General features: G+C 34.8%; 2 protein-coding genes and 1 long non-coding RNA gene across 4 annotated transcripts; 2 read left to right on the forward strand and 1 right to left on the reverse strand.

Moving 5' to 3' along the window:
* Positions 1-19,291: 19,291 nt before the first annotated feature.
* LOC110792330 (NAD(P)H dehydrogenase (quinone) FQR1) lies at positions 19,292-23,312 on the forward strand. Its single transcript, XM_021997143.2, has 4 exons — positions 19,292-19,465; positions 21,493-21,586; positions 22,457-22,719; positions 22,822-23,312. The coding sequence occupies exons 1-4, from the start codon at positions 19,443-19,445 to the stop codon at positions 23,051-23,053; spliced, it is 612 nt and encodes a 203-aa protein (XP_021852835.1). The 5' UTR covers positions 19,292-19,442; the 3' UTR covers positions 23,054-23,312.
* Positions 23,313-33,255: 9,943 nt separating this feature from the next.
* LOC130459276 (uncharacterized) lies at positions 33,256-34,302 on the forward strand. The gene is made up of 2 exons (XR_008918555.1): positions 33,256-33,552; positions 34,042-34,302. It is a non-coding gene; the product is annotated as an uncharacterized lncRNA (long non-coding RNA).
* Positions 34,303-39,362: 5,060 nt separating this feature from the next.
* LOC110792331 (transcription factor bHLH123) lies at positions 39,363-43,500 on the reverse strand. Of its 2 annotated transcripts, none has more exons than XM_021997145.2 (7): positions 42,843-43,500; positions 41,834-42,644; positions 41,542-41,655; positions 41,257-41,322; positions 40,696-40,755; positions 40,509-40,562; positions 39,363-40,400 (listed from the first exon to the last, which is right to left on the reverse strand). In XM_021997145.2, the coding sequence occupies exons 1-7, from the start codon at positions 43,121-43,123 to the stop codon at positions 40,248-40,250; spliced, it is 1,539 nt and encodes a 512-aa protein (XP_021852837.2). In that variant the 5' UTR covers positions 43,124-43,500; the 3' UTR covers positions 39,363-40,247. The 2 variants fall into 2 exon arrangements, with proteins under 2 accessions (XP_021852837.2, XP_021852836.2); XM_021997144.2 differs by having other exon boundaries at positions 40,690-40,755; positions 42,843-43,494.
* Between the last annotated feature and the right edge of the window lie 28,589 nt (positions 43,501-72,089).

Below are 72,089 nucleotides of genomic sequence, written 5' to 3' on the forward strand. Positions count from 1 at the left end.
AGAAGTTGGAAGACTGTAAGGGAAAATGGGCAGATCTTATGCCAGAAGTATTGTGGTGTAACAGAACGACGGTTAAAGTAGCAACTGGAAAAAGTCGATTCCAGCTGAGGTTTGGATTATAAGTAGTGATATCGACAGAAATGACTCTACAACCATGCACATTCAGCACAACGGTGTGGCAACCAACGACCAACTATTGCGGCATCAGTTAGACCTTATGCCGAAAATGCGACTAAAGGCAGAGATCAGGTCAGCAACATACAAAAACAGAATGAGTATAGCGTACAACAAAAGGGTTAAGCATCGACCTTTAGAAGTAGGTGATCTGGTGCTGCGTAGAGCAGCGACAATAGGCAAGGGGAATTGAATGCTCAGGGAAAGCTGACCGTAAATTGGGAAGGACCATACCATATATGGGAGGAGATAGTTTCTGGATCATACTGGCTAATGCAGATGGACGACACCACCCTCAAGAATTCCTTGAGCGGAAGCACACTAAGATATATTATGTGTGATAGCCTCGTCAGATAATATTTATTTAGGCCGATAGATCCATAGTTGTTGTTTAGCCAATGAAGTACGCTTATGACTGTCAGAAACTATAAGCAGTTAAAATGAAATGAAGAAAGAACCATAAGAAAAACATCATGTATCACACAAAAGGTAATGTATGGATGTGATCAGTAGCTTTGGAGAAATTAAATGTCGTCAAGGGCACTTCATTATGAAGCGTAACAGTCCATAAGAAAGTTGATGTGATCAGTAGCCTTGAAGAAAATAAATGTCGTTAGGGGCACTTCATTGTGAAGTGTAGCATTCAACGAAATATATGGATATGATAAGCGTATCAATCCATAAGAAAGTTGATGTGATCAGTAGCCTTGAAGAAAATAAATGTCGTTATGGGCACTTCGTTGTGAAGCGTAGCATTCAACGAAATGTATGGATGTGATTAGTAACTTTGGAGAAAATAAATGACGTCAAGGGCACTTCATTTTGAAGCGTAGCAGTCCATAAGAAAGTTGATGTGATCAGTAGCCTTGAAGAAAATAAATGACGTTAGGGGCACTTCATTGTGAAGCGTATTCAACGAAATGTATGGATGTGATTAGTAGCTTTGGACAAAATAAGTTCCGTTAAGGGCACTTCATTGTGAAGCGTAGCATTCAAAAATAAATATAATGTGATTAATTAGTTGCTTTGAGGAAAATAAATGCCTTTAAGGGCACTTCATTGTGAAGTGTAGCATTCAAAAATAAATAAAATGTTATTAGTAGCCTTGAGGAAAATAAATGCCATTAAGGGAACTTCATTGTGAAGCGTAGCATTCAAAAATAAATATAATGTGATTAATAGCTTTGAGGAAAATAAATTTCGTTAAGGGCACTTCATTGTGAAACGTAGGACTCAAAAATACATATAATGTGATCAGTATCTTGGAGGAAAATAAATGTCGTTATGGTACTTCACTGAGAAACGTAGCATTCAACAAATGAGAAAATAAAACGCAGACAACTTTACAATAAATATGAGACAAAATAGTCACAAATAAAACTACTAAGGCAGGCAGGTAGCCAATAATGGCCGAAAAGAATAAAAATGACAAATAACATGGGTCAAAAATAGCTCGACTACTAATTAAACATTCAAACATAATTACTGGCACGAAAAATCGACAGCCATCACCCAAAGAACCATGCGGAGTGAATAGCTGAACACAAGGCACAATGATACCGGTAATGAAAATCGGCATCAACAAAATCACAAAGTATTCAACAAAATATTACATCACGAAGTTTAAGAAAAAATATGATAAGTGCCCTATAATCATATACAAAAACATTGAAGCAGCCGGTAAACAATCAAAGCAACCTAGCATGTGTTCGGCCGACTAGGACATTTGAGGATCCGCAAGAAGAGGAGGGTGATGACTGCCAAAATCGTTAAACTGCCATTTTATCTTCAGATAAATAGGAAGAAAGCGGTATTTCCATCTCAGGTAGTGTGCGCGAGTCGGCATTTCGAATGATGGCCTCAGACAATTTTTGAGGTTCAAAGCGAGTTGCTTTTTCAAAATGTTTTTTCTCCTCATAAGCTTCCTCATATTCGAGCCAGGCATCCTCGTCCAAACCCTTAAGATGGCAGACAACACGATGAGCTGGACACCAACCCCCATTGTGTCAAAGAGTGAGAAGGTCATTAAACCATTATGACTTGGTAAGTTTGGAAATGTCTTTCTTCGCGGAAGCTCTCTTTACAACCGGCAAACCCTCACCAAAGTCGTTTAGCTTCTTCTCCAACTCCTTCGACTGATCCTTAGCATTCTCAAGCTATTTTTCAGCATTGTCGTCCCTCTTTGCTGCATCTTTCAGTTTAATATCCAAATCCTCCACTTCCTTCATCTTCAAATTCAGGTTGGACTCGGCTTTTTCAGCTTGCTGCTTCAATCAACAATTTCATAGGAAACTCTATTCAACTGAATTTGGTTCCAGCAGTAGACATAGTACAAATCCATACTAGATTGTACGACCTAAAAGAGATAGAAAATAAATAAGTAATGAAATACGCATGCACCACAAAAGAGAAAAGAAACACATAGGTAACATACCTTGTACAGGTCATTAAAGTGTTGAGCAGCAGGAGCCTCAATCTCACCCTTGGGCCGGTCAGCATGAGTCATTAAGTCTCGAAAAGCAAGATAACCCAAATCCCCACCATCCTTGGCAGAATCAGTAGCCATCGACTCCCCACACAGCAAGTAATATTTGGGGAAAAGGGGTCAGTAGGCTCACTGATACATACCTCTTATTTTTCTATAATTATAAATATATTTTATTATATTTATAAAGCATTTCGTAGTATTTATAAAGTATTTTTATAAATTAATTTCATTTAATGAGAATTAAATGTTTTTTATTTTTAATTAATTTAATTATTAATTAATTACGACAACCGAATTTTATTAAATAAATTCAACGAATTTATTTAATCGGGAATTGTTGGATCGTATTTTGAAAACGAATTTAATATACTTAAAGCCCGGTTGTTTTGTCTTAATCAAACCCAACAAAAGCTTGCAAGGATTAAATTCAACTAAGCCCGAAAGCAAGCCCAACCTTAAACCCTAATACCTAGCCCATGAAGGGATGAGAACCTATAAATACCCCTCCCCTTCATGAGATCCCCTAACCTAAAATTTCTGAATTTTCTCTCCTCTCTTCTCTCTTGCCTCTCCTCTTCGTCCGGCCCTTTCTTGAGCCACAAGGCACGAGCCGTGCCCTTGTGTTCGTGCCCAGTCGCGCCTCACGCGCACCCCCCTCTCTCCTCTCTTGCCTCTCCTCTTCGTCCGACCCTTTCTTGAGCCACAAGGCACGAGCCGTGCCCTTGTGTTTGTGCCCAGCCGCGCCTCACGCGCACCCCTCTCTCTCCCTCTCGTCACGTCGCAGCCCCGCATTGCCCAACACTCGTGCACGAGGCCGCTGCTGCTGCTGCTGCTTGATTGTGCGCCCTCGCGTACCCTGCACCTGCTGCCCAGCGCACCTCGCGTGCCTCGCCCCTCGTCGCTTCCCTTGCGCGAGCTGTGCGGTGCATGCAGTGCTTATTGTTGTTGCTCATGTGTGTTGGTCGGCACACACACACACGATTAATTAATCGTTGTGTGTGTGTGTTAATCAATTGTTTAAATCAAAATTTATTTTCAAAAATATTAATTTTCAGTTTTAAATTGATTTAATTGTTGTGATTAGTTTAAATATTTGGGTTGTTTGAATTAATTAAAACGGTTATGAACACCGTATTGGGTTAGCATTGTGTTTTAATTGAAGAGTTTGGTTTTGATGATTAAATTTATAATTTTAAGATTTAATAAGTTTATAAAGTGTTGATTTTAGAAGTCAAAACATGTTTTGGAATAAACTATTGATAGGGTTTTGATTTCAATTAATTAAAGCGATTGATTCACATAATTTAATGACAATTTAAATTATGGGAATCAACTTAAATTTTCAGATTGTTTATAAGCTTTAAAAAGTTGGTTTTTAAGGGTTTTAAAGCTAAAAAGTCAATGTTTTTATGTTAGGACTTGAGTTGACTATTTGAGACTATTAAATTAATGATTAATGATTGATTTCTAATTAAACTAAGAGTTTTAGAATCTTAAATAGTTTCTGGAAATTTAGTAAACATGGATAATAATTTAGTTCTCTTATTTTGTTTATAGGAGTTGATTTCTAGCGAGTCGTGATTTGCACAGTGGCCCCCGTACTTATGTATTCCAGGTACGTACAAGACTAGGGTGACCACCCATCCCTTGAGGACTTTGTGAAGTGAATTGAATGAGAATTATGTGAACTTATATGATGTTATGAATTCATGTTTGATTATTGGGAATGAATATGTTGTTATGAATTCATGTTTAATGTTGAGAACGAGCATGTTATTATTATTGTTGAATCTATGTGAACGAGCATGCTATGAATTGAATTATGCTTTATAGATTCTATTGAACTATCATGTTATGGACTTTTATAATCGTTGAATTATGTCAAGAATGTTGTTCAAGTTGGTTTGCATGTATGAGTATTGCGCATGCAAGTTGTTATTATTATTATGCTATAGTACAGGATGTCTAGCATAATTATTGAGCCAGTCGAATATTGCCAGTGAGCAATATATATTCTACCAAAGGGGTAGAATATGTTAGAGAGTCTATGTGAATTGAATTAAGGACAATTCGTGCTAAGGGCACACCCCGCTTGTTAATAGGCAATGTCGGGTTATCTCAAATAGTGTTTTTGAGAAGGAACAATGGGAGTAATTTCACTTAAGTCTATGTTTGATCACAAGTCCTAAAGAAGTAAAATAATGAAGTGTCATTGTTGAATTGTTTAATTGTTCAATTATTTGTATGTTGTGTCTTGTGTAGAGTCTTGAGTCGCCTTGAACATAATATACTAATTAACGTAAAGTGTAACCCAAAGAGCTTCAAAACTCTTGGAACGTATATACCTTGAGTATGAACAATGGGGGAGTCTTGCAGGAAAACTTGTACTCCTAGAATGATACAAGACGTTGTTTCATTCTCTTTTATGCCGTTGTGCATTGGAATTCCTGTCGGTATGGCCCGACTGTCGGTAGTAGCCCGACTTATTTTTGGTGTATGGTTGGCTCCCATCACCCTTTTCTTTCCTTTTGAGGATACTTTACTTTACCCGTTCGAAGCTACTTTTTACTCCCTCCGTCCCAGGTTAGTTGTTACACTTACCTTTGCACAAAGTTTTAGGTGATAAGTGGTTGTTTGGTTATCAATTGTTATTTTATTGAAAAAGTAGATGTGATAGAAGTTAGTGGGTATTTTTTTAATTAAATGAGAGATGGTGTGGGGACAAAAAAAATTAGTGGGAAGAGAGAGACAATATAATAATTGCGGGGTCATTCCTAATTTAAAAGTGTAACAACTAATCTGGGACGGATGAAAAAGGAAAGTGTAACAACTAATCTGGGACGGAGGGAGTATTAATCTGTGAGTCAAGAGTCGTGTCAAGTGTCGAGTCTTGTCTCCATGATTGTTTGCTTATTATATGGCTTTTGCATGTGGATTGTTTAATTTGTCGAGTGAAGCATGTTAGGATAGAATGTTATTCTAGCTGGTTCGTACTCAGCTTTTGCTGACTTCGTGCTTCATGTCTTTTGGTCATGGCCTTTGCCTTAATGACCCTATGATGATCCACCAATTGCATTTGCGTTGTTGGGGAGTAGAATTTTAATAAAGCAGGTTTGTAGAGATAACTTGCGGGAGAAGTTATCATGGGATTCGAGTTGAGAGTTTTATTCTTCCGTAATTTATAAACTCTGATTTATTTAAAGTCATGACTACTATTTTCAGTTAATGGATTTCAAATGGTTTAATACTTTGGATTTGGGCCTTAGTGGTTCCAACTTGTTTTAATGACCATTAACTATTTATTTAATGTGTTTTGAAAGTTAGTTAATTCCGCTGCGTAATTCTGGTAAATAGCCTTAGCCGTTATCACGGTGGCGGTAATATCTTGGTAATTCCTTTGTTTTAAGTTGGAAAATGTTTTATAAAAAGCAAGGAATTATTAGGGTGTTACACTCACCTCTAGGCGGCCCAAACCATGGCTCCATTTCCGGCTGAATTTTGAATGGAGTATCTTCAATCCAATTGTCGGTTCACAACAGAATGTGATAATTCAAGCGCGAACTACCAGACTTGTTAACACTAGGGCTCACAGGGGGAATACTCAAGGCATTCTCAAGCACATGCGTCGATATAGCCTGATCTTGAACAGTATGGCAAGTGGCGCCGGTATCTTTGAGATTCTCCAAAATCTCAACAGACGCCTGGGGAGAAGAGGGTTTCTCAAAGTTAAACTCCCCAGCCTAAACAACAGGGTTCTCCATAGAATTATCATGGGTATCAACGGCAACAACAAACATGTTTTCAGTCACATCAGTCTTGGACTTTTTTGTCGGATTAATCCGACTGCTATCAAGGGAGGATCTCTTCCAGGCATAACCACTGAGATCGGTTGGATTTGATTGAATATCTTATGCAAGTGGGGGCTTGGAGGCAGCAGTAGAGGAGAAATTAGATTTAGAGCTATCCTTGCTCACCCGATTTTTGGCGACGGTTGCAATAGATCGACGACTGGAAGCTCGGGTGGAAAAAGTGGCTATAGTATCGTACCAGCTCTTTGGGTTAGGAGGTTGAGTGCACAGCGGCCGCCACTTCTTGTCAAAACCCAAGATCTCCTTATCCAAAGTGTGGAGACCTAAAATAAAAAAGAAAATCAAGGTGAGAATGTAAGCATAATGACCCAAAAAACTAAGGCATAATTACCAAAAAAAAAAAGGGTATTGCTAAGACCGACAGCAGACAATGGGCTGGTTGCCCAAAATGTAATTAATAAGCATTGGGGAGCCAATTTCTGTTAACAGCCGTCTTTTTGCTAAGGCCAACATCCAAAAGGTCACACTCTAAATATTTGTAAGCCTTCCTTTTGCGGCAGCCCAAACCGCGTTGATCATACTAACCCATCCGAGGTCTAGGCTTGCAAAAAGTCCGTCTGAGAGGAAACTCTTCAGGTACTTGAACAAAGTAGAAACGATCTTGCCAGTCTTTGCATCTGGTCAAGGGAGGATGCACATTCTTCCTTTTCCTAGCATTGTATATAGATAACCACCCAGTCTCCCCATCCTTTTTCAACCACATCAGCCGTTTGAATAAATTTAAAGTTAGAGGCCATTGTTTAAATAAGTACAACCACACATAAGCAACGACGGTTCTAACGGTTGGAGGTGTAACTTGGGCCAGGAAAACATTCCAAGCGCGAAATATTTTCTCAACAAAGTGATGCAAGGGAAAGCGAAGTCCAAAGTCGAAATGCTTCGCATAAACAACAATATGGCCGGGAGGATAGTAAAAAATAGTGGCACCCTCAGGCGGCACTTTCAGTCTGTAATTAGTCGGCAAACCAAGAAAGGTGGAACCATGCTCTTCATGATTCTTCTTCACGACCATTTCGTGCTAAGTCTTTAGGATAATGGTTTTACGCGCAACACTGGTTAAGGGAGGGAGCACTGGTACCCTATGCTCGCTTGACTCCTCGTCGGTAAAAATAGGCTGGTCATTAGCCTCATCTGCGAGTACATCCGCCACTATAACAGCTGCCGGGTCATCATCATCAGAGCCTAAACCATCATCATTACCCCCGGCGGTACTGGCCTCATTGTCATTCATATCAGTAGTACCTGCCTCATTATCATTCAAACCAACATTATCACCATCACGTTCGCTACCACTCTTACCTCCTGATTTCTCAAAAATAGAATCACCTACAGAGTACTCGCCGTATCAACAACATCATCGTCTTCCACGTGCTCTTTACCATGGCGGGGACCACATGTTGTTCCGGAGCAATCTTATCAGCCTGGCCAAAAGAAACACCGAAGTTGCCAGTGTTAGTACCATAATGCCCATGACCACTACCGTGGAATCCATAAATTCCTGATAAGCCCGAATGTGATATCGCACTGAAATAGGGGAGACGTCTAGTATAGGCTCAGTATCCGGAACGTCATGCTCATGAGGCCACAATTCTCTTTCCATTCGAGCTCGCATTTGATGTAAGCCAAAAACGTTCCCTCTCAGCCTGACTTAAACCCTCGTCGTACAACTCGCGAGTCGTCGTCTGGAGAAAACTAGATTGAGAAGAAGGGATAAGGTTGGACCAACTGCAATTAACTTCACGGGGGACAGCCCAACCAGTAAACTCAGAAGGGCGGAAGGAAGAAGGAGATAACCCACCTAGAGAATCACTCATACCTAGGCGAAAAATTTCTAGAAAGTGCAAGAAATCAAAAAGCGAAAAAAGATAGACAGAGACAAAAGGAGTAGAAAGACTGGATACCTACAAAAACTTCAAAAGGGAGAAACTTTGCACGCGAAGGAGAAACAGGAAGAAAAAACCTGCAAATAACACCGAAAAATGAAAAATTGGGAGAAATTAGCCAAGGTATACAAACATAAACAAAAACCGAAAGTAGAAAATGTGGTTATAACCTTCGAATTGGAAGAACACAATTAAATAAGATGGAAAGACAACAAAGGGCACAAGGAAGAAGTTCAATGGAAGAGAGAGAAAGAGTAAAAAAATCGATAAAGTTGAAGTCGAGAAAAGAGTAAAGGTATGAAGCAAATAACTGGGGGTTTATAAGGGAGGTCAAAGGAAGGAAGATGAAACGTCACAAGTCAAAAATTGATTAGACAGTTAACAAGAAATCAACGATCCAACATCAACGCAGGTTTTAAGACTCTAGATGAGAGACACGTGGCAGGACACGTTTCCCATCTTCCCGCCACTTGTAAAATGAAAATTCAAAATGATTCAAAAATTTCAAGGGGGCAAGTCGTCCAAAATATCAAAGGGGCTAGTCGTCAAATATCTCAAGGTGGCTAGTCGCCCATAGTCTCAAGGGGGCTAGTCGTCAAATATCTCAAAGGGGCTAGTCGCCAAACTATCAAAAAGGGATCAGTAGTCACAAATTCCAAGAAGGTTAAATCGTCGTCTTCCCCTACCTAGTTCAGAGCAACTACAGACGGCAAGTTACTTCCGATACCTTGAAGAAAGCATGACAAAGTCATTTTTCCATCAAGCCACTGAAGCAAATAAATATCTGTCCGCAATTACTCTGAGGGGGATAGTTGTATGGACATGTAATAAAATAAACTTATTTTTTTTCCTATCTTCAGAGCAAGCACAACAATTTTCATGGTCGCACTTACTCTAAGGGGGCTAGTTGTACGGGGTGCATGTCCTACCGGCACTAAAGCATACCGGCAGAACTCCCCATGAGTAAAGTGATCCGAGAACTAAATAGGTAAATAAAGGTAATCAAGCCCTACTGGCTTAATTGCGTATGTCCAACCGACGTAAGCAAGTAGCCACGTGGTCAGAGATCACCAAGGGGTCACCATCAGACAAGTCACTGTCCTATGAGGTAGAGGCTACTCGACCGTACAAGGCAATTTGTCTATATAAGGAGGATATCGTTTATTGCTACAAGGTACGAAAAACTTAAACACTTAACCTACTTACTGCTTAGTTAAACCCTAACTACATTCAGTAATCTTACTTGAGCATCGGAGGGGGTATCCTTGAATCACCCCCGAGGCTAGTTAATATATTCTGTCGTGCATATCCAGCCGGCGATTACAACAGAAGTTCACAATTCCACAGACAGTTGTTACCACTCCACACCCGGAACAGTCGTATTACTTGTTTAGTGGCTTAGAGTCCCAACATTTTGCTTTTTTGGGTGACAAATAGACATGGTTAATGGATACTCCGTATAAGGTGATTCTATTTGGGTTAAACCTAAAATATTTTAAATTGGATATTGTTTATACATACTTCCTCCGTTTTTTTAAATGACACAATTATTTAGGCACGTTTGCGAATGCACGATTTCAAACATTAATATCTCTAATTGTGGATCAAAAAAAAAGAAAAAAAGTTGATAATTAAATATACGAATCTAATAAGATCTCACACGACTATGTTTTTTCTTATGTATAAACCACAAAAGGAAGTCAAAGGTGCTTGTGTGAATAGTGTCTAAAACCTTATTGCGTCATGTAAATAAGAACAGAGGAAGTATATAATTTCGTATTCGCTACTTGTTCTCACCTTTGTCCCTCTCCTTTCTCTTTTTCTATGCTCGTTTGTTGGCCTATTTACTACTCCTTATTGAGTATTGACTCATTACCCACTTAGGTCTGACTCATTTGATTCGTTAGTAAATATTATACGCCGGAATAAAAGTTAACTCTAAAATTTTAAAAGTTCCGTATATTTAAATATGTAAAAGTTATATATTTTATAGTGATAACATTTTTCATTTTAATAAAAATTATTTATTCAAAATCACCAATAATGTATAAAATTAATCATTTAACCATTCAAAATGTTTATCTATCAATTTATTTTATATAATATAAAAGTTAGGAAAATATATTAAAAGTTATAAAAAAACTAGGTAAAAGTTATCTTAGTGTACAATAAATTTATTTTTATTGTATATAAATTTATTGTACACCTTGTGCGTGCAAGACCTTTTATCCTTTTATTACCTGTGAAAAGTATTAATTCAAAACTAGCTTTTGAGCCCGTTCATAGAACGGGCGGTTGAGCCCGTTCATAAAACGGGCGGTTGTATAGTGGTTGTTCAGATGTCTTTTGAAGTTTTAATTAGTGAATACTTCTGATTTTTGGTAATATATGAATTAAATAGAGGTGTAATTTGAATGTTGGAAAAATATAAAAATTATATGTTGAATAAATATTGGATGTTAAAGGGGTGGAGTGGAAGAGACTAATGAGTATATTAGACTATTAATAACTTGATGTTGAATAAGGAAAATAGAGTGGAAGAGGCATTAGAAGTTGTAAATCATAGAAACAATAAAGAAAAATTGAAAAAAAAAACAAATGGCGAAAGGAGAGATGCCACATGGCTTCTAATAATGAGATGCCACATGACTTCTAATAATCGATGGTGTTCCTTTTTAAATACTAGGTATAGATGAGCTTAGTTCACGTAAATTCATTACATGTTGATATGTTAACTACAGTGAAGTGAATAAAATTAAAATGGATATTCGGCTATCAAATCAACTAACCACCACATCTAAAATTAAACCTTGTTTTCTCTAATTTGTTGAGATACAATTGTAGAGGAAAGAACTAAGGGGGTGGGGTGAGATGATAAAGTAAAAGTGTCAAACTAATTAAGAATTAGACAATACGATGTACTTACACAATAATACAAGTTAATATGCTATCTCTGACTGGTTATCTTTACCAAACACAATATTCAATAAGGTATGGCCACTCATCAATTGAAAAACAAAATTCCGCCAATTGAGAATAATGAGTAGCGGACTTTCTCCTTTTTAACGATGGTCGTGACAATGCCTGACATATTGGCCGATGTAACACATAATACACATAATTACATGTCTAATTATGTAATTGTGCTTACTTTTAAGCATGTCCTACATCTCAATTATCTAACTGCAAGCTTTGTCCATAACTATGAGGATGCTATCTTTGTAGCTTCTATTTTATTGTGCTTAGTCATAGAGAACAACAACGTGATGTACACTCGTTAACGATATTTGACTTTACGTACATGTCTGAGATATTAATAGATGTAGGCAAAATATGTATAGAGTAATAACCAAATAAACACATATATTAGGCTTAATGCTAAAAGTCGTCGGATCCCTGGTGGTTATAAATGTGAAATCACTAAAATTTTAACTTGACATTGTCATTGATAGTTGTGATTTGTGAAGATAGAGAATAAGTTTCAAAATAGTGATTAAAAATCTTTATACTCTTATTATTAAGAGAATATCAATACGGTTTAAAATAATTTCTCTTTCGTCTATTACTCTCTCTTATCATTGTGCAGATTTTCATGCGTGTTCTACACCTTAATTATCTAAGTGCAAGCTTTGTCCATAACTGTGAGGATGCTATCTTGGTAGCTTCTATATTATTATTTTAAGTTATATATAGAAAACAACAACGTGATGTACACTTGTTAACGATATTTATTTTACGTACGTACGCGCTTGAGGTGTTAAATTTGTAGGGAAAAATAAATTGTACGGGGTAGATATTAGCATTTGTTTGGTTAACATGTAAAAACATGGGAAGTTAAAGCAGTGTCGGGGATACAATTACGCCTTAATAATGGGCCCTATGCATATTCTCAAAATGAAGCTTTTTTTTATAGTATAAGGGGCCCATAATTCATTACTTTAATGAAATATCCAATATTTATTAAACAAACACCTTCACTTCACTTGATTATAAAAATTTGTTGAAATGATAAATATAACAAAAAAACCACTAATCATTGTCGAAATGAATCAAAGGATGATTTTGATTCCGAAATCTGAATTTTGTGAGATTTTCCCAATTATTGTGGCTAAAAAACAGATTGAATTTATATCAATCAAGCTTGTATTTTTATTTGTGAAAGTGGAAGAACTTGTAAATTGCATACATATGGAAATTAGGGAGAGAAACAACGGTTTAATTATCAATTTCATGGTAACATTGAATATTTAGCCGTTGAAAACAAGATTTGATAAATAATTGAAGGATAAAATTAAGTGGGAGATGAAAGGTTTTCTAGAAGTTGGATGAGAATGGGGAAAATTTGATGAATATTGTATGTTTCCCGTAATCCTGTATGCATAGTAATCAGTCCAAATAAAATAAAATAAATATATAATAAAAGAGTCAGAGACAGCCGATTGTCAATAATAAATTCTGAAAATCAAAACGTAATTTATTGGTAAGGGGTTTCGAACGCACACCATTGGCATATAAGCAAATTACCCTAACAAATACTATAGGTTGGTTTTTATGCACAATTAGGAAACTAATTAAATTATATTTGAAATAAAAATTTGAGGGTTTGTTCTGTCGCTCACCCGGTGCCGCCTCAGAACCGCTTCTGAGTTAAAGTTCTTAAGAAGTTCGCATGTTTTTACATGCTAACCAAACAAACGCTAATGTCTACTCCATACAATTTATTTTCCCCTACAAATGTTAACACATCAAACGCGTACGTAAAATCAAACATCGTTAACAAGTGTACAACATGTAGTTGTCTTTTATAACTTAAAATAATAATATAGAAGATACCAAGATAACATCCTCAATTCTTCTGATGGGGGGTTAAGTGTTAGGGATGTTGTCCTCGTGAACCAAGCTTTTATGACCAAACTCAGAAACCAATGCTTATTGAGCCTAAGATGAGTGGCGGACCTTGAACAGTTTTATGAGGGGGCCGGTAGAAAAAAGTTAAGCAATATACTATGTAATTATACAATTATACACAAATTTTAGGGGGGGCGTAACTAAAAGTACACTACAAAATTTTTCGACCGGGGGGCCAGGCCCACCCCAGCCATACCAAAGATCCGCCATTGCTATAGTTGTTAAAGCGTAAGCTATTCTACTAGTTGCTTGTTAGGTAGTAGAAACACTTTGGTAAGAAGCTATTATAATCTCTAACTGCAAAGGTGATGTGGGGAGCATTAACAACAACAATACTTCTACAACTTGGTTAATTAACATATATGGCAAATGCAGGGCCCACCTAGAGTCACTAAGAAGATCGAGGATGTTTGAAGTTACTAAGAAGGGAGGCTCTCTAGAGGTTGTTTTTTCGGATATCAGATATGTGTGGCAACACACATATCAGCTAAAAGACAAATAGCTAAAAGACAAAAAAGGAAGTACCATTTATGTTAAAAAAAGTACCATTCTGTAAAAAAAAAGTACCATTCAGTTAAAAAAAGTACCATTTTTGTTTAAAAAAGTACCATTTAATTTCTTTTTTGTCATTTTTCTTATTTTGTCTTTTGCTATGATATGCATTTGCCCACACATATCTGATATACGAAAATACTTCCTCGGCTCTCAAGGAGGCAGACTTTGTGGCATGGAAGGTGAATGATCGACTGAGTCTTTTGCTAGTTTAGTGACATTTCCATAGACAATGATATTTCCTTTGTGAAAAGTAATTTTGTGGACAGTAATGGTGCCATAAATGGTTTTATTTTTGAGAACTACTATGCGAGGTTGTTTTTTCGGATATCAGATATGTGTGACAATACACATATCAGCTAAAAGACAAATAGCTAAAAGACAAAAAAGGAAGTACCATTTATGTTAAAAAAAGTACCATTCTGTAAAAAAAAGTACCATTCAGTTAAAAAAAGTACCATTTTTGTTTAAAAAAGTACCATTTAATTTCTTTTTTGTCATTTTTCTTATTTTGTCTTTTGCTATGATATGCATTTGCCCACACATATCTGATATCCGAAAATACTTCCTCCTACTATGCTTGGTGATGTATATATTAATAACAATCTAACTAATTATCAAAGAAGTAACTCATTTTGATGAACTTGTTATATATGGTAGAGTAGTAGTAAGAGCTTAATTTTAATGATTGCCAAGTCTTGGTGGTGATGGAACCATTGTAATTTGAAATTCGCTTGGTCATTGATAGTTGTGATATGTGTTAAGAGAATAATTCATATAAGAGTATTGGATAATTACCCCACTTTGGAGAAATAGAGAGAGATTGACTAACATATAAGATTGGTGAGCTACTCCACCTAGCTATCACCAATTGGTTTTACGATGGAACCTTGTCAGGCTTGTATGTGGTCAATCGCTTCTCATATCGGGGGTTATTTATGGCCCAGTGAGTTTATCAATATGTGAAGATAGAGAATAAGTTTGAATTAGTAGTGATTCAATATTATAATACTCTTATAATAACAGAATATCAATATGGTTTAAAATAATTCCTCTTTCGTCTACTTCTCTCTCATTTATCTCTATCTTTACTATTTTTCTACCTCCCTAAGACATGATGGCTATTACATTCTTTCGATTTCCGACAATAATGCTTAAAAAGTCAAAATTTCCATAACACGCCACATTTTTAATTTAATTTCCAATCTAACGTCCACGTCAGCCTTGGTATAAAGATTGTTTTTAGCCCGGTACAACGAAAAATCGCCAATTGAATTGGTGATGTTACAAAGAAAAATCTCCAATTGAATTGGCGATGTTATAAAGCAATATCTCCAATTGAATTGGCGATGTCTCTAGACAACATCTCCATTTGAATTGGCGATTTTGCCAGACAATATCTCCAATTCATTTGTCGATTTTGCCTTACATAGCCATTTGTAGTTACTGACTTGTAAAAAGTAACACTTCGCCATTTGACGCAGAGATTTATTATTATAATATCGCTAATTCAATTGGTGATGTGTTGTACTACATCTCTAATTGAATTGGCGATTTAGGGCTGACTTGTTAAAAAAAAAGGATCGATTTTTCTTAATGGCGTGGACGGTAGGTTGGGAATTAATTGAAAGAGGGGCATATTTTTAAAATTTTGACATTACAAACTTTTCTATAAGGAGGTCTTACACAAAAGACCACTTTGGTATCATATAAGTTAAGCAATGAAACCAATTAGTTAAGCACTTGAACTAATTAGTTAAGTACTGAAACCAATTAGTTAAGCAAAGGAATTAATTAGTTAAGCAATTGAATCAATTAATTAAGTAATGTAACTAATTAGTTAAGAAATTGAACCAATTAGTTAAGCAACCAAAGTGGTCTTTCCGGTAAGGCGGTCTTACACAAAAGTTACCGTTTTGACATTTATTAGCATTATTGTCGGAAATCACTTCCTTTCGAAAGTTGATAATAATAAGGTAAGATTAGCATCAAACTGTCGGTACTCCCACGAGGTAACAAATGTTCATGTAAGGGATTAGTACTTAGGAGCGCAGAATAGAGATCATTATTCATTAAGGTTTAGCCAAATTGTGTGTGGAAGAAACATAGTAAATAAGCCAACAACAGAATTCATAGCTGAAGATTACATAATTAAAATGGGCACCAATCTACCAATTGTCTGTTGGTTTAGTGGTGATTGAGACTACTCTTGGTAGGGAGGATGCATGTTCGATCCCCCGCAACAACAATTGGGAAGGGACTGGAACATGTCCCGCCCATAACTGGGCCCGAATCCTAAGGCCCTGTTCTTTTTGGCTTAATTTCAGTTTCAGGACTTATTTGGCAGTGCAGTTCAGTTCAGGAGCATTCAGTTCAGTTCAGTTTAATTCAGTTTAATTTAACTTAATAATAATAATAATAATATTATTATTAATATTACTTATATTATTATTTATATTATTGTATTACTTATTATTTATATTTATATTATTATATTACTTATTATTTATATTTACATTTATATTATTATATTACTTATTATTATTATTTATAACTAATTATTTATTAATAATTAATATTATTTTATTTTATTTTTATTAATTAGTTACGGATTATTAGATATTAATTCTTTAGTTATTAGTTATTAACTATGAATTATTATTATTATTAATATTTATCATTTATTGTAATTATTTAGTAATCAATTACAGATTATTATTATTATTATTATTTATTATATAGTTATTAATTCATAATTATTCTTTAGTTATTAGTTAACAATTTTTATTATTAATTATTAATAATTAACTATTAATTATTAATTATTAACTATTAACTGTTAATTATTAATTATTAACTATTAATTATTAACTATTAATTGTTAATTATTAATTATTAATTATTAATTATTAACTATTAATTATTAATTATTAATTATTAATTATTATTATTAATTATTAATTATTAATTATTAATTATTAATTATTAATTATTAATTATTAATTATTATTATTAATTATTAATTATTAATTATTAATTATTAATTATTAATTATTAATTATTAATTATTAATTATTAATTATTAATTATTAATTATTAATTATTAATTATTCATTATTAATTATTAATTATTAATTATTAATTATTAATTATTAATTATTAATTATTAATTATTAATTATTAATTATTATTATTAATTATTAATTATTAATTATTAATTATTAATTATTAATTATTATTATTAATTATTAATTATTAATTATTAATTATTAATTATTAATTATTAATTATTATTATTAATTATTAATTATTAATTATTAATTATTAATTATTAATTATTAATTATTAATTATTAATTATTAATTATTAATGATTAATTATTAATTATTAATTATATTATTAATTATTAATTATTAATTATTAATTATTAATTATTAATTAGTATTATTAATTATTATTATTAATTATTAATTATTAATTATTAATTATTAATTATTAATGATTAATGATTAATTATTATTATTAATTATTAATTATTAATTATTAATTATTAATTATTAATTATTAATTATTAATTATTAATTATTAATTATTAATTAGTAATTATTAATTATTAATGATAATTATTAATTATTAATTATTAATGATTAATGATTAATTATTAATTATTAATTATTAATTATTAATTATTAATTATTAATTATTAAGTATTAATTATTAATTATTAATTATTAATTATTATTATTAATTATTAATGATTAATTATTATTATTAATTATTATTATTAATTATTATTATTATATTATTATTATTATTTATTATTAATTATTAATTATTTATTATTATTATTATTAGTATTATTATTTATTATGTATTATTATTATTATTAATTATTATTATTTATTATTTATTATTTATTATTTATTATTTATTATTATTTATTATTAATTATTTATTATTAATTATTAATTATTTATTATTAATTATTTATTATTAATTATTTATTATTTATTATTTATTATTTATTATTTATTATTTATTATTTATTATTTATTATTTATTATTTATTATTTATTATTTATTATTTATTATTTATTATTAATTATTAATTATTAATTATTAATTATTTATTATTTATTATTAATTATTTATTATTAATTATTAATTATTAATTATTAATTATTAATTATTAATTATTAATTATTAATTATTTATTATTTATTATTTATCATTTATCATTTATCATTTATCATTTATCATTTATCATTTATCATTTATCATTTATCATTTATCATTTATCATTTATCATTTATCATTTATCATTTATCATTTATCATTTATCATTTATCATTTATCATTTACTATTTATTATTTACTATTTATTATTTATTATTTATTATTTATTATTTATTATTTATTATTTATTATTTATTATTTATTATTTATTATTTATTATTTATTATTTATTATTTATTATTTATTATTTATTATTTATTATTTATTATTTATTATTTATTATTTATTTCGGTAATATATTAAGTTCAGTTAAGTTAAGTTCAGTTCAGTTCAGGAGCATTCAGTTCAGTTCAGTTCAATTCAGTTCAGTTCAGTTCAATTCAGTTCAGTTCAGTTCAATTTAGCTCTAAAAAACAGGGTCTAATTAGCCCTAAGGGTGAACCGAGTGGTAACACCAAAAAAATAAAATAATGGGCACCAACCTTGAATCCACTCACAATTGATGCCAACTTGCCCACCCTCTTCTCAAATAAAAACCAGCATCATCTTCCTCCTTCCTTCTCATATATAGAGTCAATCGAGATTATTCAAAATAATAAGACAATTCAATTCAACAAGAATCTCCAAAACCATTTTCTAGTATTAAAATAAATAATTAATTTGGGTGAAAGATAAAGAAGGAAGGAGGAAAAGGAAAAAATTGTGGAAAAAGTAGGGGATAACAAAAGAAAACGAAAAAGTGGTACCCACTAACAGAAAACTAACAATTTTCATTAAGTGGTGTTAATTTTAAAGATTTGTGATTTATAAAGTAGTAATTTTGAAGGTTTGTATTTTTTGGGTGAAAGATGAATAATAAATTTGAAAAAGTGAAGTTTATAAGAGGGTGATTTTGAAAAAATCCTAATAACATGTTAACAATAATGCAAATTTATAGCTTGGGAGAGAAGTGACGGTGAATGACATGATGATGAGGACAAGCGTGACACTGTGATAGCATCATTCCCATGTCCAAGGACTCCAAATCAATTTTAGCCAGCTACTCCGGCTTAACAACCTTAGACGCCATCCTTTACGTATTAGACTCTAATTACAGTAACTAATCCGTAATTACCAGTTTAATTAACCCCAACTAATTCAATGTACCATACTTACTATAAATAACCACCCACTTCTCCATTTCCTTTTCGTCAACGCACATCAATTTCATTCCATCACTTCGCATAATTGCTGCAAAAGAAGGCCGGGATTAAGAGAGAGAAACAAAGGAGCGAGTTTTAGGGAGAGAAAAACAGCGAGTCAACTACTGTCCATTTCAAACTTCGATCTCCAATGGCAACCAAAGTTTACATTGTGTATGTTTCTTCTCTCTCCTCATTTTTTCTGTTCAATTTTATTTTTGCCGATATTTTGAAATGTTTACTTCTTTGTTGTTATTTGTAATGTAAATTTGATTATGTTAATTTCCTCGATGATCGCGCTTGATTATGATCTTCATCTGATTACCCTGGAATTTTTTCTGAACTTTAGCATATTTGAATTTTGAAGTTCAATTTACTCAGAATATTTGCACGTATATTATTGTGCTCAATTTTTAGCAGTAATTTAGTGATTTTTTTTAATGAATTGCTCATTTGTGCTGATTAATTATTACGATATTTTGCTGAAACTCGCGACATTATTATGAGAGTAGTTTATTGGTTGATTCATGAGTTAAGTGAATTATTTCGGGAGTTAGTTTTGATCAGTAAAAATCAATGATAACATTTTTTTTTTTGAAGGAAATCAATGATAACATTTTGAAGTAAACGTTAGTAAGATCAGCTTTGATTAGTAAACAACTAAACATCAATTTTAGCTTACAAAATCAGTTTAAATTGGCGAGGAATAGTTTCAAATAGAAATGATCATTTCAGATCAGGTTTTATAAGCAAAAGTAAAAATAGTTTAATATGTTATGGAGTATAAACCTCGCTCCTCACTGGAATCGGAAACAACCTGCAATGATAGGGGTAAGGTTGCGTTCCAACCCCCTCACCGGGCATGTTGCGGGAGCCTCTTTGCAGACACTGAGTAACGATAATGAATGGATTTATAATATACTTGTTATGGAGTAATAATCGCTTGATCAGGGTGAAAATCAAGTGAAGGACTTGGGCAGGAGAACGGAATGGTATTCTGGATACAAGGAAATGATGGATTGTGTCAATATTAAAAATGTGTTGTAGAAATGATAAGAAAACAATGGATTAAAACTTAGCTGTCTAAATATAGTCATAACTATTTATCTTCGGGGTAGGAGGATGTGCGGGCTTTAGAACTTGATAAGCGACTTCTACATTTGTTAGTGATTGAGTAATTTTACTGGTAGAACACTAGTTTTAGATTTTGTACAATTGAAGATCTTGGTTGTAGTTTAGTGACGAGTTCAGGTTGCATAGACAATTCCGGTCTGTCATTATGTATGAGAATATAAGCTAGCTCTCGTGGAGTTTTTGGAGCTAATGTATTACTCCGTACTGCGTAGTGCCGTAGTATCATGTTAGATAATAATAACTGGTCCTGTCTGTTGATTTCATAGCGGGGCCTTGCCTTGTTAACATCAGATGACGCTCCTTGTTATGGAAAATGTAGTACAGCATTTAAATGCTTTTGTTCCTCCTATGTGTTATGTCTAATTAGTTTTAAAAAAAAATTAGGGGTACATTTTCAAATTGAAAGTCGATAATTGAATTCGTATAGTTCATTCTTTTTGTTTTTCCTTTCTGTCCTTGGAATAAACGAAAAATTTCTGAATGACATTAGGCAATTGTGAGGATTTCCTATAGTGAATGCAACAGTGTTGTCTCTGAATAGTCTAGGTAGTTGGGACCCTTGGAGGTGTGATTTGTTTCTGAAGAACATATGTTTAGGGAGCAGTCCTGAATCCTGATGCATTTTATTGGACACTACTTCACTCATCCATGACATTTAAGTAGCGTTAATAGTTAATAGCTGTATCTTATGACAATCTGAAAATATTAGTTTGTTTCTCATTGAGGTACTTGCGCAACTGCTCCTGTCTTGGCAGGGAACTGACCATGCTTTCTTTGATGCATATAGACAGACTGAGTTTTCATGTATGCAATGTTTCAGTCATCACAATCTTGTTTTATTGCAAGGTAGAATGACATTAACAGCTCAGCTACTTGTAGTTTCATGTAAAATAACTTTCTGACTATAAGGAAAGACCACAATTAGAAATCTCACAGCAGTGTCAATAAGAGATTTCCAATTAGCAAGCGTCGTTGTATTTTCCAGTTGTCTTCGCCTCAGTTTGTCTTACAAAAGTCTCTTAAAAGTTTGAGGAGGTTTTCAACATAAGTTCTATATTGTTTTTCAGGTACTATTCTATGTACGGACACGTACACAAGCTGGCAGAGGAGATCCAGAAAGGAGCTGCATCTGTTGAAGGTGTAGAGGCTAAACTCTGGCAGGTAAACATCAGTTGTACTTGTTGCCTTCTAAGATCATTTTAACTAATAAAATTTATTAGACCGGGGATATATTTTAGCGGGTAAACCATCTATTAAATTCTCTAGACTAGTATGAATTATGAAGTGACCACGAGACTCTTTTAAGTTCTAACCATGTACCTAAGACAAGCGGCCTCAAGCACAACTGTGCAACTGTGTACTCTTTTTTTGTTTTCGCATGCGTTTTTTATTGTCATTTATTGACATCATCTCCTGGTCTAGTTTACTCCAAGCAATCATCGTTAACTACAGGGATGAGAATGGCTATACATAGACACGCAGTAAGTGGCCAGTTTGTTGAGTCTAAATCGACGAAGACACTATCCTGTAAACTTGATATTGATGTATCTGTGCAAGGTGGTGATATAGGTTGTTGAGCTCTACTTTGTGATGTAAAAAATCAAAATATACTCTTGCTTGCAATATCACTAACTCTGCAAATGCCTTTTAATTTAAGTTTTAATTAATGGAATTTCTGACCCCGTTGCCTTGGCCTTGCTTCCCTACTGTTCCATCATTATTTTCTTAGAACTGAAATTAAAAACTATCTTGTGGTAAACCTTCTTATTGATTAGTGATTACCTTCCTGTTAATGTCATCAACTTCATTGCCAATGTTTTGTTGACATATAATCTTGCTTTCTAACCGTTTCGTTTACTATGTCCTGAATTGTCTATCAAAATCTCCCTTGATAAGCATGTATGTTTGTACTGTTACTGAGTTATACTTCAATGATGTGTGGCATATGTTAAATTTAAAAAGTCCTTGCCGTAAATTTCGATGTTTGTTTTGAATTAGTTAAATTTGAGTTTGGTGAGATGTATGAAACAGGTTCCTGAGATACTTTCAGATGAAGTGCTTGGTAAAATGAGTGCACCAGCAAAGAGCGATGCTCCAATCATTACTCCAAATGAGCTAGCTGAAGCTGATGGCTTTATATTTGGGTTCCCCACAAGATTCGGAATGATGGCTGCTCAATTTAAGGCTTTCCTCGATTCAACTGGGGGTCTATGGAGAACTCAGCAGCTTGCTGGAAAACCTGCTGGCTTATTCTTTAGCACAGGATCTCAAGGTGGTGGACAAGAAACCACTGCGTAAGCTCCCTACTGCCAGTGCCTCATTATATTGTTTCTTTTTCCCTTCATCTCCAGAACATAATACTAAATTCAAAGAGAAACTTTGTTCTTTTTTTACAGTTTGACTGCCATCACTCAGTTGACTCACCACGGTATGATCTTTGTCCCAATTGGCTACACATTTGGTGCCGGTATGTTTGAGATGGAGAACGTCAAGGGTGGAAGCCCCTATGGTGCTGGAACTTTTGCCGGAGATGGTTCAAGAGTGCCAACAGAGCTTGAATTGCAGCAGGCTTTCCACCAGGGGAAGTATGTTGCTACAATCACAAAGAAGCTCAAAGGAAGTGCTTAACTGATTTCTAGATTCATAAACATACACCGGATCATACGTTACTCATTACAAATCATACACTATTTGTTTTCTTTTCTATTTTTGTGCCTTTTCTGTCTTCTTTAATAAATGCTCCATATATGTTTTCTTTCTATTTTTGAATGATAAAGCTTGTGCTATTTTTTCTACATTGCGAGTTTGCTACTATTTGTAAGTAACGTTTATTACCTATTTGCTTGTTTAGACCGACTGATCAGAGGTTTCTCCATTTTTCCGTTCATTTGTCAGAGTCTTCTTTGATAGGACCCTAGTAGTATATCAACTATTCATAAGGATCGTCTATAAGACAATCAACCAAACAATACAACTCCAATACACCACAAATAATCCACCAAACAAATAACCTATAAATCAACCAATAATGGACAGCAAGAAACAATCAAATGCGGAAGAACAAAATCAATCAACACACACGACTTATACGTGGAAAGCCCCTTCGATGTGAAGAGTAAAAATCACGGGACTTGTGAGGAGTCCGCCCTTGTCACCTTCTCTTATTATGATAAAATTGAGGGCAAAAGAACCCAAATAGACATAAAAAAGTTCACAACCCACCAACACTTCCATACATAAGAGATGAACAATTAAGAGACAAGAGATGAAGAATATCACCCAAAAACATAGGTTCTGTTCAGTAACGACCACTGACAAACAAGAGCTCAAAACGACAATCCAACCGTTCAAAATGAGGCCCTATGTATCCTCAACAAGCTGACCAAAAATCAACACGATCCGACAGTTGAATCTCCGTAAAACGACAGTTTTCTGATGATTTTCCTGAAAGCTACGAATACTCACTTCTCTTTCTCTCCTCTCCTTTTTGTGTGTGTGTTTTCTGATTTTCTCACTGCTGACCTAACTCCCCCTTAGGTCATAACTAAACATAAAAAACACTCAAGGTTTCTAAGATAAGCCTACCCATTTAGCCCCAAGTGGACTAAAAAATATAACCCAACATTTCGGGCTCACAAACACAAGATAAATAAATTACTTGTGCAACAAGTGGGCTGGACCCACAACAATCTCCCCCTCCAGCCCATCACGGGGAAGACACGATCATACCATGATCACTTGAACCTCATCCCGGCAAGCTTACTACAAAGCTCAACCTTGCTTCTGGGAACTACCTTTGTCAACATATCTGCACCATTCTTGTCGGTGTGGACTTTCTTCAGTTTCATTCTATATTCTACTATCACATCTCGCAACCAATGATACCTAATGTCAATGTGTTTTGTGCGAGCATGATACATTGAATTCTTGCTCAAATCCATAACACTCTTACTGTCACAGAATACTACATACTCACCTTGTTTGTAACACCCTAATAATTCCTTGCTTTTTATAAAACATTTTCCAACTTAAAACAAATGAATTACCAAGATATTACCGCCACCGTGATAACAGCTAATGCTATTTACCAGAATTACGCAACGGAATTTAACTAACTTTCAAGCACACGAAATAGTTTATGGTCATAAAACAACTTGGAACCATTAAGGCCCAAAACCAAACATTAAATAGTTTAGAAATCCATTAACTAAAGTTCAAAGAAATACTGTAGTCATGACTAAAAATAAAAGTAGAGTTTATAAAGTACGGAAGTAGAAATAAACTCTCAAACACAATTCCCATGATAACTTCTCCCGCAAGTTATCTCTACGAACCTGTTTTATTAAAATCTACTCCCCAACAACGCAAATGCAATTTGGATCATCATAGGGTCATTAAGGCAAAGGCCATGACCAAAAGACATAAAGCACGAAGTCAGCAAAAGCTGAGTACGAACAAGTTAGAATAACATTCTATCCTAACATTCTTCACTCAACGAGTTAATCCACATGCAAAAGCCATTTAATAACAAATAATCATGGAGACAAGACTCTATACTTGACACGACTCTTGACTCACAGTTTAATTAAGAAGTAGCTTCGAACGGGTAAAATAAAGTATCCTCAAAAGGAAAGAAAAGGGTGATGGGAGCCAACCATACACCAAATAATAATAAGTCGGACTCCTACCGACAGCCGGGCCATACCGACGGAATTCCAGTGCATAAAAGAAAAAGAAAAAAAAATGAATGAAACAACGTCTTGTATCATTCAAGGAGTACCAGTTTTCCGGCAAAACTCCCCCATTGTTCATACTCAAGGTATATAAGTTCAAAGAGTTCTGAAGCTCATTATGAGTTGCACTTTACGTTAATTAATATTTTATGTACAAGGTGATTCAAGACTCAACAACAAAGCAAGAAATCAAACATTAATACTTCGTTTTAATCCTTTAGGACTTGTGATCAAACATAAGACTCAAGTGATATTATTCCCATTGTTCCTTCTCAAAACACTGTTTGAGATAACCCGACATTGCCAGTTAACAAGCGGGGTGTGCCCATAGCACGAATAGTCCTTAGTTCAATTCACATAGACTTCCCTAACATATTCTACACGGCGGTAGAATATATAATGCACTGAGGCATAAACACTTAGCTCAAAGTATGCTAGACATTCCGTATAATAGCATAAACATAAACTTGCATGTTAAACACTCATACATGCATATAAACTTGAACAACATGTTTGACATAATTCCACGATTATTAAAGATCACAACATGATTGTTCACAAAGCTTCGTAAAGCGTTAATAATCCATAACATGCTTGCTCACACATCAAACATGAATTCACAACACTTCAAGTCACATGATTCACAATCAAATAACATCACATAATCCTCATGGAATAGGTGGTCACCCTAGACATGTACGTACCTTGAATACCTAGGTACGGGGGCCACTTTGCGAATCAAGGCTCAAAGCTAGAAATCACCTCCTATAATTAAAATAAGAAAACTTAATTATTATTCGTGTTTACTAAATTTCCAGCAACTTTATAGATTCTAAAACCCTTGCTTTAGTTAGGAAATAATCGTTATTTATTAAATTAATAGTCTCAAATAGTCAACTCAAGTCCTAGTGTAAAACATTGACTTTTTGACCTTAAAATCATTAAAATCAACACTTTAAATCCGTACAATAAATCTGAAAATTTAAGTTGGTTCCTATAATTTAATTTGACATTAAATTATGTAAATCGATTTCCTATTAGGTTGGGATTAACACCCTAACAATAAGTAAGCATAAAAATCATGTTTTGGTCATAAAAATCGACACTTTAAATAACTATTAAATCTGAAAATAATAATTCATGTAATTAAAATCATCCTCGATCATGAATTCAAATATGAAAATCATCACAATACGGTGTTCATAACCGTTCCCATCAATATAATAATTAAAATCAATAATTTAAAATACGGAATTGAAATAGAATAGGCAAGGAAGAAGAGAAATATACCAAACTGTCCTATAGCACGGTAGAATCACGAATTGAATGTGATTGGGCGCAAAAAGAATTATTCGGAACAATAACAATACACAACACACACGAAGTCGTGTGTGCGAGCGAGCAGCGACGAGCGCGGACAGCAGCAGGGGGCGGCGTGGCGCGCGCGGGGGCGAGAGCGAGGCTCGTGCAAAAAAGAGAGCGGTTGAGGGTGCGTGTGGCTGGGAGAGCACACAACGACAGCAGCAACAACACACGCAACAACAATAAGCAGCAAGCAATGACGTGCGTGCATTGCTGTGCGAGGGAGGCGCGAGGGAGGAGTGATGGGAGTGGTGCGCGTGAGGCGCGAGAAAGAGAGGGACGAGGGCGAGGGCTTGCGCGCACAAGGGCACGAGCAACGAGCAACGAGGCTCGGTTGCGCGGGCAAGGGGACGGGCGCAAGGGGGCCGGACGCAAGAGGGAGCAAAAGAGAGGAGAGAGAGTGTTAATGAAATTATGTGGGGATTTTCAATGCAAGGGTTGTATTTATAGTTACCTAGTCCCTAGTGGGCTTAGGTTTTAGGAAACTTAATTGGGCTTGGAGTTTGGGTCAGATTATAATTGAATGCTCATGGTTTTAGTTGGGTTGGCCAACAGAAGTGGGTTGGAATTAATTCAAACTTTCTGAAAACTGGCCCAATAAATTCCCGGTAATAAATAATGAATTTATTTAAAACATTTCGGGTTTTATAAAAATAATAATTATTTTATTTAAATAAAAATACATTTAAATTAGCGTTACATGCAATTTAATTTCTAAAAATCCCAAAAACACTTTATAAATATAATAAAATATATTTATAAATTCAGAAAATACGAGGTATTACAGTCTACCCTCCTTAAAAGAAGTTTCGTCCCGAACCTTGGGCACGGAAATCACAGTTTGAAAATCAAGACTTGAGACTTTTTGAGACTTTAAGGCGTTTTCTTGCAAAAGTTTTAGTTGATGTACTCTTTAAGTAATTCAACAAGACAATATAAAGTGAAACTTCATTGAAAAGCGCAAAATTAGGCATAAAATAGGGAAAATAAGGTAAAAAGTGCAAAATTCTACCGCACTCTACCCCCCTTAAAGAAAACGAGTTACGGCCCCGTAAGTCCGTAACTCAACTAACCTCGGGAAAAGCTCGGGATATTTATTTCTCATTTCGTCCTCGGCTTCCCAGGTAGCTTCTTCAGATTCTTGGTTAGACCATAACACTTTGACAATCTTAACATCCTTAGTTCGCGTGCTATGCACTTTACTGTCTAGGATCTTGATTGGTCTTTCCTCAAAAGTTAAGCTTTGGTCCAATTCTATGGTCTCCGGTTGCAACACATGCAACTTATCCGGGACATACTTTCTCATCTGAGATATATGGAAAACATTGTGCACTCTATGCAAGTTCATGGGTAAAGCAAGTCTATATGCTACCTTCCCTATCCGTTCTAGGATTTCATATAGGCCTATATACTTTGGGCTTAGCTTTCATTTCTTCCCAAATCTCATTACACCCTTTATTGGTGAAACCTTAAGCAACACTTTGTCGCCTATTTGGAACTCTTCATCTCTACGTTTCAAGTCTGCATAACTCTTTGACAGTCTTGCCCAGCTTGAATCTTGGATTGAATAGTACTAACTTGGTTCATTGTGTCCTCTATCATTTAGGGACCTAATACAACGGTTTCACTAATGTCACTCCAACAAAAGGGACTTCTGCACTTGCTCCCATACAATGCTTCAAATGGTGCCATTCTGATACTGGCATGATAGTTGTTATTATGAAAACTCAATCAAATCTAAGCTATCTTCCCATCCACCTTGGAAATCTATCACACAAGCTCTAAGCATATCTTCCAGGGTTTGGATAGTCCTTTCGGTTTGTCCATCTATAGCTGGATGGAATGTTGTACTCATCTTCAATGTCGTACCAATGTTCTTCTGTACGCTCTTCCAGATATTCGAAAGGAACCTAGAATTCCTATCTGACACGATATCCTTAGGAACTCCATGTAGTCTCACTACATTCTTGATGTAGGCTTTGGCAAGTTGTTCCATTTTCCAGGTTTCTTTCATTGGTATGAACACTGCTGACTTAGTCAACCTATCTACTACTCCCTCCGTCCCTTAATACTCGCACCGGTTTGACCGGTGCGGAGTTTAAGACATTTGAATTGACTTATTAATTTAATGGGTGTTTGTTGATAGTGTGGTATTTTTTTAATATAGTTAGTGAGAAATGTGTAAGGGGTGTGGAGTGGTGAGTGAGGGGTGTTGATTTTTAAATGATTTTTTGTAGGGAATAGGGGTGTAGGAGGGGTAGTAGGTAAGTGTGAGAAATAATATAATATTGGTAAAGATTTCCATTTATAGAAGCGGTGCAAGTATTAAGGGACGGCCCAAAAAGGAAAGTAGTGCAAGTATTAAGGGACGGAGGGAGTACCACACAAATGGTATCATTTCCACTTTTCGACTTGGGCAAGCAAGTGACGAAGTCCATTGAGATACAGTCCCATTTCCAACTCGGAATTTCTAAAGGTTCGACCTTTCCCTGAGGTCTCCTATGTTCAATCTTAACCTTTTGACAAGTTAAGCATCTTGCCACGAATTCAGCCACTTCATTCTTCATTCTTGGCCACCAATAGATCTTCTTCAGATCCTTATGCAATTTGTCACCACCTGGGTGAACAGAATACGACGTATTGTGACCTTCCTTCATCAACTTCTCTTTCAATTCACCACACTTTTGAGGCACACACCATCGTCCTTTGTACATCATGGATCTTAAAATCTGTCTCCTTTCCTTGCGAAATATTTACCTTAATTTGCTCTAGTTTGACATCTCCATCCTGATTCTCTTTAATCTCATCAACCACTGACGGTTGGATGGTCAAGGCATTCATCATTCCCTCCAGACATTCACCATTCACTATTTCCAGATTCAATCGTTTCATATCCTTGCACAGCTCGTTAACAACTACTAATGCATTCACACTATGGCTTGATTTCCCACTCAAGGCATCTGCAACTACATTGGCTTTTCCCTCATGGTACTGAATATCTAGATCATAATCCTTGATCAATTCTAATCACCTTCTTTGACGCATATTCAGATCTTTCTGTGTGAAAATGTACTTCAAACTCTTATGATCACTACTACAAATCCCGTTGGTTGTGGGCGCTTATTCAGCCTTTTTTCGACAGCAAAAGCGTCGAGAAATTTAGCCTCGACGCCTTTTGAAAGCGTCGTTAAAAAGTGAGTCGAGAATTTCTCGACGCTTTTTTGCGTCCTAATTCTCGACGCTCTTTTGCATCCTAACCGAGCAGGAAACGCCATTCTTCGTCTATATTAGCACCAGATCAATCGGATGAACCGGTACTTCTTCGTCTTTGTTGAAGTCGATACGCACAACTCAGTGATGATGTCGGCTTCAATAAAAAAAAAATCTCAACCGAGCAGGAACGCCGTTCTTTTCGACCCTGCAGTTTTTTCTCTCTTGATGAGAACTTCTTTCTTTTCGAACTCACCAATTATCGTAACATACTAACATAACACGAACGCCTGTGGCTTCTCTTGAGAAAATCATGCTCAATCTATCATTGATTTTTCGAGCAAAACCAAGCTCTCAAATATTCATTAGTTTTTCGAAGCAAAACCAAACTCAAATGTATAATCGAATTCGACTCGATCGATCCCAAGTATAAATAATATTTCTCTTCAAACACAAATCTATCACCATCTAGTATACGTCTCATCGTGAGACATATAAGACCACCAAACTCAAAAACTCCAACAGCCTTACACGTACACAAATATTTTATCAATGAATTTTTTTTATTTTTTTTCTCTTTTTAATTAGCATCTCAAGCACTCACTCCAACCAAAACAAAATCACAAAGCATCAGTTTGATGCACAACGGAAGTTTGTCTAAATCCCACCGGTGGATTTTTTTTTTCTAACCCACTGGCAGGGCATAAATTTTATAGTCTGTCCCTAAGATCTACCTAATCTCTCATACCATGCTAAAATATTGGAGAATACTCACTCCGTCCCGGAATACTCGACTCGCTTTGACCGGCACAGAGTTTAAGGGACTTGAATTGACTTATTTAATTTAATAGGTAATAGTTGATAGTGGGGTATTATTTTAATGTAGTTAGTGGGATGAGGTTAAGAGGTGGGGTTGGGGGAGAGTAAGGGTTGAATTTTTAATTATTTTTTGTATGGAGTAGGAGGTAGGTGGGTTAATAGGGGTGGAGTGAGAAATAATATAATGTTGTTAGAATATTTCCATTTTTAGAAACAGGTCAAGTATTAAGGGACGGCCCGATAAGGAAAACATGTCAAGTATTCCGGGACGGAGGGAGTATATTATTTGATTTTTTTCATATTATCCGTGGCATACGCCTCTATTTATATTACAAACTAGATGTCCTACACTTTGTAGGATTCCTAATTTTTATAGACTTCTATCTCATATCATATAACATAACTCTATCTCATATGATATTATATCCTTCTATACTCTAAGATAACTATGTTATCCTTAACACATTGGTACTAACAAAATCCTTATTAATACTGAATAGTATCAATAAAGATGATTTGCGTCTAAAATGGACGTTCACTATTCTTGTTCAAATCAAAATATTTGTTAAAAAAAAAATCGGAACTACACACAACGCACACATAAATAGAAACTAGCCAAAGTCTACTGTGAGGCGCTTCATGTCTCTCTCCATTTTTTGTTTCTTGGGAAGAGAAGAATGGCCCTATTACTCAGTGAACTCATTTACACAGGTCAATGTGAATGGCAGGGCCAGTGGGGATGCTAATGAGCCGAGTCGAGCTCCTCAAACTCGAAAACTGATAGTCAAGCCCGAATCGACTCGAAAACTTTCAAACTCGAGCTCGAACTCGACTCGAAATCGGCTTGAAAACTCAAACTCGAGCTCAAAAAATAAACTCGAGTTCGATCTCGACTCAAAATCGGCTTAAAAACTCAAAATCGAGATAAAACTCAACTGGAATTTGACTCAAAAACCCAAAATTGAGCTCGAACTCGACTTGAATCAAATTTCAATCTTATAAAAAGTAAGTTTATACCCCCAAATCAATTTATCCATTTGCCCAAATGAAATTCCAATTGAAGTGATTTGTACTTTTACACTTTAAACGTTATACTTATAACCCTTTCCTCATTTTCTCCCTCCCTTATATATTTACCAATGTGGGACAAAGTTAATATAACCCTTTCTTTCTTTCTTTCTTTCTTTCTTTCTTTCTTTCTTTCCTCCCTCGCTTATTTACCAACGTGGGATAAAATGAATATAACTTTGTCATTCTTTCCTCTCTCACTTATTATCAATGTTGGACAAAATGTATATAATTATTTCCCTCTTTCCTCCCTCATTTATTTACCAAGGTTGGAGTAAATGTAGAAGATATTTTGGCTGCTAAATAGTGTAATATAGATGGACGATTTACATTTTTTTTCCCTTAATAATATATTCATCATTTTTAGGAAGAAAAAAACAAGTATACTTTTTAAGGAACAAAAACATAAAATGATGAATAAAAATTATAAAATAAAACATTTACTCTCCCCGTCTCGGAATACTCGATACACTTTGACAGGCACAGAGTTTAATACATTGTAATTGACTTATTATTTAATTAGATGGTAATTGGTAGTGGACTAGTGGGGTATTTTCTTTAATATAGATAGTGGAATAGTGGGGCAGTGGGGTATTTTCTAATATAGATAGTAGGGTATTTTTTAATGTTTATTTTTAGGGAGTAGGGATGTAGGTGGGTCCTTGGTTAAGTGACAAATTTATAATATTAATAAAAGTTTCCATTTTTAGAAACGTTGCAAGTAAACCGGGACGGCCTTATAAGGAAAGCGTTTCGAGTATTCCGGGAAGGAGGGAGTATATTTTTTAAAAAATTATATTATGTATATATAATTCGAGCTTCTCACGAGATTTTCGAGTCGAGTATCAAGTTGCTCGACTCAACTCGTTAAATTTTCGAGTCGATCTCGAGCTCAAGTCGGGCTGATTCGAGTCGAGTTTTGACCGATCTTTGACCGAGTCGGGTTCGAGTAGCTCGCGAGTTCGGTGAGCTTATAAGCACCCTTAAGTAGGGGAAAAGTAAAAAAAATTCGTCATCTCTCAGGCACAAACAAATGATGAAGCTCAAACTTGTAACATCCAAATCACAAGTGAGTTTCCTACCTTCTCAACCATTCAAACTTATAGTACAACCGACGTATGGTCAATAGTGAGGGCTTAAATTTATCCTATATAGTCGAGTTTTGACCGATCTTTAACCGAGTCGGATTCGAGTAGCTCGTGTGTTCGTTGAGCTCATAAGCACCCCTAAGCAGGGCAAAAGTAAAAAATAATCTCCATCTCCCAAGCACAAACAAATGATGAAATTCAAACTTGTACATCCAAATCACAAAGTGAGTTTCCTATAGGGCTGGCAAAAGCTGACCCGACCTGATAACCCGACCCGAACCCGACCCGAAAATAGCGGGTTTGGGTTGAGATTTTCAACCCGATTAATTAAATGGGTTGATACGAACCCGACCTGAAGTTAAATGGGTTAGGTTTGGGTTGAGAATCTCAACCCGAAATTAACCTGTGTAACCCGAATATTTATATGGGTCAAAATCAGGTCGGGTCAACCCGGGTCAACCCGACCTGATAACCTGAAAAAGTTTTTAAAAAATAAATTTTACAATTACATTTTATTTAGAAAGATAACGAAATTTTTTAAAAATAAAAATAACACGGGGAGGCGGGAGTTCAGACATTCAGTGCTTCACGGTTAATACTTACTTGGGCCAAGCCCATATTTTTTACCCTAAATTCTGATCCATATAAAAAGGTAAAAAAAAAATGTAAACCCTAAATTTCTACCCTCTCACTCACTCACACTCTCTCAGACTCTCAGTCACACTCTCTCTCTCTCTAAAAAAATACCAAGTGCGCCGCTTGCTTAGTTGCTCCACTCCTCACCGTCTGATCCTCTCTATCTCTCATCCTCTCTCAATTCTTCGGTTCATTCCTCTTCATTCACTCGGTAATGTTACTCTTTATTGATTTCCTTTCTTGTTTTTCTTTAATTTATGCTATTTGTTTTTAATTTTTTCGTTTTGATATGCTGATTTTTCGAATTTTCGTGTTTTAAATGATGATATTTTCGATTTTTAATTTTGATATGCTGATTTTTCGATTATTTTTTGTTTTCTTTGATTATTTTTTGTTTTCTTCGATTTTTTTTTGTTTTCTTCGATTTTTTCTATTTTTATATGCTGATTTTTTCGATTTTGTGTTTTTTCATTTTATTATGCCAATGTTTTTAAACTTTTCGAATTTATTTTCAATTTATTCGATTTTTTGTAGGGTTTTTTTTCGATTTTATTTTCAATTTTATTTCGGTTATATTTTTCGATTATTTTTGTTTATTTCGTTTTAATTTTTCGATTTTTTTGTTTATTTCGATTTTATTGGGTTTTATTCAAATTTATTTTCGATTTTTGCTAATTTCATGTTTTTTTTTATGTTGCAGGGAAATGGCTGAACTGGTTGACCAAATAGGCTCATCGGCCATCCTCCTCCAAGGCTCCAACAATATCTAATGTTATGTTCTTGTTTTAAAAAATTCTAGTTACTGTAATTTGTGCCTTTGAGGCAACTTTATTTGGTCTGTAAAACTTAATAATTCGTTCCAACTTATTAGTGTGTGCAAACTTAACTCCTAGACTTATTATATTTTAACTCTTTATGAGTTAAACTTTTGTGTAAGATATTCAGGTATTTCTTATCGGGAGCTGCTTGTATGTTTGTATAGGTTAGCAGCACTGTATTTGTGATCTGAATCCAAATTTGTTGTTTGGGTTGACCTGAAAACAGATCAGGTTCAGGTTAACCCAACCTGAAAACCGCAGGTTTAGGTCAACCCAACCTGAAAACAGCAGGTTCAACTAAGTTTTTTTGTGATTTTAAAATTTTTAAAATTTTCAGGTCAATACAGATCAGGTTCAGGTTGACCTGATAATTAACAGATCAGGTTCAGGTTTCGGTTTTCAACCCGAATTCTTAAACAGATCAGGTTCGGGTTCGGGGGTAGTCAACCCGAAAATAGTCAACCCGAACACGAACCCGACTCAATTCAACCTGATCTGATTGCCACCCCTAGTTTCCTATCCTCTCAAGTCTCAAGTTCTCAACCATCTATTATACTATATACTAAAAGAGACCCCAGGAATGACATGTGTCATTTCCTGGTGCGATTTTTTCACGCCAAAATAATTTTTTATTTTTACTTTAAAATAAATAAATTACATTAAGTTTTTTAGGAAACTAAGATAAAAATATATTTTAATTACCATAGATGTGTACTGCATAATACGAAGTATATTATTGGAGGAAAGCTAAATCAATATTATTTTTTCCTTTATGATATAATTTCCTTTATGTATTATTATAACTTTTAATCTGATAAGAAATATAAAAAATATTGATAAATGAACTTCTAATGTTAGTCTACTATTAATAATATAATACATGGTAATTGGTAAGTAAAAATGTTAATTAAAATAATAATACATGGTAAATAGACTAACATGTAAGTTTATATATCAAGATTTTACTCAATTCAAAACATGTTGTATTTGACTAACTCGGTTATGCTCGGGTCTTTTCAAAAATTAGTCTTAAGTCATTCGGGTTTGGTTAACGTTGTTAGATCGTTGTACATACAACAAGTAAACGACTATAATTTTTAACTTTGTAGTAATATGCAAATTTAGTTCATTTGAATAATTTTTTTTACACAACTTTGAATGTATACTTTTCCATATATCTTTTTTACTTTCATGTTTTCTAATATCACAAGTCTTTTAATTATTATTAAAATAATAAATTATTTTAGTGGTAGTCGTGCGTTGCACGGGCCTTAAACTAGTTCAAACTTATAGTACAACCGACGTACTGTCAATGCCGAGGGCCTAAAGTTAGCCTATATACACGTACACCACAGAATTAATACTTTGTCATCAACTCATCATCATTCATCAATGTGCTTTAAGGAGCAGAAAGACAATAAAAAGAAAAGGTAAAAGTTAGTAATGAGGTAAAGTATGATCAAATATATACCCTAATCAAGTAGGTTAGGGTCAGTACAATAATTAAATTGTATCATTCTTACTTGCTCATTAAACAAAATCGAAAATGTTTCTTTTACTCATTAGTCATTTTATTTTATCCCAAAGGATTCTTCGATTACAAGCTTTCATTTTAATTTCTTTATTAGAAAAAATTGGCAAATTAAGACAGTCTCAACTATTAACATTCATTTTTAAAAAGACCTAACAAACGATTATTACTTGCAGTTCCAACTTTGGAGGTGACCACTTTAAACAGGCTTTGCGACTCATAACCTACTAAATAAGTTTCTTTTTTCCTAGCCACGTGGCACTATAATTGGGGGTTTTATTTTAAAATAAAATAATTATTTCAAATTTTATTTTACCTCCCGCCTCCCTCATCAACACCAACTGCAACAACCTCCGACCACCCTAGCTTTCAACCCCAACGTCAGGCGTCGACCCCAACCCTAGCCGCAAACCCTAACCCCATCCACCCCTCCTTAGACCCCAACCTCAGCCGCCTCGTCGTTGCCCCCAACCCCAGCCATATCACAACCATATATCCCCAAACTGTTGCCCCACCATAACCAACTGAAAATTTACTCAATCACTGAAAACACACCTCTAACCACTGGAAGCCTACCACCAACATAACCTAGCACTATATGATGGACCTATCTTCCTCTGCCAACTACCAACACCCTTCCCTCATTACCCCCACTTGCAGCAAGCCCCGCCCGGCCAAATTAGCCTTACTAAAGTTGCCCTGCAACGATGACTATATGAACTCAATTAAGCGACGACGAAGAGAGAAGGTGAGAGACGAAGTGAGGTGGGAGGAGGGAATGATAATGGCATCCGCAAGGGAAGGAAGAAGTCGACGGTGAGTTAGTGTTGGTGATAGATTTATACGCCGGAGAAGGGTGGAAGAGAAAGAAGGGCAACCAGACAGGGCATCCTTACTTCTTACTTCTTAACGATTGTTGCATTAGCTTTATTGTAGGCCTTTATACATATTGTGACTCCACTTAATCTAAAGCACCCCAAATCCACCAGAGTCCTGTAAAATATATATGTTCTCGTCGTCGGCCCTGTGCTTTTTTATGCGCACACAGGCTCCCCGATCAACCTCGTTCTTGTTGTCAATTGGCACGAGTGTCATTTCAGAATCGAACACTCGCTTGTGTGTTGTGATCCTACGAGTCTCGAAACAACCATTTGCACACAAAGCTTGCGTCCTTCTCGACAAAAAGGCAAGAGCGTCTTGCACGATCTAGTGTTAAAATACTCGAACCGTGACACAGAGGCTCTTTTCTGTATCAATCTCTCAATCTGGATCATTCCATAGGATAACCCAAGTCTTGATGCTAACAGATTCAACATTTCTACTACTCTTATCTTCTTTCCCAAACAAGAACAAGGTAAGAACATGTTTATTGGACATTAGAACAAATAAAAAAGGGGAGTACTATACGTAGCCTGATTTTACTTGGCGCAACCCATTTTACTTTCATTTTTTTTATTCTAAAAAAAACTCTACCCTCACTTTTATTATTTTCTCTCAACCTTTTTGATATTATTTTAGTTTAAATAAATTTGTTTTTTTTAGTTTCATGTGTATCTAATCGTATTTAGATTGCAATGGACGATATTTTTGACTTGGAATTAAGGTAATTTTCGTTTTTTTCATGATTTTTCGAGGCTTTCATACAACTTGTATTAAATTAACACTTCTATTTTGTACAGGTTGAACAAAATGTAGTTAACTATTTCGTACAGATTGAACAAAATATAATTAACCGTTTCCTACATATCCAACATAACAGAACTAAGTATTTCGTATAAATTGAACAAAACATAAATCCGTTCAAAATTGAACATAACATAAATAGGTTTTATAATCACTATTAATGTATAAAAAAAACAATTACTACATGACCAGTCGACAACTCTTTCATTGTAGACAGTTGAAAGAACTAGTATCATCATTTTGTTCAATTTGAACGGAATACTTAGTTCTGTTATGTTCAATCTGTATGAAATAATTAATTATATTTTGTTCAATACGTAAGGAATAGTTAATTATATTCTGTTCAATATGTACAAAAATAGAAGTATTTATTTCATACCAATTGCATGAAAAGGCTCAAAAAAATAGAAAAAAACGAAAATTACCACAGTTCCAAGTCAAAAATATCGTACATTGCAATCAAATTATGTATTCTAATTTGATTAGATATCGTAACCCTAATAAAAAAAATTAAATACATTTAAACAAAAATAATACCAAAAAAGTAGAGAGAAAATAGTAAAAGTGAGAGTTAGGGTTTTTTTAAAATGAAAAAAATGAAAGTAAAAAGGGTTGCGTCGAGTAAAACCAGGTTGCTAAAAAAAAGGCAAGACACATGTCTTAAAACCGCTTGATGATAGAAGCGAAGTCGAGAGACCCAACATCACCAAGGTACATGAAATTGTTAACCTATGGTATTTCTTTACCTCTTTATTTTTTGATCAATTATTTTTTACTACCTGAAAAAAATTGAAAAATTGCTTTTTACCACCTAAAAAAAATTAAAACTTATTATTTTACCACATGAAAATGGAAAAATAGATGAAAATGTTATGTGATGGATCACAATAACGGTAATATTTTTGATATGTTCTTTTCTTCCACGATTTCATGTATTTAACTCTCTTATCTTCCCCCACCTCCTTATCTTCCATGATTCACATAATTTTTCACCACCACTAATTCACAAAATTGACCAAATTCAATGAAAATAAAGATAGAATGGTGAAAGAGGTAAAGAACATCACACAGGAATGGAAAAAATTGGAGGGAAATTGAATTGGGTAGCCACACAAATAGGTTTCAACTATATTTGCGTGTTCAGGTGGTAAAAAAAACAAGTTTTAAACTTTTTTTAGGTGGTAAAATTCAAGTTTTAGTTTTTCAGGTGGTAAAAAATAAATTTTCAATTTTTCTAGGTAGTAAAAAATAATTTGTCCTTTATTTTTTTGCTTTTTGATTTTTGTATTTAGCTATTGTAAAAAAAAGTTTTAAAAAAATCCAATCAATACTTTTATATATTTAAAAGATAACATTTTTTTGTGAGTGAGCCATCCTTAGCACCAAAATCCTTGAATAAAAAACATAATCCAAGATGAGAAGTCAAACTAAAACTTTTGATTGTTAAATTTTTGTAAAAAACATTGTTTTCTCAGTTAGCCCCTCCAATGAAACCTTCCAATGGACGCTCCTCAATGTGACCATTCGATAAAAGCACAAAAGTAGGTATGATGGGCTCCTTCATCAATTACACTTGCTTCTTCCTCTTTTATCTATTTTACAAAAAATACACAATTTTAATTAAATAAAAGTATAAATAAATCCGAAAAAGTAGAAAAATGTGGACCCCATTTAGCACTTCCCACTAACATATTCCATATCACATAAACAAATCTAAAAGTTAGATTTCCAATCCAATGTCATCCCCCACATTCACTCCTATTTTGGAATTCAATTATTCCAAACGATCACCCTACATCTCTATGATAATCATGTAACTTTCAAAGTTAGTAATTTTATACATGTGCTTGTTTGAAAGGTAATTAAGACGTTCTCTTAGAAAAATGAATAAAAAAAATATTGTGTATTAAATTTGCATCATTATGTCATCATAAAATAAAGTTGTACTACGTATATATAATAGCTAAATATGCGTATTAATGATATGTATATAATTGAAAAAAGCTAAAAGCTAGCTAATGACATTACAACTAATGGTACCAGTATGTATGTGGAAAAAAATAAAAGAGTTTTCTTTATATTTCCTTCCATACAAACAAATTGCATGAGGATTTTAGCACTCCAAGACTTATAAGTTAATTTTCAATAATTGCTTCTCAATCACATGATCAAGATCGAGAAACTACATGTCTATGGAGTGCTAATATCTTCATCCAAAGCTAGTAGATGAATTTACTCGATCCTATAAATTGAGCCTCCTATCACTTTCTAACATTCCTTGTTGGTGAAACTCTTACCAACCTTAATTCTAGCTAAAACAATTTGAAACTAATTAAATCATAATCATGCAATTAATTATTACAAAGATGATAAGTATTTTTCTCTTAGCCCTAGCTTGCTCCATGGTCCCCCAAGATAACCCTGATTTTTTTTTTTTTGATTTTTTTGTTTTAAAAAATGTATCTCTTGGTTATTCATTCAACTGGTCCATGCATTCTTCTTTTTGTCTATCAATTGGATTGAAAGCCATATTCCTTTCCCTTTCTTTTCCCCATATTCACAATTTCTTTTTCCTCCATTTTCTTTTCTTGCTCCCATGTCCTTGCTAGTACTACACTCTTAAAATCATATGGCTGCATTCTCATAACGTCATCTAATCCACCATCTTCTTTCTTTCTTTCTTTCTTTCTTTCTTTCTTTCTTTCTTTCTTTCTCCCTTTTCTTTCCTCGATCGATAGATCTCATCAATCGACTAATCTCGATCTTTCAACTTGTATAGGGAGATTCCGTCTAAGAGATATATACTTCCCTTTTTTTTTCGATCACCATCGTATCAAGAATAAATTCTTATGAATATTATTATTATTATTATTATCATCTAAAAGTTCCTCCAAACGTAGGTGTCCAAAAATCTACCGTGGTCTCATGTGTTACAGGAAACGTGCTAGAAACCGGTACCAAGCATAATCCTCGACTCCTTAGATCTTGTTTCGGACCGTCTGAATCAATCTTCGCCTTTTCGTTACTCTACATTAAGGCATAATCACCCCACATAAATTTATAATATGCTATAGTATTGTTATTAATTAATTAAACAAAAAAAATCTTAGTTAAAAAATTAAAGCGAATATATACCGGTTGATGTTGTTGGTAGGAGCCTCCACTTTTCAAGTATGGGTTGCTTAAAACCTGTAAATAAATAATAATCCCATTTTGTATATATTAGAATAAATGAAACTTTTCGACCTATATTTGTTTATTTATTTTCTAATTTTGTCATAATATTTTAAATAAAAAAGAAGATTAATAAACTTACACTGACTTGTTCATGGAGAAACTTGATATACTCAATGGCCTCAGAGAGGACAGACGCAGTATCAGTCTGTAAAAGGTATAAAAAAGGAAATAAAGAAATATACCATGATTCATATATGGACCAATAATATTAATTAGTGTGCAACAAAAAAAATAATAAAAGCATAAAAAGTAAGCTTTTTTCGACCAAAAATTGATTGAAAAATAAAAGAATGACATATAAATGTATGATGAATCATCAATCAGTGCCATGCTTAGCTCTTTTGCTAAAAGTAAAAAATTAAAGCTGATAGAAACGCTAGCTGGGTTTTTTAGCTCCACAGAATCCCCATGGAATTTTATCCTAAATTTCCGTTGGATATATATTTCTAGCATAATTTGGGGTGATTAAGCCTGATATACACGACTAGTGCATGTTTTGGTCTAGAGTGTTTCAACTTTAAATTTTGTGAAATGGTAGTGGTAGTGTGGTACGTTACACAAACACAATTCAACTTAATTATACGATGAACAAAATTGTTGAAATAAATTGAGAAAAGGGTACATTGTTTTCTTGTTTAAAATTTACCTTTCCGAAAGGCGAAACTAATTGTTGAAGCGCAGTGATTCTGTCCCCCATCTTCTCTTTTCTTACCTAGTAAAGAGATTTTCGCACAATCAATCAGTAACGTACGTACAATATACCTGGCTATATCTAGGTAATTCTTTCATCAATGTATTATTTGAACAAATCAAATACGAAGTTGCATATACACGTACAATGAAGGCGGGGTAGAAACTACATCTTATGAAGTATGATTTGTTGAAATAGCAGCATATAACAAATTGTACTGGTATTAAGAATAATGAATACCTTAAATGGTGGTAAAGTTGACGAAGCACCATCGGTGTTCCTCGTTCGTTTAGTACTATTCTCCGGACCATTCTTTTTCACCATTGAGTTTGTATCTCTTACCTCCATTGTAGTCTACCATAACATCAAGTACGTAATGAAACAAATTCAATATAATGCCTTGATAAAATTATATCGACGGGGATTTTAGGAAATATCCCCATTAAGTAAATGACTTACCAGAAATATTATTAAGTTGTCAAAACCCTAGTACGTTACTAAGGTAAAGAATGGAATATAATTAGTTATTTACCTTTGGTTTCTCTTCGAATGTTGGCATGTTGGGCAATTGGGCACCTTGCAACGACGAAAAGAAGTTGGGCCTAACATCAGTTAATGGAGCTGAAGCACTCCAGTAAGGTGCGTTGTTGATAAAATGAAGTTGGTTTTGTTGCTGTTGCGGCGGCTGTTGCTGTTGCTGCTGCTGCTTAGGAGAAGTAGCTCTAAGAAATTGAGGCACTTTCGCCCAAGGAGACGGCAATTGTGACTGTTGGTGATGATCATTTGAAGCCCCCATACCAAAATAATTGTGCTGGTAATTACTTGAATTAAGTTGTTGTTGTTGTTGTTGTTGTTGTTGTTGTTGTTGTTGTTGTTGTTGTTGTTGTTGTGCATGTTGTTGTTGTTGTTGTTGTGCATGTTGTTGCTGGCTATGTTGTTCTGTTCCCATAAGACCCTGCAAGATACTGGAAGGGCTACCGAAAACCGAGCTTGTGGAGGATGAATCCAACTGAAAACTTGAGGGCGCGGTTAGTCCTTGGCAAGTCACCGTGCTTTCTATTGAGCTACCACTAGGAGAAAATTGTGGTTGATTATCTAAGGAAAATCCGCGGCCTAATTGTTTAAACTCCGAGTTAGAATCGTCGTTGCTCGGAAACAGTTTATCCGGCCTCCACTGGTGAAGCTGTGGCGAATTATTACCACCGAACATGACCCCTCCTCCTCCTCCTCCACCACCACCACCACCACCACCACCGCTCGCATCTTGCTGGAAGTTTGTGCTTAGACCCATGCCCTCTTGCAGCATGGACCTAAAGCTATTCTCAGCTTTCTCAGGACTCCTACTGTCCAAAAACAAACAAAAAAGACAACAAAAAGACGAAATTGAAATCAAAACCATAATTACGCAACTTAAAAATTCTTAAGTCCACTTAGTACAGTACAACGTATTCTTTACGATTCTCCTTAATTATGTTATTTTCTCCATCTCATGATGTTATTTTTTTAAAATAATTAATTGTTGGTATTATAGTAGTACTCACAGTATTGCAGTTTGTTGCTGGTTCCACTCTACCATGGCTTGAGAAGACAAACCAAGACCCACGAGCTGAAGTGAAGAAGCGTCCATCTTATTATCTACCGCGGTTGGCCCCTCGGTCAACCACCCGTAACCAGCACCGCCACCACTGTTAGAGAGGGTTGTAGTTGAGGAAGTTGAGGAGGAGCCGCCACCGCCAACTCCAACACCACCGCCGTCGAACCTACTTCTATTAGTTGATGTAGAATCCCACCAATTTGCTCCTCCACAATATTCTTCAGCCATATTGATAAAAAAAACTATATATATATATATATGTGTGTATATTTAGACCTTGATTTATTTTACTAAGCTTGTGTTACAAGTGATATTTGCTTAGGTTTTTGAGGGGGTTGATGATAAAAATGAAAATAATGAAAAATGGACCGCTACATCTGACCACATATTTATATTGCCGACTTTATACCATTTGAGATGGATGTGGTTGACGATTCAAGTTTTGTTTTTGCTTTTTTTTTTTTTCTTTTTTTTGGGTGATCATGAGATCAAGGAAAGGTCATATTGAAATGAAATTCTCTGACTTTTGTAAAATATTTAAAAACGATGGCTAGCTAAGTAGCTAATGATGTTTGTTAAGTCGCATAATTATCTTCTCTTACCCTAATCCATTTTGTAAACTACATTGAGTGCAATGTTTTAATTTATATACTCCCTCCATTTTCTTTTAATCTACACACTTTTTCATTTTTTTCATTTTTTTCATTTACCATGTATTATACGCATACTCCACTTTTATCAATACATAAAATATAAAAATAACATAGGCATTGGGATTTTATTAAAATGGTCTCAATTTATAGTTATTAGACACACCCAAAGTGTCGATATTGAGAAACATTTATAATAATAGTTTTGTGTTAGCAAACATGAATGTGAAGTAGTGTAAATTAAAACTAAGCTTGGTGTCACACTGTCACTACTTAATTGCTTCATAGTCAATCAAAGTGTGCACAAAAATATAAAGTATTCTGTTTTGAGTCATTGAATATAACCCTATAATGCGAGTAGTTATGTGTATTAAATTGTACATGTACTTAAAAGAAAAAGAAAAAATAAAGGTTGTGTAAAATAACCAAGTTAGCTAATCATGAGAGCAATTCTTTTTGGATGCTAATCATGAGGTACTAAATTCAGAAAATGAGAATCTGCCTTCTGTAAAGCTGTTGTAATAGTGTTATTCTTCCGTCTATGAATGGTTTTATTAGTAGCTACATTTGAGGGAAGGTTGGTGATAGTAGGGGCGGATCCAGAAATTTATAAATAGGGGTCTAAAAAAATTTATAATTTGGTTTATAATTCTCGTATATGCTCATTTAGGGAGTTAAAGTTGAAAGTTAAATAGTTAAAATATTATAAACACTGTAATAAGATGTGTGGAAGATTTAGGAACATTAATTTTTGGGTTTGATAATAATAAAAATCAACACCTAATCCAAATTACAGGGTTAACTTGGCGCGATTCCAAATAAAATGGGAAAAAAAAGTGTATACGACAAGTTTTCATACTTTGAAGGAGATTTTTTTATTACAATTGTCGTTGAAAAATTGCACAAAACGACACTAACAAAAAAAATAGGAATATCATTTTCAATGTATGGGGAATTACACTATTATATAATTAGGCCTCTTAACAGATCAAAAAACATGCAACTATAAGTATATAAAAATAGAGTATAAAATAAATTACTTATATATACTATGCCAATTACAAAATTATTTTGAAGAAAAAAGTAACACTATTAATATTTTGTATTTTTGTAAAAGCAAAATCATGAATCATATAAAAATAAAATAAAAAATAAATGAATAAAGAAAAAAGGACCAACAAAAGGGTGAAAAAAAAATGAAGAATTTAGAAGGTAGAAGGACAAGTAAAGGCAAAAAGTAAAAAAAAAAAGAATATGATCAACATTTTCCTCTTACTAGGATTTGAATCCAAGTGATCCAATAAGCATAATAATCAAGGAACCACTAAGCTACAAGTACATTTTACTGTCTACATTACAACTTAATTAATAATATACTGTATTAAATATTCAAGTACAATTAATTACCTCAAAATTAATTTAACAGAATTTTTTTTCAAATAATGAGGGTCCCTTTAGACCCCTCCAGAGACATATAGGTCCGCCACTGGGTGATAAGTAGACACCTCATAAGATGAATTTGTTTGAAAATAATAATTGAGGCTCTAACTTGTCACTTCAATAAATATAGTCCATTGTTAGATAAGAAGTATATATATATATATACTCTGATTGATCTCTTTGTTTCGAAATACGAAATAATTGATATGTTGATAGTGTAACTTGAATACTCATAGTTATGCATTTTCATGTGTTATGATCTAAGTAGTGGAGAGTCTAGAGGTATATAATATGCATATGTGTGTGCATGGAAACAAGGGTAATTACTCCGTACATGTACTAGCTACATCTAATTAAGTATTCATACGTATTATCCCTAATTAAGCATTATTGCCTTAATTAGGTATTCACAGTTTTCATGTGCGTAAGATACGTATAATAAACTACTTGATCCCTCCATTTCTGAATACTTAAAATAATTTGACTTACACACTTGTAAAATGGCAATACACTATTTTGACTGTAATTATATGCAATTATATATTATTAAAATATATATATATCACTTTATATATATATATATATATATATATATATATATATATATATATATATATATATATATATATATATATATATATATATATATATAAAGTGATATTTGAAAAATATACATTAAGCTAATCCAACTACTACTTCCGTTTCAAACTGATCTTTATATTTTCGGTTTTAGTCAGTTTCACTATTTTTGGACAACGTGCATGAGCTTTTACTATTTTACCTTTCTTACCTCACAAATTTTACAACTTTCCACACAATTTCTCTTATTTTATTTATTTTTTCTTAGACGCGTACCCACCTTTCTTTGTACAAATATCTCTTACTTTATCCATATTATATTGGAAAATTTGGTAATATTAATCCAACCTTTTGCCGATTTTCTTTTATTAAGCCCACCTACGACATATTTTTTAATAATCCCACCTTTACCACCCAACGTCTTTTATTGGGCCCAACACGTCATAAACCTATTGTCGGCGGTAATATATCCCTACGTGGAAGTACTCTCTCTAGATGTATTCAGTCATCATCATCAATTCATCACCATCTCGATGATTTTTTCACCAGTTATCGGTCACTTAAGCCCAATAAAAGTCGTTGGGTAGTAAAGGTGGGATTATTAAAAAATATGTCGTAGGTGGGATTAATAAAAGAAAACCGGCCAAAGGTTGGATTAATATTACCAAATTTTCCTATTATATTATATTCACTCATTTTTTTACACATAATTTCTTTGTCTTAATATTTGTGCAAATAGTAACTGTAAAAATCATTTTTAAACGGATGTAGTACATATTACACAATACCATTTAATTTTTGTATATTAGTAAAAAAAAAATGGTCAAAATTAATGTATAAATATTGTAAAGTCAAAATTTTACAAGTGATTAGGAACGCAGGGAGTATGTTTTAGCCATGACTCCAATTTTGAATCTCTTTACTCAGCAAAAGGTTGTATCTCTACACTACAAGAAATTGTACCATTAACGACGGGAAATCCCGTCGCTAAAGGCGAATAATCGTTGATTAATGACGGGATTTCCTGTCGTGAACCGGTCATAAAAGGGGGTCTTCGTTAATGGAAAATCCCTCGTTAACCCGTCGTAAAAGACATTTGCGCCGGTTGTTCCCGTCTTTGTTTAGTTGTTTGCCCCGTCGCAAAAGGCTTTTGCGACGGGACTTTTGACCCGTCGTAATTAGATTGTCGTTAAAGATACAAATTTTTATAGTGCTAATATAACTTCCGTATCAAAATAATTGCACTTTTTTGCCTTTTTTGTTTGATAACCCACAACCTTGATAATTAATATTTATATTTTTTTAATTATTTAATTTATAAAAATAAAAATAAAGTTGACAGTTTGGAAATATACATCGAGGCTAATCCTAATAAGTTTTTACATTATTACCTACATCTAGGATAAAAAGTTAAAACGGCATAACTATTTTAAAATGGAATAAGTATATTTTTATTGTACCAATTATAAAATAGTGATTGCATTAGCATTATTTCCTTGCACGGGCATATATAACAACTAACAAGTGCCATAAAACCTAAACACGTACGAGTACATAGTTTAGCTACATTTAGTGTGGATTAACATTAACACTTTATGTCAAAAATAGTTAAAAAATAAAGGGAAACAAAATCTTGTAACATGGAATTTGTCGAACAAATATCTCAACGGGGAGTTGAAGATTCTATGCCCGCCATTAATTTATTAAATTGATAATATAAACTCATATTTCTGTTTAATCATAAGCCTTATTGATGCTCATGTGCCTTTTCTAGTTCTGACACATTTTTGTGTGTTTTTGGTAACACAAGTTGCCAGAATTTCGAAAGAGCAAACGGATGTTCTATCTTATTCTCTCGATCTGCTCAACATATTTGCTGGGTATTACTTTTTCCGCTTTAAAATAGTTGCAATACTTTATTTTTTGCACTATTAACATAATCTACTTTGTTTATTTTTGATGATCTATACTTTAGAAAAATATATTCATGTGGGATCTTATTCGCATTTCCCAGTCGAAAAGAGGGGTTCCTTTTTCGTCTCGAATTTTTCATCGAACAAATAAGGGAAAAAAATCATATTGAAAACGCTCCTAACTCAAGCCCTTCCTTCGTAGAGCCGTGTATTGTAAGTGATCCTAACCTGTCCGGAGCGAGCCTCCCATAGAGGCAAGTGAAGTTGGTGAGCCGTATGATGGGAAACTATCTCCTGCGGTTCGGAGAGGACTCAGTTGTTAGTTAGTACCCTCTTGGTTTCGGAGTGGACCCTTTCACTCTATTTTATTATATACGTTTAGTGAAAAGAATGTTTTTTGATACACCTAGGACATGGATCGTGACAAGTCGTTACTACTAGCAATTACTTCCTCTTTTATTACTTCATCCTTTCCATATCCTTCTCCCTTGTACTCAGTTACTCATCAAATGGTACTCAGTTTATATCTTTAAGTTCGATCATTGACAAGGTTCAAAGAATGGGTGAGCCATTGATAAAGAATCGATTACAAACCACAATGCTAACAGATGGTGGGCCTCCGCTTTTTATTTTCGTTAATGAAACCTGCCAATTATTATGGACTCAAATCATAAGGTAATGTCAATTCACTTACTTGGAACAAGTCAGGAAAAAAATGAGGATTTTGCCAAAAGCATAGCTTTAGCGAGTCAACTTAAGCTTCGGTTTAGCGATTACATACCGAAAGCTTCGCTTAAGCTCAACTTCGAGCTTTAGCAAGTCAACTACCTCAGTGCTATAGTTTCATTCAAGTCGATATTGTACTTTACTTAAAAGAGATTCGTAGGCGAAAGCTAGTCTCCTAAACGAAGCTAGTCTGGATTACAGGCTAGCGATTGAAGTGAAAAGAGCTTGATAGATCATGATTTGTTCTCATTCATTCTACTTCGACCACCCTACAATAGCTACTTGGGGATCCACTATGGAACGGGTTTCCCGCCTTTTCTCTGCTTGAACTATGGCCATAGAAAGGAACTGAAGTGGATGGACCCTATCTTCGGTTATCACTTGATCGATTGAATCTCTTCTGTCCTATCTTGTATAACCCGGCAGGAACAACCTGACTCAGGGATTTCAGTAGAGAAACTACCGGAGTCATATCTAGCTATCAAAGAAGAAGCTTACAGGCCTTATCCCAATTAAAGTGAGGGAAGGAAGGCAAAGATAGCTAATAGCAGCTCAGCTCATATTGGCCCGGCCTTATTCAACTACCAGCACTGGATGATTCGTCTTAATGTATATTTTGGGAAAACCAATTTTAATAATTTTTACTTATCGGTAACTAAATATATTAATTGCTCAAAATATGCATTGGCAAACTTGAAAAACAAAGAGTTGCAACTAAAAAGAATCGGATGAAATACTCCCTCCGTATTTAAATAGGAGATACACTTACCATTTTTTGTTGTATTTAAATAGGAGATACACTTGTCATTTTTAGTAACTTTTCAACCCCACCATCTACTTAAATAATATATCTAATTTATCCTATGACCCACTGCCACATTAAACAATTAATTTCATAAATCCTCACACACACCCCCTCCAAAATTTAATGGTCCCTACTTATTTTACTTGATTAAAATATTTACCCCAACCCCACTTGCTTTATTATTTTATTTAATTCAACTATTCTTCTATAAGACATGTGCCCGACTAAGTGTATCTCCTATTTAAATACGGAGGGAGTACTACAAAGTACTTCCTTAATTCAATCATCCCACTTTTATTGTTCCGTATTTGTTTTTTGGGTATTTTTGTTTTAGATTTCTTCATGCCTAAAAATAGTACTCCGTAAGTTTTTTCACTCACTCTAGCTTCTCCTTATGAACCCTCTTTACCAATTCATGTACACGTTTTATACTCAATTCTTAATAAAATGAAATTAACTATGCATAGCATAGTTAAATAGGAACAGAAGGATAATTTACCGAAGTCAAAAGTGAATTGCACTATTATCACCAATTAGAATGTCGTGCGTGGATTGGAATTGTATGATGATATTTGATACTACCCTAATACGGGGAGGATGAACAAAAGATTATTAATTCACTACAAAATAACCAGTTTATAGTTATTACAGAGATGGATTCCCTCTCTAATTAGTATAAATCTGTCTCAGAGTTAGATACAGTCATACAGACTTGAGATAGGAATAAGGCATCCCTAGCTATAAAGGTCGTCTCAAAATATTTGAGACGAAATTTTGGCAAATCTGTTACAACTTTGAGACCAAATATTTTAAATACATATATAATACTATCTCTAGCATTATTTAGATACACGCTTATTATTTGCCACCCCATTACTTAAAACCTCCCCATTTATTTACCCGTATACCCTTTTTTATTTACCCCCCTCATTCAACATTTACCCATATATCCGCCCCAAATCTTACCACCACCGCTGGCCACCACCGCCGGCCACCACCTTCAGCCACCATCGCCGTCCACTACCATCACGTCGTAGGCGACAAAATGGCCGAGTCTTCACAAAAGTTTTTTTTTTGTCCGAGTTTTTCTTTAGAAACTTATGCATTTTTAGCTTGTACTACGTACCATGGTACAGCTTATGAATTTTAAGTTTGTACCATGGTACAGAGTTATGAGTTTTTAGCTTCGACCATGGTATTGACTTATGTAGTTTAAGCTTGTACCATGGAAGGAGCTAAAAATTCATAAGTCTGTACCATGGTACAAGCTAAATATTCATAAGTCTACATTATTTAAGATTTTGATTTGTTGTTGCATTTGATTTAATGTAATCGAAAAAAAAATAGAGACTTATGAATTTTTAGCTCATTCCATGGTACGCACTTATGAATTTTAAGCTCCTTTCATGGTACAAGCTTAAATTGCATAAGTCAATACCATGGTCGAAACTAAAAACTCATAAGTCTGTACCATGGTACAAACTTAAAATTCATAAGCCTGTACTATGGTACAAGCTAAAAATGCATAAGTTTCTAAAGAAAAATCCAGACAAAAAAAAAAAACTATGGTGAAGACTCGACCATTTTGTCGCCTACGATGTGATGGTAGTAGCAGGTGATGGTGGGCGGAGGTGGTGGTCGGCGGTGGAGGGGGTGGTGTGAGAGATTTTGAAAGCAAAATTAAGTAAGGATAATAATAGAAAATAAGGAAAAATAGTGGAACAGTTTTGAGTAATAATGGGGCGCCTTTTAACGCTCCACTTTCAATAATCCATCTCAATACGTATCCATATCGAAATCCATTTTTAATACTTTGTAATTTGCGGTGATTAAGTAACCCTAGTGGGCATAGATGGAAATAAAAGTTTTAAGATTAAACCCAGGGCTCTTGTTAAGGTGTACTCTGTAATACAAGTATTTTGTTAAAAAATCCTCTTTTTCAAAATAGTTACACACCGTATTCTTTCTAAAAATGTCATAATAGTTACTCCCTTCGTCTCTTTTTGTTCTTTACGTTTGATATTTTTCACGCGTTTAACGATTACTTAATTTGCATCGAGATTGTACAATTTTTTATTTAAACAAGATAAATTACGTTTATTTATAATGTTTTCACTTTTATCAAAATTCTGATATTGGAAATTGAGAAAAATTTAATGTCCCAATGAAAAAGTGTGAGAGATTATATGACACAATGGATTTAATTGGTTAAAATAATAATTGGACACAAATTTTGATAGAATACTAAGTCATTTATGTGATAATATAAAAGGAAATGTAAAGAACATTTTGAAATACCCAAAAAAGAAAACGTAAAGAACAAAAAGAGACGGAGGGAGTACCTACTTTCTCTTTCCTCCTTTACCGTGCATGGCCGTAGTAGTCAACTAGTCCTGACCGAGTCCGGATCCTCTAGAGTTTTAATAAAACTCTACAAGGTAGAGTTGTATCTACACCATACATTTTAAAATCAATGGCTCATATTGATGAGAAAAAATAGGAAATTTTGGAAATATAATATATCAACCATTGATTTTTCATTTAATGGTTGATATGCTCTAACTCTACCTTGTAGAGTTATTTTAGAACTCTAGAGGATCCAAAACCGTCCTGACCACCGCCACGCCACCTCTGCTATTTTTCCTTCCTTCCACCCGAGCATGTACCATTGTCACCATTACTTACCAGTTACCACATCAGTATTGTTACAATGAGTAACACACTAGTTCTCCTCCTTTTAAAAAAATAAGTATTAGGTCTATCAAGTTCTGATAAGTTAAAATCGGGTCAATAAGTTATATTCAGATCCTACAAGTTCCAATCAGGTCATATAAATTGACTCTCTCGAAATTACTCTCTTGCAAATAGGTGTGTTCATGTTCAATAAATTCGAATCGGGTTTCATCAAGTCATATCAGGCCGATCAGATTTAATCGGTTCCAATAAATTTAGATAATTTCAGATAAAGATCAATTTAGACAAATTTGGGTTTCATTAGGCGAATAAAAAGCCAACCTCCATGGTAGAGCTGTCAAAACAGTTATTCAGATTGGGTCCGAGTCGGGTCAACTCGGGTCTTGGGTCATGATCAGGTCGGGTCGTGTCGAGTCATTTTGTGATCAAGGTATAGATCTGGTTCGATCGGGTTGGTTTTCGGTCGGATAATGTCGTTTTTTTTCCATTTCGGATATAGGCCGGGTTTGGGTCGAAGCATGTTCAGGTCGGGTTCAACTTTTGGTTCGGGTCTTATCTAGTCGGATTAATTAAGCCAATTTCATAGTAGGTAATTTTGGGTTCATGTCAAGTTCGGATTAGATAATTAATTATCGGGTCGTTCAAAACTCAGGTCGGGTTCACTCCCGGACACGGGTCAAGATCTGGTCCGATAACTATCGGGTTTGGTCAAGTTTTTAACCCATGATCATTTTTTTATATATTTTAAAAATGAATGTTCAATTTATTTCAAATTTGAGTTTTATTTTAAATCAGGTTAACATGTGTTCTTATCAAGTCAATAAATATGTAAAGTTAATATGGATTTTAATTCAATAACTGATGTGGTCATCACAAATATTTACTCCACATGTCGAGTCACTAACAGGTTATATCGGTTATTAATCGGGTTAAGGTCATTGTTTGGTCGGGTATCGAATCAGGTTCGGATCATTGTCCGGTCAGGTAGTTCGGTTTATTGGATATCTTTCAGTCAGGTGACGTGTTCGAATTCGAGTCATACAACATCGAGTTAAGAGGGTTAGGTTTTGTCGGGTCGGGTACAGATTGGGTTACGGGTTGCCTGTTTTACCAAAATATTGGGTTATGATCGATAACGGGTTCGATCTATTTAGGGCGGGTTTTAGAGTAGGGTTAGTTTTTGACAACTCTACTACATGAAGGTTCGATTTGGTTGTTACGGTTAGGGACAAGTGAAGGTGGTAGCGATTCCATAAGCTGGTTTAAGGCTTTTGATGAATTGGGTGGCCAAGGGTAGATCGAGTAGTCCTTTTGACTTTGGCGCGACTCGGCGGCGCATGTGTTTTGTGTCCACCTACCACTCTCACACTTTCTTAAACAAGAGTTACACCCATTCCCCAATTAATAAACAAGGAGAATATGAAGAGTTTTTTCCAATGTGAGACTCTTTAATTTTACTCTCTTTTCTGTGTTTCCCAATGAGAATTTACAACAGTAACCAGATTAGCCGTAATAATTATGAAGACTAAGTTTAAGGCTAAAGGCTTGACCTATGTTCAATCCTTATCATAGGCCTCAGTTAGAATGGCTCTGGTTTGTATAAAACTCTAAAAACTCAAAGGCGATAGAAAGAAAAGGAAACTTATTTTCCGAAACACTACACGATATCAGAGCCTATCAGCATAGGAAATCTAACCATCCAAATAACAAATTTTCCTTTCTCCTACACGGCTTAACTTGTTGATCATCAACAACAAAACATTGGAGGCAAAATTGATCTTATGTCTCTCAATATATTACCTCGACTGATTTTATAATGAACCATGTAATCTAATATCTCGTACTACCTCCGTTTCAGAAAGTTCTTTACGCTTTGGAAAATGTGTCAAAAGTATAAAAACTTTGACTGTAAATTCTCACCATTATATACATCAAAACGTTACATGTAAGAACTTGTTAGATTGGTCTCGGGATGTATTTTCTGAGTATCAAATTTTTATAATTTTTTCACATACGAAATTGGATATATTAGTAGTTAAATATTGCATTGGAGTCCGTGCAAATAGTAATTATAAAGATCTTTTTGAAACGGAGGTAGTAGGTTATTAATAAGTCACTATTATAATACTTGGTCGAGGGAAATTCAATTATCCCTTCAAGCTCAACACAAATTTATTTGTTTGTTGGTATATCAATCACCAATAACCTATATCAATCGCCATGCGGACGATGATATAGGTCGCAAGTTGCGACAACAAAATGTTGTCGCAATCTTATGTGTCGGCGTTTTATTGGTACACGTAGGCACCACATAGGCTACACGTCATCAATTTTTTTTTACTATCAATTCAATATTTTTACTATGAAAATATATAAATAAGGTAGTCAATACAAATAAGGAAACAAATATTTATTATATTTATAGTAAATATATATTTCTTTTTATCTTATAAATTACAAATTAAAAAAATAAAAATTATAATCTAATAATAACTATTTGTGTAATTAAAAAATAAATCGAATTAATTTAAAAAATACACTAAATGATAATCTAATAATATATGTAAATAAAAATTCATAATTATACATTACTTTAAAATATTATTTTAATTTTAATGATTAGGTTAGTTTTAGGTTTTTTTCATAGTCCCCTCAAAAAAAAAAAAAGGTTTTTTTCATAGTAAAAATTCCGTTCGTCTCTCCAGCCACACGAGCCAGTAGTTCTCAAGTTCATCTAGAGAGGAAGAACGGCACTTTAGCAATACGTCCATTGAAGAACAATTTTAAAATTTGAAATTCACTCTTTCTATAGCTTTTTTTGTGAATTTATGACTCTTAATTTCATCCGGGTGCTTTGTATTTCTGTATTTCTTGTTGTTTTTCGCTTGATTTTGAAAGTGGATTTAAAAATTAGTTTTTTTTGTGTGTGAAATTATGTCTATAAATTCCATGTGGGTCTATTAAAGTTGATGAATTTCTGCGAATTTTTGCAGTTCTTAATGTATTTTAGCTTGAATTTGAAATTGGTTTGCCTGATTATAATTTGGGTGAATGGAAAAGACGAAGGTGGATGAACAAAAGTTACAAAACCAATAATGCCGAAGTACTTTTCCTAATATTTTATTTCCAATGCATTTGTAAATTATATTATTCAATAGGTAAATTTGGAATATAATTAAGATTTTTCTACCTTTTTTGTAACATGTATAATATGTTATAAAATCTAAATATTTTGGTTTCCAAATACATTTATGATACATAGGCGTGCCATGTCACCATTGTGACACGGCTTAAAGGTCGCATGTTGCGACCTTTATCATTTCCGATCGCCATGACCCCCCTCTATGACTTTGGATATATAATAATTTCTGCAAGAAGATGTATTAGTTAACTGTAGTTGAGATGGTTTATGATGCTGCTTGGTGTCTTGAGTTCACACCCTCTTATTTGCTTTTTTATTTTAACTTTAGAATTTTTTTTGTTTTATTAAGTGAGTCCTAATTTTCTTTGTATCAATTTAAAGCCTCGTCTATAAAATATTGTGAATCTTACGCTCATTTTACAAAAAAAAAAAAATATATCCAAATTTATTCAATGTTTATGCCCGAGATGTATTAGTTTGGCCCCTTTATTGAAATTTTTTGGCCCCGTCCCACTACTTGATTGTATTATGTATTTATTTTTTTATATGGAACCAATGATGGTGATCCCCTTATATGACTACGTACATACTTAATGGTAAAAATGTAACGAATTTTTCGAAAATCGGTAACTTGAATTGCATACTACAATATACAAGTATATAAAAGAATTGAACAACAAGGTTATAAATTTATATCCCTTCCAATAAAAAAGGATTTTTTGTCATTTAACATCTTAAAAAAATTAGTTTTTGTAATTAAACACCTTTCTTATTTTTTTATTATATTTAAACACCTTAAAAATCTAAAAATTTATAAATCAACACCGCTTAACGATTTCCATAAAAAAAAAAACGTTGATTTTTAATCATGCTATAACTTCCAAAGCATAATTTGATGGTAGAAGGAGTTGTTTACCACCATATCATGCCTTGGAAACTTTAGCATAGTTAAAAACTAATATTTTTTCTAACAAAAATTGTCAAGTGGTGTTGATTTCTAAATTTTTTTGTTTTATAAGGTGTTTAAAAACAATAAAAATAAGTAAGGTGTTAAATTACAAAAATTAGTTTTTTTAAAGTGTTAAATGACAAAAAATCCAAAAAAAAAGTTTATAAATTTATATGGTAGAAAGTTTTCCTGTTCTTCATTTTTACATCTAATGCACTCTATTTTTAAATTCCAATGTTATTCATTTTACATCAAATACACATCAACCTTAGTTGATCGTGAAGGAGACGTCACCAAATACATAATCCGTATTAACAAGTTAACTAAAGTCGTACTAAGTTTACTAGCGAGTTGAAAAAAGGTCAACGAGTGGAATGGTGATGTGGGGCCTACACGGTGCACGCGCGGAGGTTGAAGAGGAGACAAGAACAGACTCTGTGGAGAGTCGTAAGTCAGCCATGTTAATTCTCTCTCAGAGTCAGAGCCCGACAATGACCTCTTATTCTTCTCTGAATCATTACCACTCCCATTAATTTTGCTAATTCCTCACTACTCTGCATTTAAGCTATAAAAAATTCAAAAATGATAAAAGTCGCAACATATGATATATTTTTAAAATGTGTCACAATAATGACATGTCATACTTATGTGTCTTGATTTAAATTGAAAATTAAAATATTTAAGTTATATAACCTATCATACATGTTTCAAAAAAAGATAGAAAAGTCTTAATATTATAATTTGTTTCTTTATTTATATCGACTACCTTATTTACATATTTTCATAGTAAAAATATTGAATTGATAGTAAAAATATTATGATGACGCATAACCTACGTGGCGCCTTTATGTACCAATTAAACTCCAACACGTAAGATTGCGACAATTAAATATTGTCACAACTTGCAACCTTTATCATCGCCCTAAAAAATTATACGATTAACAACAAGAAATTCCTTCGATAAATGTCAATAGTGATGGATTTTTATTGTTGTGAATCCGTCATAAAAGGGGGCCGTAATTGATAACAAAATTCCATCATTAGTTCGTCGTAAAAGGTATTCTCGTCTTTATTTGTTACTTTTTAGCTCCGTTGCAAAAGACTTTTACGACGGGATTTTTGACCCGTCACTATTGAGTTGTATTTTTTTATGGGATTATATTTTCTCATCTTTAATTGGCCCTTAAATCCCATTAGTTTACCTTATTTTTCCTCATCTAATTTGATTTTTTTTGATCGGTTAAAGTTTTAATTTGGTCTGATCTAATCTGAAATAATTTGTAATTTTTTTATCTAAACTGATTTGATTTTTCAGGTTAAATTTTTTAATAAAAACTTATAATTAGTATTAATAGTTTAATAATTAAAGTCCTACTACTCCCTCCTCTCTCTCAAACGCTAGCCTCCCCTATTTATTTCTAAAGGGACTTCCGTCGGTTTTTACCGAGGGAAATCCCAATCTTTGTTTTTTTTGTTTTTCCTTTTGTTTTGTTCGTTTGCTTTTAGGTTTACAATAATTCTTCCTCCTTTGCGAGGATCTTTTCTTCCTCGAAAGACAGAGCATTTCTTCTCCTCTCTTTGAAGGAGACTTTTTCTTGTTTTTTCTATTGTCCAAGATTACGGTTCTAATGGATTACCGTGAAATTGGTTTATTGCTAGAAAATTATGTGGGATTACAAAAGTTATCAATTTGTTGAATGCAATTAGATGAATCAGATGAAAACCACCCCCGAGACTACAACAAATCGTTAGATTGTCCCTCCGAAAAAGCTGTATATTCCAACGATACGTGTGAGAGATGTCCCACAATGCAAGATCTACTCAACGATCGTAGTTTTGATGAGGGAAACCTTTATTTGATTCGATTTGTTATGTATTTGTTAGATTCAAATTTCTTTTGTAGATGTCGTATGACTTTTTATTAATGAATTACTTTTACTATAAAAAATAAATAAAAAAAAGTCGTACTCAATACTACTCGTCAAATAAATTTCATTCAAAATTATTATATTGTTATTGTAAATTACACATTATATATTTAATTTTGTTCATGATTTAACTACTCCCTTCGTATAGAATCAATTGGTGCACTTTCCATAATCGACCGTATTTTATTAATTGGGGCACTGTCCCTTTACAGAAATTTTCCCCCTTATTTTATAATTTCCTTCTTTCCCAAAGGACCCCACTAGTAATATTTTATCATTTATTCCTTATTTTTCTTTCTTTTAAATGTTTTAATACATCAACTATCTTTTATTTTATTTTTATTCTCCATTTACTCCACTTACATGAGTTACATCTTAGTTGAATAAAATCAATCATCCTCATTAAACTCCATGCCGGTCAAAGTGCACCAACTAATTTTATACGGAGGGAGTATTTCTTTTACTTTTCCCATTCATTTTTTAGTTGACACAGTTCTTTTATCACGTTTTCCAATGCAATATTTCAATTATTCCCATCTTTAATTATCAATGGGGTAAAAAATTAAATAAACAGTTGATATTATAAATCTATGCAATGACACAATTATAAAAAGACCTCATATGACTATATTTTTTTTCTTAAGTATAAATTACAATTGATAGTCAAAGTAGATTATATAAAATTGTGTCAAAAACGGCTTGCTTTTAGACGCAAACCAAGCCTTAATCCCCAAACAAACACTACGTGCCAAACTCGTACAAATAGTACGAAGGTACATTAATACAAAACAAAATTAAGGACGACGTCATCGTCCTTGTTTTGGTGGATCCTGGGCCACGTCACCAGCGCCAGGCGCTGGGCCTGCGCTAGGCGCAAATGGCTTTTGGATTTTAGCCGCTTAATCCCCTATTTAAACCCCCATTTCCTAAGCAATTGGAGATGCACATTGGAATACATCATCGTAATCTCGACATTTCCTCTCAAAATCAAATACAAAATTCAAGTTCAAATCTACAATTTCTATCCTAATTCCAAAACATTTAAGAAATTGGGAGCACTAATTGGAAAGCTAACCTAGTCCTAAATAGGTAATTCCGAATCCCTAATCAAATCATTATGATGATTTTTACTCTTCTACATTTCTAAATACAATTCCAAGGATGTTGTCATTTGAGTTCATGCTCATGACTAACTAGGAAAAACATGTCAAAAGTGTCATCTTTGGGGAGATTTCATTCTTGAAATTCTTCCCAAATGATTGTCCAAGTACCTTTTCAATAATATCATAAAAGATTCAAACTTTGATTTCAAAAATGATTACTAAGTTAATGCTTTTATTCTTAAAAGTATTCCTTACAACAACCACACAATTTTACAAAATCCAAACCTTTTCAAAAAGTTCAAGGATGTTTATGAAAAGTGCAATTCCTTTTCTAAACTAAAACATATGAACATCCATCTTTTATGTTCAAATACAAGTCCCATTTTCAAGATTCTATGATGTTTAAGGTTGTTTGTAATCACTTCCTTAACTAGAATCAACTTTAAAAGTTATGGAGCACATTAAAGGTGAGACCTTTTTAACATTAAAAGATTTAAACTTTAAGAATCAAGTCTCCTAATTTCAATATTCAAGTTCTGTTTCAATAATCAAAGTCAAGGATGCTTTATGATGAGCAACTCATCTAAAGTTGAGATTTTTAGATAATTGAATCTGTGTCGGACACACTTATTATTAAGTAGTTGTTTGGCGTTCGGATCTCAAGTAGAATAATACAATTTCAATATGCATTTCAATATCGCACTTCAATACCACAATTCCAATACCGCATTTCAATATCGCACATTTCAATATCTCACCTTTATTCTTGAAATTTCAATTCCGCACTCTTTACTCACCTTATTTTAAGGTAATGTGGTTTTGTACGCATTTCAATAATTCTTTTATATCTTGTGATGATGCTTTATATGTTTATTGCTTTCATCACCTCACATGCTAAATTCAACAACATACAAAAGGTTACATCACGCTTAACAAAGATAATTCTTGGACAAACCGGCCTTAGGTTCTTTTAATTAACTTTAAAGCAAAGTGGCCACATACAAGTGGCAATTTCTATGTTCTAAAATGCATGCCACAACCAACTTAGCGTCATGATTAGGATTATTCGAAAACGATCCTTGTCTTGCACTCGAATGTACTTGCAAATCTCGCAAAATAAGCAATTCGTTCCCTTGCCCGAATCTCACCCATTCGGTTTCTAAGATTCAATGCCTTATCCACAAGAGTCAACTTTGGTCTTTCCAAACCGGATCCTTAAATATTGTTTTGTGACGACTCCTTCGAAATTCAAAAATCTACAAAACCCGTAGGGGGAAAACAAAGCCACGATGCGGGAAAAACAACCCCCTACAATTACCTACATACCTAAATGTACAATAATTTATTATACACCGGGTGCGAACAAGACTTTTTTTATGAAATATTGTATTAATATTAATATTAATAAACAATTTAAAAAACGACAAAAGATTTAGATGTTTATGAACAATCCTACAAGATATTTCACATACGTCGCACTCCATATATTCTTTAATGCAGGTTCTCCACATATTTCCTTCTGATTTGGACGTGTTCTGGATAGACTAGTTATGATTCGGGCGTGATCTTGACATATGGGTCCTGATATGGACATGATCAGTAGAAATTGGTTCTAATATGGACATGACCTGGATATACTTGTTCTAGTCTAGGCATGATCTCGTCATATTGGTTCTGATCAGGCCATATTGGTTCTGGTCTGGACATGATTTGGATAGATCGATTCCCATTTGCATATGATATCGACAGATCGGTTATGATATGGACATGATAGAAATAGATAGGTTATGATCTAGACATGCTATGAGTAGATATGTTCTGGACTTGAAATGAGAAAATCGATGATGATCTGGACATGATTTTATCATATCGGTTTTAATATGACAAATCGGTTTTAGTCTGGTATATCGATTATGATATGGACATATTGGTTCTGATCTGAGTTTATTGAATCAGATCTGGACATGAACTAAACATATTGATCATGAACTGGACAAATTTTTTCTGATCGGGACATGATCTTAATGAATCGTTTCTGATTTTGATATGTATGGATATATATTTGGAAAGATATAATAGAACATAAGATTTAATTAATCGTATGTTAATAGTTTGTTATTGACTTGGCATTTGTATTTAACGTTCTGTATGATACTCAGTCAATATTTATCTTCTTTTAGCTTATAATATCTATTAGATTATGTAATCATTGTAACCTAGCTTAGCCTATTTAAATGCCTCTACACATTCAATATAGTAGCAATCATCAAAACCTTCTCAAAATAGAAATCATCAAAAACCTTCTTAAGCTACTTGGGGATCATCCAAATTACCATAAACTACAAAACTTTGGTTGTTTGTGCTACCCTTGGCTTCCTCCCTATGCTTCTCACAAGTTAGACAAGAGATCTCTTCCATGTATTTTTTTGGCTATTCACCCTCAGAGTACATATTAGTGCGATCATATTTCCACTAAGACTCTTTATGTTTCTCGTCACGTCAAATTTGTTGATGATATGTTTCCCTACCTATACCTATCCCCATCCTCTTCTTCTCCTTTCATTTTACCGGCCTATGGATGAATGGTGCAGCCTTTCCCTCAATGTGAAAATGCATTCCCCTGCAACACCTCCAACCACTACACAAACTTCGACGTAAACCTTCCTACCACAACAGGAGAAAGACATGTCTCCTCCTCCACCCACTAGAACTCTTACAACAAGGCTGCAAAGTAACATCATCAAGCCCAATCCAAAATATGTCATTCCACTATTATGCAACTCTCAAGGATCCTCAATGGTGGGATGCTATGATTGAACAACATGTTGCCTTGACTCATAATTCTACATGGGAGTTAGTTCCGCATCATCATTCTCAGAATATAGTCGGGTGTAAGTGGGTGTACCGTATCAAATACAAACCACATAATATGATTGAATGGTACAACACTCAGCTTGTGGGAAAAGGATTTCCAGCAACCAGGGAATGATTATTCAAACAATTTTAGTCCGGTAATTAAACCAAATATTGTTCATCTCATGCTATCTTTTGCAGTCATTAATTAATGCCTGGCCTATTCGGCAACTTGATATCAACAATTTATTCCTTCAAGGCCACCCTGAAGGAAATAATGCCCTTGGTCTAAGTATGCATTCTATGATAAGTCTAATAAATGCGGTTCAGTATTAATTAACAAGTTAATAATTCAGTGAGATCAAGTGAGCTGAATGCCTAGCTAGAGGCCGCTTCAGTTCAAGTGGAATTAATGATATTAATCCACAGCTTACTCTTGACTGAACCCGTAGGGTCACACAAATAGTACGTAAACGGATCAAGTATTTAATGGCATTAAATACACCATCTATGAATATTCGGAATCGACGGATCTTGGTTTTAGTGGGAGCTGAGATCGTCACAGGCAAGAAATGAATACTCCGGAAACGATGATATTACCGGAAACGGAAATATGGATCGTATCGGAAATATAAATATTATCCAAGTCGTAGATGTTGCCGGAAACGGAAACATGGTACGTATCGGAAAATATTATCGGAAATGGAAATATTGCCAGAATCGGAAATATTGCCGGAAACGGAAATATTGTCAGAATCGGAAATATTATCGGAATCGGAAAATAATTCCGGAAACGGAAATATTAAATATTTGTTCGAAACGGAAATTAATTCCGGAATCGGAAATATTAAATATTGTTCGTATCGGAAATGAATTCCGGAATCGGAAATTTAATCGGAAGCGTATCGTACGAATAAGCATCGGACGAGGCCTGCCGAACGAGGGCCCAGCACGAAGCCAGGCCATCGCCCAGCAAGCCAAGCGCGCCACACGAACAGCCAAGGCCACGCCAGACCCAGCGCAAGGCCAGGCCCAGCAGGCCGAGGCAGCGCGCACAGCGCGCGCAGCGCGCGCAGGAGCTGCGTGGGCTTGTAGCTCGCGTAGGCCTCGCTGCGTGGGCTGCTGCTCGCACGCACGCGCATGGGCGGCCCATCGTGGCTGCCGTGTGTGTGTGCGTGAGTGTTTGTGTTCATGCACGATTCCTAAAACATGCAGAGTTCGGTTAATGATTAAATTCCTAATCCGATTAGATAAATTAATTAATTAGAGTTCTTGTAGGATTCTAGGTTTAATTAATTTGTATCTGAATAGGATTCCAATTCCCTTTCCATACACCTATAAATATGTGGCCTGGGTTCACAATTTATAACGAGTTTAAAAAGTATTCAAAGTGAGTTTTTCAGAGAAAAATTCAATCACACATCTTGCTCAAAAGTGCCGAAAATTCTAGTACCTTAAGGGCGATTCTAGTTGGTCAATCTTAAGGCGGATCCGGACGTGCTGTGGACTATCTACGGAGGGACGACACTTGGAGTCCTAAAGACTTGTTCTTGTTCGGTTCGGGCGCAGCTAGGGAGGGCACGCAACAAAGAGTATGCATCTAAATTATGCTATATGATTATGTGTAAATAATATGTATTCCTGGGTTAATGGTTGTTTCCGCATGATTTATGTAATATCATATGTATCATAACCTAACAGTGGTATCACGAGCCCCTTATTATTTTCATAATCTAATTTGCATAAACATGGTTAAATATTACAAATTTGCAAGAATTAAAAGGGGTGATTAATTTTCGTAATTGTTAATTAATTGCAAATTGCGTTTATTTAATTATACGTACGCAGTTTTTCGGCAGTTTCTTCGTTACTCATCCAAATCGAGTGATTTTTGTGTCAATTCCGCATGTAAAAGGCATTCTAAAATTTTGACAAAAAAAATATTTTTCTGCCGAACCCAGAATTCTCAAATTCGAAGCCTAACTATGACTTTTCGAAGGTTTTAGTTTTTCGAATGCAAAATTTCGTAAATTTAAGATGTTAAATTAAATATTTGCGATTCTTGTTGATAAATCTTGAATTTTTGATTGACCTACTGTATATGTTTAACAAGTTTGAATGCCTAGCCTTGTTAATTATGCAATCTAATTTGTAATTATGATTAATTTGTTGAAAATTAAAATAATTTATAATTAATTTGATTTTCATAATTAATTATAATTTAATTAGAAACCTATGATTAAAAACCACCATAAAAATTGTAAATTTATGATAAATTTTAAATTTTTATGACCTAGACTTGAATCCATGTAAATCGGAAATCAATTGAATAATAAATTTTTGATTTTTCGCCCTAAAATTATGAAATTAATATTATTTATTAATTTGTCATTAATTTTAAATATAAATTTTAAATTATTATGCGATTCGTTCATAAAACTTGCACGCACAAAGCAATGGACGCTTCGTGTTACCCTTAAGGGGTGTTGTATAGTGCGGGCATGCGACGACGAGCAAGGGAGCTCGTCGCCCGTGCGGCACGAATGCAATGAGCAAGGGCGTAGTGCACGAGCACAAGGCAGCAGCCCTGCCTTGTGTCGTGGGCCACGAGCTATGAACAAATGGGCATGGGCGAAAGGCAAGCCAAGGCAGTCGCGTGTGGGCAGCAAGCGAGCTGCGCCACAACGCGCACTGCCTCGCGCAAGAGCGCGCAGCCTCGCGCGCAGCGAGCGCAAGCTCGCGTGCCACGAGCGCTGCGCCCAGCGTTGCTCGCGCGCACAGCGAGCGATGTCGCGCGCACAGCGAGCGATGGCTCGCGCGCACAGCATGCGATGGCTCGCGCGCACAGCGAGCAATGGCTCGCGCGCACAGCGAGCGATGTCGCGCGCCTAGCGAGCGATGTCGCGCGCACAGCGAGCGATGGCTCGCGCGCACAGCATGCGATGGATCGCGCGCACAGCGAGCAATGGCTCGCGCGCACAGCGAGCGCTGGCGAGCGCGCACTGCGAGCGATGGCTCGCGTGCGACGAGCGCTGGCGCGCGCGCAGCGAGAACCACAGCGTGCGATGGCTTGCGATTGGTAGAGCAGCAGCTATGCGACGAGCGCATGGGCTGCGCGCATATGGCCAGCAATGGCTGTATGCGTGCGGCCCATGGGCGTGCAATGCGTAGGGTGTTTGCGTTACGATTAGATCGTTTTGAATGTTTAATTTGAAAATTTCAGTTCACGTAATTTTAATTAATTTTAAAATTAATAATTTAAATTATTTTCTTGGATTTTAATTTTGAATATTGTAATTATAATAAATGTTATTTATTCTAATTATTTTACTAAAATTAAAATCATGAATTAATTTAAATAACGACTGAAATTAAATTAAACTCCTTGGATTCAATTATAAATTTATATGAGCTTTAAATTTTAATTAAAATTGTATGTTTCCGGTTAGACTAGAAATACATTTTTATGTTTAAAATTAGTAAAGCATATGAATTTATTGGTTTAAGTGGGAGCGCTTTTTAGTCATAAACTCTTGATTAGGTCTACAAATCCTTAAGGTTAAAACAACTTGATTAGAATTAATAAGGACTGAATAATTGGTAGATTATTGGTGCCCTTGATTAATTGCTGCAAATATTTACGTGATGCATAATGTGTTTTACTAACCAGCTAAGTGGGCCATTCATGATAATGAATGGGTGAATGGTATATATTGTATATGTACTGTTTTGCAGGTTATGAAGTGACTAGTATGGCCCAAGTAGGATAGAAAATATGGTCTGTGTACCATTAATTTGAATGTAATTGGTCTAAAGTACCAAAGTTATTTTTCAATTCAAATATGGTCTGCGAACCATCAAATAGTTGTAATTAGTTATAGCTTATCCTATTTGAAGAAAATGGTGCCTCTCACGGAGATTTTCAAGACGGACTTTGAAGTCAAAGCTTCAAGATGAAGTCGGGCCATACTAGATCACATTTATCTTATGCATGTTTTAAGTTATTTATTGATTTTAAATATGTCTTAAAATGCATGAGATCAAAAGCTTGATTATGTTGCATGATTAAGGATTTTAGTTCACTTAAAATCTAACCAACATAGTAAGAGCCTTAAGTTCCAAACTTAAAAATTGAGTTAAAAGGTGCCATACCAAAATATACACTTGCTTGGATATCCTTTACATCAATCTAGTAATAGTTTTCGCTAAGCGAGGTGTTACTTATTGGTCCTAAAGGGGCAAGGTACACAAGTAATTGTGAGTACATGTTAGTTTTGGTGAAACTCAACGATATAAGTAAGGAGTCCTTTTATGTCGTGGCAAAATCGATAGGTTTACCTAATAAGTTCTTAGACGTACCTATCAACCAAGAGTAGTTTCTAGACTATTAGCAAAAGGCTTTTGCTTACCTAAGATGTTCTAGGATTAAGTCAACAAACTGTGCTTAGTTCTTCAATGATTTTAGGATCTTGGAATCATTTTATTCACACCTGCCGGAACACATAACTTGAATAAAATGCTTAATAAACATTGAATTATGCATGTATGCTAGAATTTAAGTTTATTAAGAGAAACTGTGAATGGTTATTTATTTGTTTATTCTTTTCAATTGTAGTTTTTAATATGGCAAACAACAATTCATTCAACATTCGATCAATTCTCGAAAAGGAGAAGTTGAACGGGAAAAACTTCCTTGACTGGCAAAGTAACTTGCAAATAGTTCTTATGCAAGAAAAAAAAGGAGTATGTCCTAGATGAGGCGATGCCCGAAGCTGCAGGCGACGGGGTCACTCAGGCAGCCCTCAATCGTTGGATTGATGCCAACAAGGATGTGAAATGTCTAATGCTCGCCACCATGAGTGCGGATCTGCAGAAAACGTTCATCAACTCAGATGCTTTCACAATCATCAGTGAGTTGAAGAACATGTTCCAAGATCTGGCACGAGTCGAAAGATTCGAGACTCATAGGCAAATTCTTGAGACCAAGCTTAAGAAAGGCGAGCCCGTAAGTCCACATGTTCTCAAAATGATTGGACTCATTGAGAATATGAGTCGGCTGGATCAGCAATTTTCTCAGGAAATGGCTATAGACACCATCCTCCATTCTCTTCATAGCGGGTATGATCAGTTCAAACTGAACTACAGTATGAATAGTCTGGACAAAACGCTCACTGAGCTTCACGGTATGCTGAAGACCGCTGAAAAGACGCTCAAAAGTGATAAGCAGGATGTGCTTATGGTGCGTGGGGGCAAGTTCAAGAAATCTGGAAAGAAGAGGAATGCTAAGAAAGGTGGCAACAAGGCCAGCCCAACTAAGCAAACTGGCGCCAAATATGTAAAGAGGAAGGTCAGTCAACCCACTTCTGAATCCGAATGCTTCTACTGCAAGAAGAAGGGGCATTGGAAGAGAGATTGCTTGAAGCTAAAGGAAGATCAGAAGAACGGAACAGTCGTTCCATCTTCAGGTATTTTCGTTATAGACTGTATACTTGCTAATTCAACTTCTTGGGTATTAGATACAGGTTGTGGCTCACACTTATGTTCCAATCCACAAGGACTAAGAAGAAGTAGAAAGTTAAGCAAGGGTGAAGTCGACCTACGAGTGGGAAATGGAGCACGGATTGCTGCATTAGCTGTAGGAACTTACTATTTGTCGTTGCCCTCCGGGCTAGTTTTGGAACTGGAAGAATGTTTCCATGTTCCAAGTCTTACTAAAAACATCATTTCAGTTTCTTGCTTAGATGCTAAGGGATTTTCCTTTTTAATAAAAGACAATAGTTGTTCGTTTTATTTTAAAGAGATGTTTTATGGATCTGCTAGATTAGTCAATGGACTTTATTTATTAGATCACGACAAACAAGTATATAACATAAATACCAAAAAGGCCAAAAAGAATGATTCAGATCTCACCTATCTATGGCATTGTCGATTAGGCCATATAAACTTGAAACGCTTAGAAAGACTTCAAAAGGAAGGAATTCTAGAACCATTTGACTTAGAGGATTATGGTAAATGCGAATCATGTTTACTTGGCAAAATGACAAAGCAACCTTTCTCTAAAGTTGGAGAAAGAGCAAATGAACTATTGGGTTTAATCCATACAGATGTATGTGGACCAATGAGTACAAATGCTAGAGGTGGTTTCAGCTACTTTATCACTTTCACTGATGACTTCAGTAGGTATGGTTATGTCTACCTAATGAAGCATAAGTCTGAATCCTTTGACAAATTCAAGGAATTTCAGAGTGAAGTAGAGAATCAATTAGGCAAGAAGATTAAGGCACTGCGGTCTGATAGAGGCGGTGAATATCTGAGCTATGAATTTGATGACCATCTGAAAGAATGTGGAATTCTATCAGAGTTGACTCCTCCTGGAACACCACAATGGAACGGTGTGTCGGAACGGAGGAACAGGACCTTGCTAGACATGGTCAGGTCAATGATGGGTCAGGCCGAACTTCCATTAGAATTTTGGGGACATGCACTAAATACAGCTGCACTCACTATAAATAGAGCTCCGTCTAAAGCTGTCGAAAAGACTCCATACGAATTATGGTTTGGAAAGCCTCCAAATGTGTCTTTTCTTAAGATTTGGGGATGTGAAGTATATGTCAAACGATTAATTTCAGACAAACTTCATCCAAAATCTGACAAATGTATCCTTGTGGGCTATCCAAAGGAAACAAAGGGGTATTACTTCTACAATACATCTGAGAACAAGGTGTTTGTTGCTCGAGATGGTGTCTTTTTGGAGAAGGATCACATTTCCAAAATGACAAGTGGGAGAAAAGTAGACCTCGAAGAAATTCGAGTCGAAAAACAAACTCTAGAGAATGCTCAAGATGACATTCAGGATGAAACTCAGAGATCTTTAGAAGAATCTGGTGAGAATCATGGTCAATCTAGAAATGTTACCCCGCGTAGATCGCAAAGATATAGATCTCAACCGGAAAGGTACTTAGGTATTTTGACGAACGAGAGCTATGATGTTCTATTACTTGAAAGTGATGAACCTGCGACTTACAAACAAGCTATGACGAGCCCTAGCTCCAAGCAATGGCAAGAAGCCATGCAATCTGAATTAGACTCCATGTCTGAAAACCAAGTATGGGATTTGGTCGATTTGCCAGATGGCTACCAAGCCATTGGAAGCAAATGGGTTTTCAAACTGAAAAAGGACAAGGATGGGAAACTTGAAGTTTTCAAAGCTAGATTGGTTGCAAAAGGTTACAGGCAAGTCCACGGTGTGGATTACGATGAAACCTTTTCACTAGTTGCAATGCTAAAGTCTATTCGGATAATGTTAGCAATCGCTGCATATTACGATTACGAAATATGGCAGATGGATGTCAAAACTGTTTTCTTAAACGGCGTTTTAACAGAAACTGTGTTTATGACACAGCCTGAAGGTTTTGAGGATCCAAAGAATGCTAAAAAGGTATGCAAGCTAAAGAAGTCAATCTACGGATTGAAGTAGGCATCCAGGAGCTGGAATATACGTTTTGATGAAGCAGTCAGTGACTTTGGTTTCATCAAGAACGCAGACGAATCTTGTGTATACAAGAAGGTCAGTGGGAGCAAAATTGCTTTCCTAGTATTATATGTCGACGACATATTACTTATCGGAAATGACATTCCTATGTTGAACTCTGTCAAGATTTGGCTTGGGAAATGTTTTTCGATGAAGGATCTAGGAGAAGCACAGTACATATTGGGCATCAAGATTTACAGAGATAGGTCTAAAAGGATGATTGGACTTAGTCAAAGCACTTATATCAATAAGGTGCTTGATAGGTTCAAGATGGCGGACTCCAAGCGAGGCTACCTACCCATGTCTCATGGAATGACTCTAAGCAAGACTCAGTGCCCAAAAACACTTGATGAGCGTAGACGAATGAATGGGATTCCATATGCATCATTGATTGGTTCAATAATGTATGCTATGATATGTACACGCCCGGATGTTGCGTACGCACTCAGTGCTACGAGCAGATACCAGTCAGACCCAGGAGAGGCGCATTGGACTGCTGCCAAGAACATTCTGAAGTACCTGAAAAGGCACAAAGATGACTTCCTGGTCTATGGTGGAGATGATGAATTAATTGTTAAAGGCTATACGGACGCAAGTTTCCAAACCGACAAAGATGATTTCAGATCACAGTCTGGGTTTGTCTTCTGCCTCAACGGAGGAGCAGTAAGCTGGAAAAGTGCTAAGCAAAGCACCATTGCGGATTCTACAACTGAAGCGGAGTACATTGCTGCACATGAAGCAGCAAAGGAAGCTATATGGCTAAGGAAGTTCATAGGTGAACTTGGTGTAGTCCCCTCCATTAAAGGACCAATAGCCCTGTATTGTGACAATAACGGAGCTATTGCACAGGCAAAAGAGCCTAGACACCACCAGAGAGTCAAGCATGTACTTCGTAGATTTCACCTTCTACGAGAGTTCGTTGAAAGAAAAGAAGTCGAGATAAGCAAGATTGGAACTGATGACAACATATCAGATCCATTAACTAAACCTCTGCCGCAAGCGAAGCACAACTCGCACACTGCAGCTATGGGAATCAAGCATATTGGAGAATGGCTTTGATGTCTCTATTTAATGTTTTAAAGTTTTAGAGTTTAAATCTTTGTAAAACATTATTGGTTAATCATTCACAATAAATGAAAAGAATTCATTTTTCCATTTAATTTGTGGTTTATTAAATGATGAGTCCCTTCAATTTGACGATATATTCAAGATAGACTGTCAGGACCAGTCCTGTGACTAAGAAATGTCTATCAAGTGAACTTGAATGTCAAAGGTTGAAAATGGTCCCTAATCGGAGTTTTCTATAAAATTGGACGCATAGAAAACGTTAGACGATTAGAATGCAAGATGACTAGTAGTTCTGTTTCTTGAACTATGTGGACATGGCAATGTCATAATCATTTGCATAGACACTTACTTTGGGAAGACTAGTATCGGACAAGACCTATGAAACTTTACTGTAAGAGATGAAAATCTGTCATAAGTAAATTTCATTAAATTATTAGACACTAAATCCTCAATACCTGAGTGATTTGAGATTACTTGTTTGAGAACTGGTTGCTTGGACGTTGACCAACCGTCGCACCGTAAAAGGAGGCTATAAAGGCAACGCTCAGGTAATCACCTATCAAACGAAGTCTAATCTCAAGATCGCAAGATTGGGATTGTCCTCCCATAAATCGGGATGAGATGCTTAAAAGTTGTACAAGGCCACTCGGAGAGCTAGAAACTGTGAAATGCATGGCCGTGCTCGGATGAATCATAGGCTATGATTATCTGTTTATTTGATCAGTTGAACTCTGAAACCGAGGAACACCTCTGGACATAATAAGGATGACAACTCTTACCTTATGTTCAAGAGCAAGCATCGAGCGACAAAGGAATTAGGAAATGCACACTTGTCCCTAAGGACAAGTGGGAGACTGAAGGAAATAATGCCCTTGGTCCAAGTATGCATTCTATGATAAGTCTAATAAATGCGGTTCAGTATTAATTAACAAGTTAATAATTCAGTGAGATCAAGTGAGCTGAATGCCTAGCTAGAGGCCGCTTCAGTTCAAGTGGAATTAATGATATTAATCCACAGCTTACTCTTGACTGAACCCGTAGGGTCACACAAATAGTACGTAAACGGATCAAGTATTTAATGGCATTAAATACTCCATCTATGAATATTCGGAATCGACGGATCTTGGTTTCAGTGGGAGCTGAGATCGTCACAGGCAAGAAATGAATACTCCGAAAATGATGATATTACCGGAAACGGAAATATGGATCGTATCGGAAATATAAATATTATCCAAGTCGTAGATGTTGCCGGAAACGGAAACATGGTACGTATCGGAAAATATTATCGGAAATGGAAATATTGCCAGAATCGGAAATATTGCCGGAAAAGGAAATATTGTCAGAATCGGAAATATTATCGGAATCGGAAAATAATTCCGGAAACGGAAATATTAAATATTTGTTCGAAACGGAAATTAATTCTGGAATCGGAAATATTAAATATTGTTCGTATCGGAAATGAATTCCGGAATCGGAAATTTAATCGGAAGCGTATCGTACGAATAAGCATCGGACGAGGCCTGCCGAACGAGGGCCCAGCACGAAGCCAGGCCATCGCCCAGCAAGCCAAGCGCGCCACACGAACAGCCAAGGCCACGCCAGACCCAGCGCAAGGCCAGGCCCAGCAGGCCGAGGCAGCGCGCACAGCGCGCGCAGCGCGCGCAGGAGCTGCGTGGGCTTGTAGCTCGCGTAGGCCTCGCTGCGTGGGCTGCTGCTCGCACGCACGCGCATGGGCGGCCCATCGTGGCTTCCGTGTGTGTGTGCGTGAGTGTTTGTGTTCATGCACGATTCCTAAAACATGCAGAGTTCGGTT

The sequence above is a fragment of the Spinacia oleracea genome, chromosome 4 (assembly GCF_020520425.1).
Source record: "Spinacia oleracea cultivar Varoflay chromosome 4, BTI_SOV_V1, whole genome shotgun sequence".
NCBI classification, from domain to species: domain Eukaryota; kingdom Viridiplantae; phylum Streptophyta; class Magnoliopsida; order Caryophyllales; family Amaranthaceae; genus Spinacia; species Spinacia oleracea.

Bases quoted from the DNA above. Each gene is read 5' to 3' on its own strand.
- LOC110792330 (XM_021997143.2), top strand. From the start codon at position 19,443: ATGGCAACCAAAGTTTACATTGT. The intron at 21,587-22,456 runs GTAAACATCAGT...TGTATGAAACAG, and splicing joins TAGAGGCTAAACTCTGGCAG to GTTCCTGAGATACTTTCAGA. The intron at 22,720-22,821 runs GTAAGCTCCCTA...CTTTTTTTACAG, and splicing joins GGTGGACAAGAAACCACTGC to TTTGACTGCCATCACTCAGT.
- LOC110792331 (XM_021997144.2), bottom strand. From the start codon at position 43,123: ATGGCTGAAGAATATTGTGGAGGAGCAAATTGGTGGGATTCTACATCA. The intron at 41,656-41,833 runs GTAAATAACTAA...ATGTTATGGTAG, and splicing joins CATTCGAAGAGAAACCAAAG to ACTACAATGGAGGTAAGAGA. The intron at 40,756-41,256 runs GTAAATTTTAAA...TACCTTTTACAG, and splicing joins TAGTTTCGCCTTTCGGAAAG to ACTGATACTGCGTCTGTCCT.